The sequence below is a fragment of the Lissotriton vulgaris genome, unplaced genomic scaffold, assembly GCF_964263255.1.
Source record: "Lissotriton vulgaris unplaced genomic scaffold, aLisVul1.2 SCAFFOLD_2868, whole genome shotgun sequence".
Lineage (NCBI taxonomy): Eukaryota > Metazoa > Chordata > Amphibia > Caudata > Salamandridae > Lissotriton > Lissotriton vulgaris.
In genome coordinates this window covers 109,085-171,792 of record NW_028252138.1, presented here as the reverse complement: position 1 = coordinate 171,792, position 62,708 = coordinate 109,085, and the positions used below count along the sequence as shown (strand labels likewise).

Genomic DNA, 62,708 nt, shown 5'->3' with positions numbered 1-62,708 from the left:
AATGTGGGCAATTTGACTTTTCTTGATTTTTGCGCCCCTTATGCACCACATAGCCCAAAGGTATCTGGAGGTTACAAAGACAATCAGGGGGGTTGTGTCGTATTTCAGTATTCTGAATTTGTCCCTATAGTCCCTGAGACCCCTGGATTTACAAAGTTGTACGATCCATTTGGCTCTAGCCCTGGAGTACATCGAGAAGAAGAGCAGAACTTGCAGATCTGTCTCTTCGCTGCTTTCGCACCCCGGGCAATCACTCGGACCGTGGGGAACATTAGACCACTTGTTTGTCACAGCCCTCACCGGGAGAACTCCATGTCTGAATTGGAGATATAATTTTTTTGCCAGTGGGGGCTGGATAATGTCCAGGAATTTCTCAAATTGGTAATTGTCCTTGACCACCATTAAACTATTGGTCAACCTACCCAAAGAAGGATTTGATAGTAATAGGTGCATACAATCTTGTTTAAGTTCGGCCCCCAAAGCCCTCTTGTTAATCATGGCACATGTATCCTCAGGAGCAGACCACATGTCTCCCCTGCCCAATGCATGGCAGAGCTGCTTGACGGACTTCAGCCAAGGAATGTTTCCTAAACCTCTTAAGGACAAAAGAGCCCCTAGTTCTTCCCTATAGCTTGAAAGCTCTGAGGTGGACCAGAGGCGCCTCCAGTACAGCAGAGGACGATTTGAAATGACCTCCTGGATCGGGGTCAAACCAAGGTCTAGCTGTAATGGGGTCAAGGGTATACACAAGGGGAGTCTCACTAGGCGCCTGATAAAAGTATTCTCAGAAGTGGACAGAGAGGCCGCGTTGGTATGGCCCCAGAGTTCAGCTCCATAGAGCGCCCCCCCTCTCGCCTGGGTCTTGTATATTTCTACTGGCGGGCCCAGAGTTTTAGATGAGCACTCATTAAAAACCTTTAGAATGCCGCCAGAGGATTGGACCAACTTCAGGTTAGCCTTGGTCAAATGCGCCCCCCAGTCCATCCTATCATTTAAAGTTACCCCTAGGTAGTCAAAAGTAGACACTCTTTCTAACGCCATGCCATCCAGATTCCATGACCCAATTATATGCTCTACGAGAACCATCCCCTTCAATACTAACTAAAGGGGGTTCTGCCCTATCAGAACCGGCTAAAGTAGGTAGGCAAACAGTAGGAGGGGAAAGTCCTGTAACATTACCCAGCTTCAATGCATCACCTGGAGGTTTAATCTTAAGACTTGGGCTTGGCACAGATGGGGGCAGGCCGAAATCCATAGACCTATGGTCCTTCTTGGGGGGGCCCACCGCAACCCTCACACTCTCATCCGCAAGGCACCCAACTACAAAGGCGACCATTTCGTTAGGGCCCGGGAGAGGGGTTAGTCAATCTGCAATGTTCAGGGCACTAAAACGGTTTGCTATCCGTAGATTATATTCTACTGTCTGCTCCCCGTGGTGGAAATGGGTTGGAACTGGCCCGGGAGTAGAAATACCCCAGTGATCGAGGGTTGATTGGGCCCAAGATGCAGGAACCTCCCCACTCAAGAATATAATTGACCACTCTGGGATCCCTGAAATTGATGATGACGTAATCCCCCTAATATCTTTGCGTTTAGTCCCCACCCAACGGACTCTTCTGGCATATAGAATTTCCCCGTGCCCTGATCTTGATAAGGGTCTATTTCTATTTAGCCAGTAGATAATTTTGTTTTTTAAATCAGGGAAAGTCTCACCCCACTCACGGGGACGCCTGTTAGAACCACCACATACGGGGATGCTTCAGGTGGTAGCTGAGGGCTTGATGGAATAAGATGGGCCCCAGTACCAGAGAGATTTTGAGAAAGGTTTTGGGGTTCCAAACCCTGGGCTGGGCGCTGTTTGCTTGGGGCTTTAGAAGTAGTGGGCGGGTTTCGAGGGCCCCCGCTAGCAGTGTCAAGAGAGGCCCTGGGTGCAATGGTTTCAGGGATGCTTGCATGCGGGATAACCTGCACTGCCCCATGGACTAAGATGTCAGAACTGGGACCTACCTTTACGCTCGTTCCTGGAGTCGCCTGCTTAGAGTTGCATGGAACCACTTACCCCGTAGTAATCCCAGATGGAGAAGTTTGGTGTTCTCCTGCATCACTTTTGTGATTTAGCAGTGAGACTACTCTATCAATTCTCCTCATCAAGTTTTAAAATGAGAATTGATAAGATGTTCCATTTGTGCTTGAAGATCTAGTAATAAATGGGAAGCCCAGACCGGAGGTGCCAAGGTGGAAAAGGTGGTACCTGGCTCAACATCTGTGGGATCAGAAGTAGGGGAAATACTCTTGGGAGCCTTTTTGGGTTGTCTCGACTTTTTATTTCTGGGGCGGGGCTTAGGTGCCTTTCTGACAGTCGGGGGAGCTATAGACGATATAGAGTTAGTAGGAGCGCTAGAGGCTGGCAAGATCTGTGCACCAGGAAGGTCAACAAAGGAAGACACTAGCATCGAGCATGGCGAGTTAACAGTATCTAGGGATATATCCCCATTTGGCAAAGTGGAGGGCATGACAGTGGTTAGAGAAAGACGCCTTTCAGTGTTTACTATTGCAGACGCAACCACCCCTATGGTTTTCTACAACATTTTATCAATCGCTGTCAGACTCGGGAGTGGGGTTGATAATGCTGCTGTTTGCCTAGTTAGGGGACGGGAAGTTGTGGGATTTGCTTTGCCCATGATGCTCTACAAGGGATTCAAGTCACAATTCGAAGTAGGTTAAAATTGAATAAAATACTCCAATTACTGAAATATAAATAAAACAATATAATATAATATGATATAATATAATATAATATAATAAGGCCCCAGAAACAATTCCAATGGTCAGTGTTTGATTAAAAGACACAAAAAGGGCCAAGCTTTGACTGAATAAAGTAAGAGTAATTACCACAATAAATCAAGACAGTAAATAAGTCCAGCCAGGAGGAGTGGCCCTGCCCGGCCTCTTTCGGCCTCGGACGGCCCACCCTTTGCCCGGGCTTAGCCCGGCGGCAGCCCACGCGCGTCCCGTGATGTACTGGTTAGCAATATACGCCCTCAGTGACGAGCTCCAGGTGAGAGGGGGAGGGGCAGGCAGTCCGTTCACTGCCCCGCGGCAAACTGGTAGGTGTAGTATCCCCTTGCAGGCTCCTCACACCAACACCAACGATGCGTCTCCCGCGGAGCGGGAGGTGCGAGCAGTTTTGAATGCCCCCGGGTGACGAGCTCTAGGTGAGAGGGGGAGGGGCAGGCAGTCCGTTCACTGCCCCGCAGCTAACTGGTAGATGTCTCCCCCGTGCAGGCTCCTCACGCCAACACCAACGATGCGTCTCCCCAAACAAATTTACAAATTATACCAGGGGCGTGGGAGGGATTAGCCAGGCAGGACAGACTGTGTCACCTATGTGGAAACTGGGTAAGGGATCTAAATCAGGTTTTATTTTTCTGTCCCCAAATACAACCGTTACAACGTCATTTTTTAAGACCATTGTATCTAAAATACAACATTGCTGCAGCTACGCAATTATTAAATATATTTTAAAAGAAGGACCAGCATGTTGTGTATATTGAACAGGGTCCTTTCTGGGCAAAATTCATTGCATATTATAAGTAGAATTATCTGGGTCTTTGCATTATACAGTTGAAGTTGTTGGAGTATGTAATGGTATCATCCGATTTGCACTGACCTAGTTAGGATGGTTTTTGAAACATATGAGAAATTGGTATTATACTTGTGCAGTTGCACTTTCGACATCCTGTATGCTGCTATAAATCTTGTTGTGTACCATGAAAATCTGCAACTGTTAGGTCTCTGCATGTATTCTGCACATGGTCCCTTTTAGTCAAAATCCATTTCATATTTAGGGTCTTTGTATTATACAGTTGAAGTCGTATTTAATGGTAAAATCCAATTTGCACTGACTTAGTTAGTATTGTATTTTAAAGGATTTGAGAAATTGGAACTCCAAATCATAATTAAAAAACAATGGAATTGGACATAGTTGCATAGTGATTTCACCAACATGCAGTTAGTAGATATGGATTTGTAGATAGGCGATGAAGGAAGTGGTACCCATATGTCTGTAGCTCTAATATTTTTTCATTTATTCATTGTAGTGTTGATCCAGAAACCTACTAATATTTACTACCACAGCACGACAATAATGTATACTGCTTGGAAGTATGGTTTTGGTTTATTTAGTTGACTCTCATTAGAACTGACATGTACGATGTATACATGGTAAATTAGCCTTTGTGTATTTTTGCCCAGAGAGGTGCTGTGCTAGACAGCACGCTTTGTCCTGAGGAGATCCTTGTAAATGGACTGAAGGGTCGAAACGTCGACATTTTTCGAGGGGATTGTCTGTCATTGAATTGCATTGCAAACAATAACCAGTGGATCCATTTTGGTCTGTTTCTTGGTCTTTACATCCCTGCGACACCCCACTGTACATATGTATCATTGTAAATATTGCACACCACTGCACGCTTGAGCACTGCGCTGTCTGCACATAATTTTATTCTGGCTATGTGCCGTATAACACATATTCTGGAGAATAAATGGAGTAAAGTGTTTCTTTGGAGAAATGGACATCAAAGGTGTCCTGTTACGTACAATCAATAGTGTCAGTAGGTGCCCTTTAACTCCCCATGAGTCAGGGGGGCTGTGCCTTCAGGGACAGAGGATAAAAGGATGCCAGTGGGTGACGTCACTGAAGGAAAGGGTACTGATGGAGAGGCGGAAAGAGGGAGACTGAACAACAGATGGAGCGAAAATGGAGCAGTTGAAACAGGAAAGGAAGTAGGAAGGGAAAAGAGCAGATGGAGAAGAGGTTTGAAGCACTCCCGAATAGGGTGTGTTAGGCAGTGGAAGGGGGCCGAGGAACAGCGTGTGAAGAAAGAAGGACAGAGAAAAGGCGATAGGAGAAGGGCCGGGTGATCAAAGGGAAGGAGAGAGGGAGAAGAGACTGGAACGAAGACGACAGGCAGACAGATGGAGGCAGGGAGTAGCAAGGAGTCATCATCTTTTTTTCCAGTTACGTTTTCCCCCTTTCTGCATTCCAGCACTTGTAGTTTTGAATTTGTGGTTGTAGGGGGCTACACGTTGCAGAATACAATGGAAAACAGGATCGATACGTTATTAATGGTTGACATAGAACCACTAGAAATCTCTTAGGACATGGGGGATGAAAAGAGAAGGGTCTCAAGGGTTGGGAGGTAGCTAGCAGGCAGGGAGAGGGAAGTTAAGGTAAGGAAAAGGGAGGGAAGCAGAGGCGAGAGAGAAAGGTTGTGGCTCTAGGTGGAGAAGGTGGGTGATGAGGTGAACAAAAGCATAAAAGGAGCAGAGGGAGAGTCAAGTGGATGGCAGTAGCTTGTCAGCATCCAGCAATCAAGCCAACATCCCACATCCTCACCTCACACAATAACAGGGAGGGCTTGACTTGGGTCCAAACGTGGGCATTGGGTGGCATCTTGTGTGGGCACCATCTTATACAACTGGGGTCCACAAGCCACAAAGATGTTGCACTCCAGATGGATAACCAAGTTACTGCCTTTGGGATCTTGCTGGTAGCACACAGTCAAGGCTTATTCTAGGAAGGGGGAGGTGTAACAAAATCGCACAAAATATGACAGTAAAAAACACACCATAACTTCATTGACCTGCCGTAGCATATACATGCAGAGTAGAGGTCCTCAAGCACCATGATCGCACCTCCAACACCCTCAAGTACACAGGTAATACAGAAGATGTCAATGGTGCTGAAAGCAGACATCTGGCCAGACCTTCTAAGTTGTGATCCAAGACCCGCAAGCATCCTTCAGTACCGCATGAGCTCTGACCTTAAGCATGTCAGTCACCTTCAAGGCAGCACCCACCGGTTCAGTTGCATCGAGAGTCTTGTGGAGAAAGTTCTTACAACTATTATGAACTGGTCTCAGGGGTTTATAAATCTCTTGCACACTTGTCTCAAAAGTTTCTAGATCTATTGTCCACTGGTTTTAAGGGTTTCTAGATCTCTTGTCCACTGGTCTCAAGGGTTTCTAGATCTTGTGTCCACTGGCCTCAAGGGTTTCTAGATCTCGTGTCCACTGGTCTAAAGGGTTTCTAGATCTCTTGTCCACTGGTCTCAAGGGTTTCTAGATCTCTTGTCCACTGGTCTCAAGGGTTTCTAGATCTCTTATCCACTTGTCCTAAGGATTTCTAGACGTGCTACCTATTGGTAACCCAAGTTTTTACCTCTATTAACCACTGGTGTCAGTGGTTCTTACATCTATAATGTACTCATCTAAACAGTTTCTAGAAATATTATGTTCTGGTCTCAAGGGTTTCTAGATCTGTTGTTGACTGGCCTCACTGGTTTCTAGCTCTATCATCTACTGGTCCACAGGGGTTTTTAGATCTCCACTGCTCTCAACGGCTTCTAGATTTAATATTTTCTGGCCTCAAGTGTACGTTTGCCAGGTTGTCTTGTTCAACATATGATCTAACATCATGACTGGAGGGTGAGTGAGGTTGGTAATACTTCCTTACTGGCGCACAGATGCATGGTTACTCACCTTTAACCAATTCCTAGTTTGAATGAAATCTAGCAATGTTTCAAGAAAAGCATTTAACACTAATTACTTTTTATCAAGTGGGACAGGTATCAGGAGTCCTGCAGTGGTGGCCTGAAAGCGGGAGGCCAGCATGTTGAACATGATCACCGAGCCCAGCAATGTAAAGGTTACCTTCTGTATTAACCTCTATCCAAACTCTTGTTTTAGAGAGCCAGCCCTCACACAGAGGGCCAGTTGCAATCAGTTCTGGCCAACAAGGTTCTTAATACTCACAATGTTGAATTTTTAACAGATGAATGATCGCTAGGGCACAAGGGACATTTGTTTTATCCTGGGCTAAGGCGAAGATCAATGGGGAACCTACATGAATCTGACCTCACCTGGGAATGTGAGAGGTGGGTGGCGAGTAGTGGAAAGGAGGATTTAGGTAATACAAAATGATGCCCCTCCCCTGCAGAATGTGACGAGAGACCCAGCGTCTCCCTGATCGCACAAATATTCATTAGTCATGGGGCTGAATAGGGGTCCCCTGAATAGTTGGGCCCCCCTACACTACAGGGGCCTGCTACGGAAAGCAGAGTGGCTACTCAGAGCGTTTAACTATTTCTTATTCCATGCCATTGCACACATTCTGCAAAGCATGCAATGGCATGGCTTAGAGAGTGAGAGGGCCCCCCACTAAAACCCTGGGGAGGGGGCCTCACACAGCAGGGGCCTCCTTACGCCCCTGTCCCCTACTTGAATCCCTAGTGTATTGTAGAAATGAATACGGTTCTGTGATTATTGTATTTAATTTTCTCCAATGCAGCAATTCTTTTGTCAGGGTTCCATGATGTGCCCTTTCCAACATTGGCCCACCCAAAAGCATTCTTTCTTGGGGATGGCAGTAGGACCAAGACCTGAGGTACAATAGTTTCCATTGGACACCGGGTATTTTCAGCGGGCGAGAGTGCCCAGGGCATAGGGACAGATTCTTCCAAGGCACAAGCAGCCTTTCCCCCCCTCCTGTAAGGAGCATGGGGAATTTGGAGGACAACCCACAATCTGACTCCGTAAAGACAAGGAAAGCACTCAAGGAACTGGCAAGGAAAGCACTCCAGGAACAGGCAAGGAAGGCACTCAAGGAACAGGCAAGGAAAGCACTCAAGGCATAAGGGATTGTTGCCTCATTTCTGCCCCAAAGAAAGAGGATATGATGGAAGACAATAAAAGGAAGACAGATGGAGGTAGACCAATAAAATATCTCAATACAAAACAGAGGCCCAGCTGGTGTCAGGCAGGTGTCATGGAATTTGGGGTGATATGGTATACAGCGTCCTGACAGCAAACAGTGGGGAACCAGAGAAAGTGTGTGTGCAACGCCCTGCTCCACACACGGGTCATAATTTGGCAGCCATAACATGCAAGTATTTCCTGAGCAGGTTTTGCACAACTTTTCTTCACAAGTGCCTCGGGTGCCTCATGTGAAGGAACGGGTACGCAAAAGGTTCACAAGCATTTCCATATTGGGATTTATGCCATAAAAAACTATTGCCAACGACCAGACTTCACACGAAGGCACCAAAGCGAAAACCTTCACTTTACTGTATTCTCAATGGGTCTTCACGAGGATCAGAGGAATACAACTTTGCACACATCTAATTTAGCACATGGCTCCCACCACTGGGAGGCTGGGTGCCTTATTGGAACCATTGACCCCTTTTGGACCTTCTGTGCTGAATGTGAACACTCAAGTCCACCACTCCCATTTTTTCCAGCTCCACTTTACCAATTACTCACAAGATCGAAAAGACAAGGTACTGGTGAGTGCTTAAGCACACTCGATGGGTCAACTCTCGCAAATGCTCTGCTGGCTTCATAATGAGATGGGTGATCACTTCTCTGGCTTGGAAGGGCGGGTGAAGTGCTCTGCTAACTACCACTCTCGACAGTGCAGCAAATGTGCCATCTGCCCTGGAGAAAGCAAGAAATTCAACGTCTAACAGGGGCTCACTGTCCACCTAGTTGATGGGGCAGCGGGACCCTCATTCGCATGAAAACCAGTGTCCAAGCACCTGCAGAACTAATTATAGCTACATCTGAGCCTACCACATTTACCAGCATGCTGTGACTCCGCCACAAAGTTGCCTTCCAGACCTGTTCCAATTAAACTGGGGCACACTGCCTGTTACAAATCTCTAATGATTGGGTTGATTTTCTTTGGGTACCACAACATGTACGTCATTGAAATCACCCTTCGGTGTGGGGTTAGCCATGGAGTCTAAGCATAAGGCTTCCATCACAACCCATCAAGAGGATTCTTTCAAGGCAAAGCTGGTTAGGTTCTTGCTGTAGAAATGCCATTTACATATATACATACATACATACCTTATGCATACACACATACATGCAAGAGTAAACTAACTCCCAGAGCATCACGAAGGGGGCTGCACATGTTGATGACTCCAAAGCTAAATTTACTAATTTGGTTTACGATACTTTCATTTTACAGACTTCAAACAGAACCATAATTCACCAAAAATGTACATGGATGCACGACTTGAGCAACTTACTGTCCAGATAAATATTTAATTACGCATCATTAGGTCATTTATCAGTCACAATACAAGAGCATTTAATAAATACATGTGCCAGAATTTTGAAAGGACGAGAAAAGGGAGAAAAAATACAAAGCATTTTTACACAAACCTCAGGAAACATTTACTAGAATTGTGTTGCTGTACAGTAAAACAACCTTTAACACTTTAAAAACGCTTCTATTTCTAAATTACAAATCTTGGCGATACAAGGCTGCTGGCCAAGCCTCTGCTTGAAAGTGCAAAATAAACATCTAGAATATAAATGTACGTATAAATATATAAATGTTTACACAAAAATAGGTCTGAAGCGTGGCCCCGTTGACATCAGGTGTTTTTCGTTAATAGAAGAAACAGCCAAACGCAGCAGCCACACAGAATAGACTGTCCTGTGGGGAGAGGAACAAACAAAATGAATTTCTATCAGGTTCCTACTTCACATACAAAATGTTTAGGTGATCACGTCAGCAAGTACTCCTAGAAGAGGAGTTGCCACTAGCTGGGTAAGTCTTTAAAGATTATCGCAAGCCCAGGGTTTTGGTTTTATCTGCCATAGGCTTGCCTGTCCTCCAGGTCCTTACTATCTCTATCACCATTAAGCAGATACCTCTCATTAATAATGTCCTTCACCAAGGGCACTCAAAGTGGTCTTTCCACAGCAGACTAATGGAACTTCTACAGGAACCCTCATCCAGGCTGGCCAGATCTTCCCTGTACATGAACTCCTAGATGAAGTATCCAGCAGTGGCGGCTATCAAGGAACGGGGGCGGTCAAAAACATGTACTTATCTGCAACCGCCGCCTCTCCTCAGCTTCGGTCCTGGAAGCAGGAAGCACACAGGCTCCCCTCAGCCAATCACAACGCTACAATTCAGCATTTTGATTGGTCTGAGTGCCGTGGTTCAGTGCTCCAACGGGGACTGGGAGCCTTGCATGTTCTCCACCAGGCTGTGTATTACAGTTTAGTGGGGAACATGCAAAGTGCGCATGACTGTTTGACCACCCTAGACGGCCGGCCAAACAGTCATAGGAACATGTGCAAACCACTCCCCCCCCCTGTGACCCCAGCCCGCCCTAACCTAGCCCCGTAGCGAAGAAAAGTTAAATGATAATAACAATGTTATTGCTCTGAGCCGGCCCTGGTCTCCAGTGTAGGATGCGGGATGGGGGCAGCTCTCGCTACAGGCTCGTGTAGTCACAGTCCATGTGATTCTGCACAAGTTCACTCAGGGGAATATATTGCACACTACTGAACAATCTGAACTGAAATTATGGGGAAACATTTAGGCAGAGATAAGAGGGAACCATCAGCAATGTGGTGAAGCTGCCTAAATGTTAGAAAGGTGATGATTGCATAAGGGATGTGGAGCCAGCAGTGAGAAGATGTCAGCAGGTGAGAAAGGGCTGGAAAAACAAATAAATGCCCGAGTCGAAAAGGAAAATGGATGGAAAAGTTGAAGGTAGATGGAGAGGGCCCACAGAACACCAAGAAAGAGGGAAAAAGAACAATCACTGAGAGGCTGGGCAACTTATTGGATTAAAGAAAAGCAATACAACTCCAACTGTTGTTGACAATTCTTTGCATGACATATGTGCTCTTGATTCTGATGTATACTACGTTGCAATAAGCATCGAAACTTTCGCATGTACACAGGCTTACGACGATCATAGGCTGGCCTCAGGGTCTATCTTTTGGAGGGATTAGGGGTTCTCCCTCTCCTGTCCGCACCGCCTCACTTACGCTAGACTTACTTCTACGCATACTTGATTGGCGCCATTCCTACCACACCTAAGAAACCCACCCCCTGTGTGTAATCACTGAGAGGAATAAGCTGAGGTTCAATGTTTCAACAGCTTTGAAGGATAAGAGGATACATTTCTGGGGACCATAAAAACTGAATATGGAAAAGCATGTCACAAAGGCGGTCTGATCCCATTTTGAGAGGGAAGAGACATCGAACACCAGGAGAAGAAGCATTTGGAGCAGAAGGCAGAGAGGGGAAAGAATTGAAGAGAAAGCACAGGGTGAAGGGAAGTGATGCAAGAAAGAGCAAACTGCTGGCGAAGACCTCATAGGATAACAAGAGCATTTGACAGAGGCGATGTGATCACAGAATGAGATAGAAGAGTCCAGAAACACCAGGGTTAGAAGCTGGAGAAGAAGACAGAGGGAAAAAGGGAAAAGAAAGGAAGAGGAGGCACTGGGTACAGGGGAGCGATGCAGGAAAGAGCAAGCTGTTGGTGAAGATCTCGTTGGATAGCAAGAGCATGGGACAGAGGCGATGTGATCACAGTATAAGTTGGAAGAGGTAAGTAACACCAGGGCTAGAAGCAATTGGAGAAGAAGGCAGAGAGGGAAAAGAAAGCACAGAGTGCAGGAGAGAGATGCAGGAAAGAAAAAGGTTGGTGAAGAACTCAATACCCAAATCACTGGGTAGTTTTTGGCCATGGTCTACAGCCTGTAGATATGGTCTACAGCCTGTAGATATGGTCTACAGCCTGTAGATATGGTCTACAGCCTGTAGATATGGTGCTCCCTCTCGCGCTCTTCCTCTGACATCATCATCTTTTGACTCTGTGCAAACTTCTCAACTTCACTTGAACGCCTTAAAATACTAACTGTTCTTGTAAAACCACCCTTTTGGAAAAAGTCTCGCCGCCACTGGGTCACGCTTGCGCTATACGTGACTGCCTATGAAATAAAAAAAAAATAAGAATACTGCAGGTGGTTGGCGTGGCATTTATAATTCTAGACAAATTGAAAAAATGCTACCTGCAGATTTGGTGGCAGAAGTGGTGATGGTCCCACCACTTCTGCCCAACATGTGAAAAATCACACATAAAAAGGTGCCCTCATCTTTGCAACTTCTGGCAAGGGCTGCCCTTGCCATTTGCGACGCAAATAACTATTTTACAAACTTCTACCCACGCTACCACCCGCTTCCTGCTCTGTACTGCACAGCGCTGTACAGAACTGCAGTGAGGTACAACCCATGACTCCTGTAATCTCTCTGGCAGAGGACAGTAAATATGAAACGAACAGGTCTGTCAACGCAGGGTGAGTACAGGAAGGATGGATGAAAAGAGCATGCGAGAGCAATAGCGAGATAGTCAAAAGACAGAAAAGTGCGTAACAGAGAAAAGGGGGAAAAAGGATAAGAAAAGAAGTGAAAGGAAGAAAAACAGGAAGGTGAGCGAGTCGAGGTAGTGGAGGGAGAGAAGGGACAGAGGAGAAAGAGACAAGGCATGGGCGAGTGGAGAAAAGAAGAAAGGGACCCTCAGAAGAAAGAAAGGCTGGAAAAGAGGAGGGAAGAACAAGTTACTTACCTTCGGTAACGCTTTTTCTGGTAGATACAATATCTGCCTACGGATTCCTCACCTTGTGAATATCCCCCTTGCTAGGAAGTAGCTCTCCCGCCTAGGGAGAGGACACCCCTGCGCACAACTGGAGAGGGACCAAAAGGTCTAGTTCAATGAACAAATATTGAGTAATTCGTATTGGCAACGGAAATGTTCAGCTTTCCAGATTTATTTAGGTTTCTTGATGGTGCATCATTGTTTGCAGAAAGTATCAGCAGTTATAATCCGAAACAGAGTACATGAATTAAGGCATGTTCATTATCACACGACCCAATGCATTTCGGGCAAAGCCCATCGTCAGGGGATTACTCTACAACAAAAAACAAAAATACCGGCTATAATCGCAGTGCTAAACAGTAACAAAACACAATGCTTATGCAGTGTACATGCAGCGTGGATCTGAACAGTAATAGATGAAAGTGATGTGACGTAGAGAAAAACGAAAGAAAAATTGTAGTGCCCAAGTGCTCCTAAGAAACAAATGATGAACGTGGTTCCCAGGGAATCGGTGTGGAAAAAGTCCGTGCAAATAGTGAATAGCTACAACCATGAAACATGCGTTTAAAGAAGCGATAGAGCGAGACACGCGGTGCTTGCCGAAACATAAGGAACGTAGCCGCGATGGTGAAAAGGATAGGAAAGTCCCCAACCAGGGTACTTACGGGTGTGATAACTACGCGAGGACTCCGCGGAGTTCCGTGAACGTTAACAACCAGGGGGAGGAGAATGAGAATGGAAATACTTGAGGTTGAACAGAGAAAAGGGACTGAACATCATGGAGGTTGAACAGAGAAAAAGGACTAAACGGCCCCAAAAGGTCAAAAAAAGGAAAGTATGAGCGCCATGTTATGAGGTGCAAAAAGAACCGTGGCTATAAGTAGTTGAGGTAAACAAGTGGAATGACAGAATCATGTAAGCAAAGCAAATGAGGGTGAAAAAGGTAAACATGATAATCAGATTATAAATAACAAAGGAATTCAATGCGATCATTGAGCCCCAAGGGGACCATCGTGGATAAATAACGGATCCAAAAGTTCTCTCGCTTGAGTAGATAGTTCTTATTGTTCAAGGTAATTGGAACTTGTTCCAATATTTGATATTTTAGTTGAGCCACTGAATGTCTGTTTTCCAAAAAATGGGTAGCCACAGTAGATTTTAGGTTCTCAGTGCGAATGTTGCTCTTATGTTCTAAGATCCTAGTGCGGATCTTCCTTTCCGTATGGCCGACATAGCATTTTCCACATGGGCATTTTAGAACATATATAACATTCTTGCTGTTACATGTGGCGTTCACTTTCAATTTTATGGGATTACCTTTCATGGGATGGTTAATCGAGTTACCCAGGATACAATTATTGCAATTGCTGCAATGATGACAGGGTTTTAGACCGGTGTAGGTGACGTTGGTCTTGGGTCCACTGGTTTGACTCAGGATTTCCTTGAGATTCTTTCCCCTGGTAAATGCAAAGATGGGGGGCTGCATGAACAACCCTTTGAAGTCGGGTTCCAATGTCAAGATAGACCAGTGTTTACGAATGATTTTTTGGAATTGTGTGGATGCTTTGGAAAATTTGGAAACTACCACCATACGGTCGGAGGGTGTCTTCTGTTTGGGTTGTAACAAAGAGGCTCTGGTGCATTTTTCACTCCTCTGGATGGCCATGTGTAGTATGGGAGTAGGGTATCCACGGGCTCGTAGGCGTTCCAAGACGGTTTGATTTGGGTTTTGCTCTCATCAGGTTTTGAAACTATTCTCTTTATTCGTAGTATCTGGGCATACGGTAGGTTGTTCTTTAGTCCCATGCGGTGGAAGCTCTGGTAATGTAGAGTCGAATTTCTGTCTGTAGGTTTTCGAAAAATGGTGGTGGACCAATCACCCAGTTCTCTGAGTATTTTGACGTCCAAATAATGGACGCACGATGTGCTGTAATCCCATGTAAATTGTATCCGTTGCGTGACTTGATTCCAGGTGTTGAGGAAGGTGTCAAGTGTTTCAGAAGTGCCTGCCCATAGCAGGAAAATGTCGTCAATGTAACGGAGGTATAACCGGCCGTGTTCTCGCCAGTTTTTTTGGCATAGGATATGAGTTTCTTCAAATATTCGCATGAAAATATTTGCGTAGCAAGGAGCCGCCGAATTTCCCATGGCCGTGCCGTTAAGTTGTAAAAACCATTTGTCAAAGATGGTGAAATAGCTGTGGTATAATGTAAATATGGTAAGTTCCATCAAGAACACTTTTAGGTCAGGATCAATATCTGATTGAGCTAGGGTTCTTTCAATAGCTTCTATCCCTCCATCATGAGGGATCGAAGTGTATAGGGAACTGACATCCACTGTACACATGATCAGATTGCGATCTTTGAGTTGGTTCATGACCGGTTCCAATTTCAGCAAAAAATCAGTGGTGTCCTTGACAAAAGAGTCTGCTGTTATAACAAATGGCTGTAGATATTTGTCCAGGAATTTACCCACGTTTTCATGGATGCTGCTTCTTATCGACACAATGGGCCGAAAAGGAGGATTGGTCGGGTGTTTGTGAAGTTTCGGTAACATATACAGTACCGGAGGTTTTGGATTGTTAGGTATGAGGTATCTCTTCGTTCTGTCATTAATGGTGCCATTTTCAAAGGCCCTATTGATGATAGTGATCAAGTCGTTGTTATACTCCCGGGTGGGATCCCCTGGAAGAACATCATAGGTATTGGAATCCCCAATGTGAGCTGTGACCTGTTGTTCATAAAAGGTGGTGTCCATGATCACGAGGGCACCTCCTTTGTCGGCATTTTGACAGATGATGTTAGGATTGTCAGCGATTTTTTGAAGTATATTTCTCTCCTTACGAGTGAGGTTCCCATGTTTAGCTGGTTGTAAGAAAGGAAGGTTCAATATTTCCTGTTTGACCAGGTTCTCAAAGGCGTCTTCACAAACACCCGACCAATCCTCCTTTTCGGCCCATTGTGTCGATAAGAAGCAGCATCCATGAAAACGTGGGTAAATTCCTGGACAAATATCTACAGCCATTTGTTATAACAGCAGACTCTTTTGTCAAGGACACCACTGATTTTTTGCTGAAATTGGAACCGGTCATGAACCAACTCAAAGATCGCAATCTGATCATGTGTACAGTGGATGTCAGTTCCCTATACACTTCGATCCCTCATGATGGAGGGATAGAAGCTATTGAAAGAACCCTAGCTCAATCAGATATTGATCCTGACCTAAAAGTGTTCTTGATGGAACTTACCATATTTACATTATACCACAGCTATTTCACCATCTTTGACAAATGGTTTTTACAACTTAACGGCACGGCCATGGGAAATTCGGCGGCTCCTTGCTACGCAAATATTTTCATGCGAATATTTGAAGAAACTCATATCCTATGCCAAAAAAACTGGCGAGAACACGGCCGGTTATACCTCCGTTACATTGACGACATTTTCCTGCTATGGGCAGGCACTTCTGAAACACTTGACACCTTCCTCAACACCTGGAATCAAGTCACGCAACGGATACAATTTACATGGGATTACAGCACATCGTGCGTCCATTATTTGGACGTCAAAATACTCAGAGAACTGGGTGATTGGTCCACCACCATTTTTCGAAAACCTACAGACAGAAATTCGACTCTACATTACCAGAGCTTCCACCGCATGGGACTAAAGAACAACCTACCGTATGCCCAGATACTACGAATAAAGAGAATAGTTTCAAAACCTGATGAGAGCAAAACCCAAATCAAACCGTCTTGGAACGCCTACGAGCCCGTGGATACCCTACTCCCATACTACACATGGCCATCCAGAGGAGTGAAAAATGCACCAGAGCCTCTTTGTTACAACCCAAACAGAAGACACCCTCCGACCGTATGGTGGTAGTTTCCAAATTTTCCAAAGCATCCACACAATTCCAAAAAATCATTCGTAAACACTGGTCTATCTTGACATTGGAACCCGACTTCAAAGGGTTGTTCATGCAGCCCCCCATCTTTGCATTTACCAGGGGAAAGAATCTCAAGGAAATCCTGAGTCAAACCAGTGGACCCAAGACCAACGTCACCTACACCGGTCTAAAACCCTGTCATCATTGCAGCAATTGCAATAATTGTATCCTGGGTAACTCGATTAACCATCCCATGAAAGGTAATCCCATAAAATTGAAAGTGAACGCCACATGTAACAGCAAGAATGTTATATATGTTCTAAAATGCCCATGTGGAAAATGCTATGTCGGCCATACGGAAAGGAAGATCCGCACTAGGATCTTAGAACATAAGAGCAACATTCGCACTGAGAACCTAAAATCTACTGTGGCTACCCATTTTTTGGAAAACAGACATTCAGTGGCTCAACTAAAATATCAAATATTGGAACAAGTTCCAATTACCTTGAACAATAAGAACTATCTACTCAAGCGAGAGAACTTTTGGATCCGTTATTTATCCACGATGGTCCCCTTGGGGCTCAATGATCGCATTGAATTCCTTTGTTATTTATAATCTGATTATCATGTTTACCTTTTTCACCCTCATTTGCTTTGCTTACATGATTCTGTCATTCCACTTGTTTACCTCAACTACTTATAGCCACGGTTCTTTTTGCACCTCATAACATGGCGCTCATACTTTCCTTTTTTTGACCTTTTGGGGCCGTTTAGTCCTTTTTCTCTGTTCAACCTCCATGATGTTCAGTCCCTTTTCTCTGTTCAACCTCAAGTATTTCCATTCTCATTCTCCTCCCCCTGGTTGTTAACGTTCACGGAACTCCGCGGAGTCCTCGCGTAGTTATCACACCCGTAAGTACCCTGGTTGGGGACTTTCCTATCCTTTTCACCATCGCGGCTACGTTCCTTATGTTTCGGCAAGCACCGCGTGTCTCGCTCTATCGCTTCATTAAACGCATGTTTCATGGTTGTAGCTATTCACTATTTGCACGGACTTTTTCCACACCGATTCCCTGGAACCACGTTCATCATTTGTTTCTTAGGAGCACTTGGGCACTACAAATTTTTTTCGTTTTTCTCTACGCCACATCACTTTCATCTATTACTGTTCAGATCCACGCTGCATGTACACTGCATAAGCATTGTGTTTTGTTACTGTTTAGCACTGCGATTATAGCCGGTATTTTTGTTTTTTGTTGTAGAGTAATCCCCTGACGATGGGCTTTGCCCGAAATGCATTTGGTCGTGTGATAATGAACACGCCTTAATTCATGTACTCTGTTTCGGATTATAACTGCTGATACTTTCTGCAAACAATGATGCACCATCAAGAAACCTAAATAAATCTGGAAAGCTGAACATTTCCGTTGCCAATACGAATTACTCAATATTTGTTCATTGAACTAGACCTTTTGGTCCCTCTCCAGTTGTGCGCAGGGGTGTCCTCTCCCTAGGCGGGAGAGCTACTTCCTAGTTTATTCACTTCACACTGCCTGGCCAGACAGTGTTTCCCCCAGCAGCACACAATAATTCATTACAACTCTTTCACCTGGTTTACCTTAGCTGTGCGAGCTCCCCATCATTTGTAAATATCCCCCTTGCGCCAGCAACATTCGGAATTTTTTTTCGTAGATTCGCGCCGACGTGGACTTGGACGTCATAGAGGCACGGCATCGCTCGCGACTCCGCTGACGTCACCGACGCCTATAATAGGCCCACGCCGGCATGATGACATCAGTTCCGCCCTTTTTTCCGTGCCTTCAAGGCACACGGACGGACCAATGACAGTAGAAATATACACAGTACAAATATCAAGGTAACACACACATTGTGAAGCAAATGCAATAAAACATTTGAAATAAACAACTCCTTGACAATAAAATAAAACATTAAAGAAACTCTGACCTAGAAGAGTGGACAAAGGGGAGGCGGGTGGGTCAGTGAGGAATCCACAGGCAGATATTGTATCTACCAGAAAAAGTGTTACCGAAGGTAAATAACTTGTTCTTCTGCTAGATACATCTGCCGTGTGGATTCCTCACCTTGTGAATAGAGTCCCACAGCAGTCCCCACTCCCGGAGGAGGGTGTCCACTCTTCTAGACCAGGAAATCCTGGAGAGCAGAGCATGCAAAATGACCGTCCCTCCTCACTTCGGAATCCAAGCAGTAATGCTTCGCGAAAGTGTGGAGGGAACACCAAGTAGCCGCCCTACAAATATCCTCTACAGGAACACCTCTAGCCAAAGCAGAGGTTGACGACTTAGCTCTAGTAGAATGAGCCCTTATACCCTCTGGAGGTTCCTTACCGGCCAAAGAGTAGCAGATCTTTATACAGAGGACGATCCATCTCGATAAAGTTCTTTTATGGACCGCTCTTCCTTTCTTGCAGCCAGCAAAACCAATGAAGAGCTGGTCATCCAACCGACAGTCTTTAGTTCTGTCCAGCTAAAAAGACACCGCCCTCTTGGGTCCAGACGGTGTAATCTCTCCTCCTCCTTGGAAGGGTGTGGGGGAGGATAAAAGGTAGGGAGGGTAACATATTGACCAAGGTGGGAAGGAGTCACCACCTTAGGCAGAAAAGCAGCCCTGGTCCTAAGAACCATTCGATCAGCATGAATGGACAAGAAAGGGGGCTTGGAACTAAGAGCTTGAAGCTCACTTACCCTCCTTGCCGAGGTAATTACAACGAGGAAAACTGTCTTAAGAGTCAAAAGCCTCATAGGACATTTATGAAGAGGCTCAAAGGGAGCACCCATCAGAAAGGTCAAAACAAGATTTAAGTCCCACTGAGGCACAATAAAAGGAGTAGGAGGGAACTTATTCGTGAGGCCCTTCAAAAACCTTAAAACCACAGGAGATTTAAAAAGAGATGGCTGGTCGGGCAAGCAGAGAAATGCCGACAGCGCTGAAAGATAACCCTTCACTGTGGCAACAGCAAGCCCCTGTTGCGCCAGAGATAGGTCAAACTGAAGAACATCAGATAAGTGGGCACTCAAAGGGTCTACAGATTTCTCCCCACACCAAGAGACAAATTTCGACCACCTATAAGAATAGATGGACTTAGTGGAGTCACGCCTGGCTGATAAGATGACATCCACCACGTCAGGCGGGAGAGAAAAAGAACTCAGGTTGCCCCGTTCAATCTCCAGGCATGAAGGTGTAAGGTCTGGAGGTGGGGGTGTAGAACCTGCCCCTCCATCTGGGAGAAGAGATCTGCCCTGAAAGGGAGACGGAGCGGCGGGTGAGAGGAGAGGTGGAGAAGGTCTGAGTACCACACCCTTCTTGGCCAATCCAGGGCAATCAATATGACTTGGGCCCGGTCTTGGCAAATTTTCCTCAGAACCCGAGGAATCAAAGGTATGGGAGGAAACGCGTAAAGGAGTCGTCTTTCCCAACTCAACTGAAACGCGTCCCCCAAGGCTCCTTGCATCGGAGACTGGAGACTGCAGAATAACGGGCAGTGAGCATTCTCTAGAGTGGCAAAAAGGTCCACCTGAGGAGGTCCCCACGTCCGAAAGACGTGACGAACCACCTCCGGATGAAGCCTCCACTTGTGGTCGGCAGAGAACTGCCGACTGAGACTGTCTGCACGAACGTTCTGAACTCCGGCCAGATGATTTGCCATCAGACAAATCTGATGGTCCTGAACCCAGGACCAGAGACGCAGAGCCTCTCTGCAGAGACACTGCGACCCCACTCCTCCCTGCTTGTTGATGTACCACATCGCGGTCGTGTTGTCCGTAAGGACCTGAACCGACTGACCGCGAAGGGAAGGGAGGAAGGCCTTGAGCGCCAGACGTATCGCCCGCAACTCTAGAAGGTTGATATGAAGCAACCTTTCCTCTGGAGACCAAAGCCCCTTGACCTCCAGATCCCCCAGATGAGCACCCCACCCTAGAGTGGATGCATCCGTTATTACCGTGGCCACCGATGGAGGAAGTTGAAAAGGCTTTCCTTGCGACAGATTGCCTTCCACGCTCCACCAAGACAGATCCACCGCAGCTTCTCTGGAGATCCTCACTGACTCCCTGAGATCTCCGTTGTGCTGATATCACTGCCTGCGGAGGCACCACTGGAGCGCCCTCATGTGCCAGCGTGCATGGTTGACCAATAGAATGCAAGAAGCCATCAGACCGAGCAGGCGAAGGACCTTCAGGACTGGAACAACCGCTCCATTGAAGAATAAATTAATAATTTACTGTATGTCGGGAATCCTTTGAGGAGGAGGGAATGCACGACATACAGTAGTGTCCAGTACCGCACCTATGAACAGGTTGCGCTGGGAGGGCACCAGGTGAGACTTGGGTACATTTATCGAAAAACCCAACCTGTGCAACAATTGAGTTGTCTCTTGCAGATGATAGAGCACCTTCTCTGGCGACTCCGCCTTGATCAGCCAGTCGTCCAGATACGGGAATATTGGAATCCCCGACCTCCTGAGATGAGCTGCCACCACTGCCATCACCTTGGTGAAGACTCGAGGCGCAGTAGTAAGACCAAACGGAAGGACCGCAAACTGGTAGTGCTGCGACCCAACCGTAAAACGGAGATACTTTCTGTGCGACTTCAAGATGGGAATATGAAAATACGCATCCTGCAAGTCGATCGACACCATCCAGTCCTCTTCCAGCAGCGCTTGAAGAACCTGTGCAAGGGTGAGCATCTTGAACTTTTCCTGTTTCAGGTAAAGGTTCAAGATCCTGAGATCCAGAATCGGCCGTAACCTGCCATCCTTCTTGGGGATCAGGAAATACCGGGAGTAGCACCCGACCCCTTTCCTGCTCCGGAACCACCTCTATCGCACCTTTCCTGAACAGTGCCAGGACTTCTTCCTGCAGGAGAAGCAGGTGGTCCTCCGAACAATAACCCTGGCAAGGAGGGTAATTTGGGGAGACTCCCGAAATGGAAGAGCATACCCATTCCCCACGAGATTGAGAACCCAAAGATCTGATGTTATCAATTCCCAATTCCGCAGGAAAAGGGTAAGCCGGCCCCCCACTGGGCCCACATGATCCGGAATGGCGGATCTAGGGCTGCTTTGCTGCGTTGGCAGGGGGCTGGGAAGGGGAAGTGGAGGAGGAGGAGGAGGCTTGATGGCCTCGAGAACAACCTCTTTGTCTGCCCCTATAAGACCTGTACAGCGTGTTTTGCTGCTGTTGTGGCTGCTGCTGCGTAATTTGTAGGATCGAAAGGAAGATCTGCTAAAACCTCTTGTACGCCTTCCAAAAGAGCCCCTGGTCTGAAGGCCCAATGACTTGGCTGTTGCTCTGCCTTCCTTAAAACGTTCTAAAGCAGCGTCTGCTTTCTTGCCAAACAAGCCAGAACCATCGAAAAGGAGATCCAACAATGTAGATTGGACATCTGCAGAAAACTCACTTGACTTCAGCCATGCAGCTCTCCTCGTAGCTACAGAAGAGCCCATGATCCTCGCCACAGAATCCGCCGTGTCTAACCCACTCTGAATCACCTGCCTTGCTGCAGCCTGATTATCAGAGATAACTTCCTGGAAGTCTTTTCTATCCTCCTCAGGTAATTTGGGTACCAACTGTTTAACAGTATCCATAAGGGCGTGAACATAACGACCCATCAGGCAGGTCGCATTTGTGGACTTAAGCGCCATACTAGCAGAGGAGAAAATCTTTTTAGCAGCCTGATCCTGCTTTCTCGACTCCTTTTCTGCCGGAACTTGAGGAAAAGCCCCTGATGATCGTCTGGAACAGGCAGCCTGTACCACCAAACTCTCAGGAAGAGGGTGAGTAGATAAAAATTCTGGGTCATCTGGAGCACTCCTGTACCTCCTGGCAACAGCTCTAGACACAGCTGGAGTTGATAAAGGTTTCTTCCAAACCTCTAAAATAGGATCCCTTAGGGCATCATTAAAGGGCAGCAATGGTTCAGTCACTGATGAAGGAGAGTGAAGAACCTATGTGAGTAGATTTGACTTGAACTCAGCAGTAGGTAAAGCAATGTTCGACAAATTTGCTGCTTTTTTAATTACAACATGGTAAGGAGCCACATCTTTAGAGGGTTTGTCCGATACTGAAACCAAATCCCACTCAGGGGACAGTTCAAGACCACTGGCCACCGAAAGATCCTCATAAGGATCATCAGGATCCTGTAAGCTCCCCTCCTCCAAATACTCCTCACGATAGCTCTCTTCTTCCATCAGCCTCTGGGCTTCACGCCTCGACCTGAGCTTCACCCTCGAAGCCGTCGGATCCACTGTCGACTCCACCGAAGTCGGAACCGGCGCCGAGCGAGGAAGACTTCCACGACGTCGTTCTGGATTCGGCATCAGAGATGATGGAACCGGCGTCGAAGGATTCGGAGTCAACAACTTTGGCGTCAATGGCTTCGGAGACGAAGGCCTCGCCGGTGTCGGAAGATGCCAATGCGGCGCCGGAGCCGGCATAAAGGGCGCAGGGGCATAGGTTTGGGGGACACCCAGTCCAAATGCCATCGGACCCGTGGGACCAACAGGCATCTCAGAGGGGTACATAGCCCTGGAGTAGATACCATACATCGCATTTAGAAAATGCAACAGATCCTGACCTGAAGCCGGGAAGGTTGGAAACGAACCCTCAGGTGGATCTCGAGGGCGCGGAGTCGATACGACGTCGACCTCCTCTTCAGGCTGGTGAACCGGAGTCGACAGACCTTCGGGCAACGGAGCCTCACCCCCTCCAACTATCTCCTCCTCACTTTCATCCTCCCGATCCGGAGAACGTGCTGGATCCGGAGATGGAACCGCTGTCTGCTTCGGCGAACCAGGTGAATTTGCATGCGACGCCGCACCTCCGGCGTCATGCTCTTCTGAAGCCGAATATATTTACAACAAGGGGTGGTGAGGGACAGAGTCTCTGAATTAAACAGAATACTCTCACCCAGTCAAGAGATCAGGGCTAGATCCAACACCGTTTTTTAGCTCACTGCACCATCCCAGTTTCAGAACCTGGCTGTATGCAAATTAGTCTGTTCCTGTCCCAGTGCATGATGGGAACAGGGCAAACCAAACTACAAAAGCCAATTCTTACACTGGGAAGGAAACAAGCTACCGGGGACCGGTTTCTGGCATTTCAGCCTCTTCGGCCCGGCTTGCTTGAATCCTGATGGTGCAATGAGCAAGGGACTCACATCTGAGTATACCCTTCCACGCTTAGGGTGGACAAAAATATTTACAACAAGGGGTGGTGAGGGACAGAGTCTCTGAATTAAACAGAATACTCTCACCCAGTCAAGAGATCAGGGCTAGATCCAACACCGTTTTTTAGCTCACTGCACCATCCCAGTTTCAGAACCTGGCTGTATGCAAATTAGTCTGTTCCTGTCCCAGTGCATGATGGGAACAGGGCAAACCAAACTACAAAAGCCAATTCTTACACTGGGAAGGAAACAAGCTACCGGGGACCGGTTTCTGGCATTTCAGCCTCTTCGGCCCGGCTTGCTTGAATCCTGATGGTGCAATGAGCAAGGGACTCACATCTGAGTATACCCTTCCACGCTTAGGGTGGACAAAAATATTTACAACAAGGGGTGGTGAGGGACAGAGTCTCTGAATTAAACAGAATACTCTCACCCAGTCAAGAGATCAGGGCTAGATCCAACACCGTTTTTTAGCTCACTGCACCATCCCAGTTTCAGAACCTGGCTGTATGCAAATTAGTCTGTTCCTGTCCCAGTGCATGATGGGAACAGGGCAAACCAAACTACAAAAGCCAATTCTTACACTGGGAAGGAAACAAGCTACCGGGGACCGGTTTCTGGCATTTCAGCCTCTTCGGCCCGGCTTGCTTGAATCCTGATGGTGCAATGAGCAAGGGACTCACATCTGAGTATACCCTTCCACGCTTAGGGTGGACAAAAATATTTACAACAAGGGGTGGCGAGGGACAGAGTCTCTGAATTAAACAGAATACTCTCACCCAGTCAAGAGATCAGGGCTAGATCCAACACCGTTTTTTAGCTCACTGCACCATCCCAGTTTCAGAACCTGGCTGTATGCAAATTAGTCTGTTCCTGTCCCAGTGCATGATGGGAACAGGGCAAACCAAACTACAAAAGCCAATTCTTACACTGGGAAGGAAACAAGCTACCGGGGACCGGTTTCTGGCATTTCAGCCTCTTCGGCCCGGCTTGCTTGAATCCTGATGGTGCAATGAGCAAGGGACTCACATCTGAGTATACCCTTCCACGCTTAGGGTGGACAAAAATATTTACAACAAGGGGTGGTGAGGGACAGAGTCTCTGAATTAAACAGAATACTCTCACCCAGTCAAGAGATCAGGGCTAGATCCAACACCGTTTTTTAGCTCACTGCACCATCCCAGTTTCAGAACCTGGCTGTATGCAAATTAGTCTGTTCCTGTCCCAGTGCATGATGGGAACAGGGCAAACCAAACTACAAAAGCCAATTCTTACACTGGGAAGGAAACAAGCTACCGGGGACCGGTTTCTGGCATTTCAGCCTCTTCGGCCCGGCTTGCTTGAATCCTGATGGTGCAATGAGCAAGGGACTCACATCTGAGTATACCCTTCCACGCTTAGGGTGGACAAAAATATTTACAACAAGGGGTGGTGAGGGACAGAGTCTCTGAATTAAACAGAATACTCTCACCCAGTCAAGAGATCAGGGCTAGATCCAACACCGTTTTTTAGCTCACTGCACCATCCCAGTTTCAGAACCTGGCTGTATGCAAATTAGTCTGTTCCTGTCCCAGTGCATGATGGGAACAGGGCAAACCAAACTACAAAAGCCAATTCTTACACTGGGAAGGAAACAAGCTACCGGGGACCGGTTTCTGGCATTTCAGCCTCTTCGGCCCGGCTTGCTTGAATCCTGATGGTGCAATGAGCAAGGGACTCACATCTGAGTATACCCTTCCACGCTTAGGGTGGACAAAAATATTTACAACAAGGGGTGGTGAGGGACAGAGTCTCTGAATTAAACAGAATACTCTCACCCAGTCAAGAGATCAGGGCTAGATCCAACACCGTTTTTTAGCTCACTGCACCATCCCAGTTTCAGAACCTGGCTGTATGCAAATTAGTCTGTTCCTGTCCCAGTGCATGATGGGAACAGGGCAAACCAAACTACAAAAGCCAATTCTTACACTGGGAAGGAAACAAGCTACCGGGGACCGGTTTCTGGCATTTCAGCCTCTTCGGCCCGGCTTGCTTGAATCCTGATGGTGCAATGAGCAAGGGACTCACATCTGAGTATACCCTTCCACGCTTAGGGTGGACAAAAATATTTACAACAAGGGGTGGTGAGGGACAGAGTCTCTGAATTAAACAGAATACTCTCACCCAGTCAAGAGATCAGGGCTAGATCCAACACCGTTTTTTAGCTCACTGCACCATCCCAGTTTCAGAACCTGGCTGTATGCAAATTAGTCTGTTCCTGTCCCAGTGCATGATGGGAACAGGGCAAACCAAACTACAAAAGCCAATTCTTACACTGGGAAGGAAACAAGCTACCGGGGACCGGTTTCTGGCATTTCAGCCTCTTCGGCCCGGCTTGCTTGAATCCTGATGGTGCAATGAGCAAGGGACTCACATCTGAGTATACCCTTCCACGCTTAGGGTGGACAAAAATATTTACAACAAGGGGTGGTGAGGGACAGAGTCTCTGAATTAAACAGAATACTCTCACCCAGTCAAGAGATCAGGGCTAGATCCAACACCGTTTTTTAGCTCACTGCACCATCCCAGTTTCAGAACCTGGCTGTATGCAAATTAGTCTGTTCCTGTCCCAGTGCATGATGGGAACAGGGCAAACCAAACTACAAAAGCCAATTCTTACACTGGGAAGGAAACAAGCTACCGGGGACCGGTTTCTGGCATTTCAGCCTCTACGGCCCGGCTTGCTTGAATCCTGATGGTGCAATGAGCAAGGGACTCACATCTGAGTATACCCTTCCACGCTTAGGGTGGACAAAAATATTTACAACAAGGGGTGGTGAGGGACAGAGTCTCTGAATTAAACAGAATACTCTCACCCAGTCAAGAGATCAGGGCTAGATCCAACACCGTTTTTTAGCTCACTGCACCATCCCAGTTTCAGAACCTGGCTGTATGCAAATTAGTCTGTTCCTGTCCCAGTGCATGATGGGAACAGGGCAAACCAAACTACAAAAGCCAATTCTTACACTGGGAAGGAAACAAGCTACCGGGGACCGGTTTCTGGCATTTCAGACACCACTTCTTTCTCTACCAGCTTCACCTGCGACTTCGGCTTAGAACCCGAGTCTTTCTTTGAACAATGTCGGATTCATGAGATCTTTTCCTATGCTTCTTTTTTGAAGACCTCGAAGCATGGGCCGAGGACGAATCCGAACGCGACCTCGAGTGAGATCTTGGCGTCGAGTCCGCGATCTCGATTTCTTCTTCTCCTTACTTCCTTTAAGCTTTGCAACAATAAGCTTAGCTTCTCTCTCCCGGATGGCCTTAGGAGTCATCTTCCTGCAGGAACTGCAGTCTTCGACGTCGTGGTCGGAGCTAAGACACCACAAACAGCATTCATGCAGGTCCGTAATGGACATAGTCTTTCCGCATTCCCCACAGGCCTTGAAACCTGTCTTAGAAGACATGTTGAAAGAGGAGATACAGAAATACTAACAATGCAAAGTAACAAAGTTACAGAGAAAGCTACGGACAATCCCTAGAAAACCGTTAGCGTCGACGATGCGGAAAAAAGGGAACTGATGTCATCACGCCGGCGTGGGCCTATTATAGGCGTCGGTGACGTCAGCGGAGTCGCGAGCGATGCCGTGCCTCTATGACGTCCAAGTCCACGTCGGCGCGAAGCTACGAAAAGAATTTCCGAATGTTGCTGGCGCAAGGGGGATATTCACAAGGTGAGGAATCCACACGGCAGATGTATCTATCAGAAGAACAGAGATTTAAAAAGTGGTATGAGGGTCGGCTGCATTTTTTAAAGTTTTGGTGTACCGGCACAAAGCACCAGCAGCTGAAAGTTTTGAGTTTATCCTTTAATAAATGGGCCCCTTAGAAGAAACTAGCAGAAAGAGTTATTACCCCAACTGCTTACATTCCCTCACGTGTCCTTGCATTGTCAATGAATGGCTTCCACTGCAATGCACAGATGGAAATGCTTCATATTCATTGGTCCTCATTATACAATGAATTTATGATTTGTTTTGGTCAAAAAAGCCCTGGCGTCAGATGGACACCAATAGTACGGTGCATGCTGAGGCACTACCTCTCCTAAGCCCTACTGTTTATCTCCTGACCCCCCCACCCCCACACACACACATCCCCTGCATGGACCACACCGCAAACCTATTCTAATCCCGACTTTGATCCTTTCTCCCCTTAACCTGCTCCCCTTAACAATGCCTTTTATTCCACGCCCTCCTTTTCCCATGTCGACACATGGCAGCTAACCAGAGAAGAGGAGCAAAGCCATCCTCACCCTCCCCTTACCTGCCCCAACCCTCACAACACCCCACTTTGCCATGTTCACCCCAGCGGACTGTTGTCCACATCCCTTGCACCTTTATGGGGGTCTGTGATACATTGTCTCTGAGAGGGAATGAAGTGTACACCGCTGATGTGCATGAATTCTGTGAGAGGAAAGATTTCACAATGATGCTGTTGTGTACTAACTCTGATGGAGAAAAGTACCCTGCTGATGTGCATGACTTTCTGTTAGAAGGAAGATGTTCCTGCTGATGCTGTACTGTACTAGCTCTGTGAGGGACAGAAGAGTACCCTGCTGATGTGCACTACCTTATGTGAGAGGGACGCTTTTCCTACTGATGCGGTACTCTACTAGTTCTATGAGGGAGAGAAGCGCCCACTGCTGATGTAAATGGACCTCCGTGAGGGGAAAGATTTCACAATGATGCTGTACTGTACTAGCTCTGCAAAGGACAGACGAGAACCCTGCTGATGTGCAAGACTTTCTGTTAGAGGCACGTTTTTCCTATTAATGTTGTACTGTACCTGTTTTGCGAGGGAGAGAAGCATACACTGCTGATGTGCATGACCTGTGAGGGGGAAGTTTTCACAACTGAGGCTGAACTGGACCTGTTCGGGGAGGGAAGCGCTACACTGCTGATGCGCCTGACCGGTCAGGGGATGTTTTCCATACTGAGGCTGTACGGTACTTGTTCTGGGAGGGAGCAAAGCATACACTGCTGATGCGCATGACGGGTCAGGGGATGTTTTCCATACTGAAGCTGTACTGTACCTGTTCTGGGAGGGTGCGAAGCATACACTGCTGATGTGTGTGACCTGTGAGAGGGACGTTTTCCATACTGAAGCTGTACTGTACCTGTTCTGGGAGGGCGCGAAGCAGACACTGCTGATGTGTGTGACCTGTGAGAGGGACGTTTTCCATACTGAAGCTGTACTGTACCTGTTCTGGGAGGGCGCGAAGCAGACACTGCTGATGTGTGTGACCTGTGAGAGGGACGTTTTCCATACTGAAGCTGTACTGTACCTGTTCTGGGAGGGTGCGAAGCAGACACTGCTGATGTGTGTGACCTGTGAGAGGGACGTTTTCCATACTGAGGCTGTACGGTACTTGTTCTGGGAGGGAAAGCAGCTTGCATGATTGATGCTCAAGTATCAGCTCTTCTGTACTAATTCTGTGAGTAAGGCAAGCGTGGCCTACCAGTGCCCATGCTGCACCTCTAAAGTGTGCGTAATAGAGCTTGCATTCCTGATGGTTGTGCTCTCTCTGTTCTGGTGGGCGGAGTGCCTCTGCGGATGCAATGCTGTATCTTTCATGTGGTGGATGGAAGCCACCTTTGTTGATTCCCATGCTGTACTTTTTGTGTTGGAGGCAAACTGCCAAACTGATGCCCATGTGGTATAATTCGGTGTGCTAGAATCGTGCACCACTGTTGCTCGTCATATCTCTTCAGTGGGGTGGTAGTTGGCGCTGCTAATGCTGTACCTGTTCTGTGAGGAGGGAAGCTTGCACTGCTGAGGTCTATTCTGTACCTGTTCTGGAGGAGGGAAGCTTGCACTGCTGAGGTCTATGCTGTACCTGTGAGGAGGGAAGCGTGCACTGCTGAGGTCTATGCTGTACCTGTTCTGTGAGGAGGGAAGCTTGCACTGCTGAGGTCTATGCTGTACCTGTTCTGTGAGGAGGGAAGCTTGCACTGCCAAGGTCTACGCTGTACCTGTTCTGAGAGGAGGGAAGCTTGCACTGCTGAGGTCTATGCTGTACCTGTTCTGGAGGAGGGAAGCTTGCACTGCTGAGGTCTATGCTGTACCTGTTCTGAGAGGAGGGAAGCTTGCACTGCTGAGGTCTATGCTGTACCTGTTCTGGAGGAGGGAAGCTTGCACTGCTGAGGTCTATGCTGTACCTGTTCTGTGAGGAGGGAAGCTTGCACTGCCAAGGTCTACGCTGTACCTGTTCTGTGAGGAGGGAAGCTTGCACTGCTGAGGTCTATGCTGTACCTGTTCTGTGAGGAGGGAAGCTTGCTCTGCTGAGGTCTATGCTGTACCTGTTCTGTGAGGAGGGAAGCTTGCACTGCTGAGGTCTATGTTGTACCTGTTCTGTGAGGAGGGAAGCTTGCACTGCTGAGGTCTACGCTGTACCTGTTCTGTGAGGAGAGAAGATTGCACTGCTGAGGTCTATGCTGTACCTGTTCTGTGAGGAGGGAAGCTTGCACTGCTGGGGTCTATGCTGTACATGTTCTGTGAGGAGGGAAGCTTGCACTGCCAAGGTCTACGCTGTACCTGTTCTGTGAGGAGGGAAGCTTGCACTGCTGAGGTCTATGCTGTACCTGTTCTGTGAGGAGGGAAGCTTGCACTGCCAAGGTCTACGCTGTACCTGTTCTGTGAGGAGGGAAGCTTGCACTGCTGAGGTCTATGCTGTACCTGTTCTGTGAGGAGGGAAGCTTGCACTGCTGAGGTCTATGCTGTACCTGTTTTGTGAGGAGGGAAGCTTGCACTGCCAAGGTCTACGCTGTACCTGTTCTGTGAGGAGGGAAGCTTGCACTGCTGAGGTCTATGCTGTAACTGTTCTGGAGGAGGGAAGCTTGCACTGCTGAGGTCTATGCTGTACCTGTTCTGTGAGGAGGGAAGCTTGCACTGCCAAGGTCTACGCTGTACCTGTTCTGTGAGGAGGGAAGCTTGCACTGCTGAGGTCTATGCTGTACCTGTTCTGTGAGGAGGGAAGCTTGCTCTGCTGAGGTCTATGCTGTACCTGTTCTGTGAGGAGGGAAGCTTGCACTGCTGAGGTCTACGCTGTACCTGTTCTGTGAGGAGGGAAGCTTGCACTGCTGAGGTCTACGCTGTACCTGTTCTGTGAGGAGGGAAGCTTGCACTGCTGAGGTCTACGCTGTACCTGTTCTGTGAGGAGAGAAGATTGCACTGCTGAGGTCTATGCTGTACCTGTTCTGGAGGAGGGAAGCTTGCACTGCTGAGGTCTATGCTGTACCTGTTCTGTGAGGAGGGAAGCTTGCACTACTGAGATCTATGCTGTAACTGTTCCGTGAGGAGGGAAGCTTGCTCTGCTGAGGTCTATGCTGTACCTGTTCTGTGAGGAGGGAAGTTTGCACTGCTGAGGTCTACGCTGTACCTGTTCTGTGAGGAGGGAAGCTTGCACTGCTGAGGTCTACGCTGTACCTGTTCTGTGAGGAGAGAAGATTGCACTGCTGAGGTCTATGCTGTACCTGTTCTGGAGGAGGGAAGCTTGCACTGCTGAGGTCTATGCTGTACCAGTTCTGAAGGGCTGAGATACCTGCCCAACTGATGCCCATCATGAGAGTTTTCCCTAAGGGAGGGATGTTTTCACTGCGATGCTGTGCTGCTCTGTGAGAGAGGAAGCGTCCAAAACTGATGCATAAGCTGGACATGTTCTGTGAAGGAAGTAACCTGGCACTATTGAGCCCTGAGCTACAGCCTAATGATGGGCATGGGCTGCTTGTACTCCTCATTCCTATGTAGTACCAGTTCTGTGACTAAGGCAAGCTTGCACCGCTTGTTGCCCACGTCAGACCGGTTCTGAGTGAGGGTAGCTGGCACAGCTGATGCCGATGCTGTATCTGTCCTGTGAGAGAGAGAAGCTTGCACTGCTAATGTCCCTGTGGTAACTGTTCTGTGAGGGGGTAGTTGGCACAGCTGATGCCGATGCGGTTATGAGGGAAAGAAACTTGCACTGCTTAGGTCTATGATATGCCTAGTCTTTGAGGAAGAGTAGCTCGTACTCCTCATGCCCATGAGGTAGCTGGTGAGTGAGGGGCAGAAGCTTTTAATGTTTATGTCCATGTGGACGTCTTCTGTTATGGAGTAGTGAGCATGGCTGCTGCCAAAGAGGTACATGTTTTATGAGGTTCTTTACCTTGCCCTGCTGATGCTCCTGTGGTATAAGTTCACTTTGCGGTTCTGAGGCCGAAGATCTTTGTTTTGTTATCTAAAAGCTACAATGACTGGAGCTTTCAAAACTTATCACCATTTACCTAGAGTGCTATTTCGTCTCGGGATAGCACCCCGGGAAATTAATAATGCTAGGAGTGAACCCCATAAAAAAGGAAGACACAGAGCCCCATGCTGGCACTACTATTCAGAGTGACCAACCCAAAATACTTACATTCATGAAAACCTCTTGAGCATAGTTGTCAGTGTCAGCATCCCAGAAGCACCGAGCCGCCATCCTGAGCAAAACAAAAACACATGCTGCTTTTAGGTACTGAACATGATCGCAATAAATACAACTGGCTTGTAGTTAGCCCAAAGATACAAGTTCCACGCTGATGGGGGAGAAGACAGACAATGCATGGGTTGGTTCACAGTGCAGTCATCTGCACAGCAGTATACGACAGACCCAGCAAATATCGACAGTAGAAATTTACAGACTAAGCAGTTGACCGAATGCAAGAAAACATTAAAACTATACATTATAAAGAACAACTGCTAAACCCAAATGGAGAATGTATAGAAGGTACAGCGTTCCTGCTCTTCAAATGCCATACTTGGAGAATTTATAGGTGAGGCACTGTGTATCAGAGATGAAGAAGTCAAACCGAACAATACAACATTACCCAGTAAATGAATTGAAGAAAGTCTTGTAGGGCTGAGCATGGGGACAGTATAGCAAGAAGGGGAGGAAAGAATTGAACTAAAAGAGGAGGCCAGAGATCGAGTTTATGGATTGATTGGAAACAGGAACATTAGAATCCCAGACAGAACATTTGTGGGGCACAAAAATACCCAAGAGAGTAAATATTTTGCATCTGTTTGATGGAGCTTCTAGAAAGTTTCACCCGAGATTAATGTTGTTGCCACAATCAAAGAAACTGTAAGAGTGATTGGACCAGTTGTTCTTTGCTGTAGCTCGACAGAAGATTAGTATAGACCTCCCATATGGGGTTTAACAGATGGATGTATTTGTTTGGAAGTTGTAGGACGTGCTGGGCATTGCTTTAATGCCGCTCCAGAGATTGGAAAATCTTGGTTTGGAGTAAATGTTCAAGAGACTGCTGAGAAGGAGTCCAGCCGAATGCTCAACTGGCTGATACAGTGTGCAAGATTCCCCACCCTGCCTGCACACCACCCGAAAGAGCTCCACCGCACACAACGATTACTCCCATTTTATCTTACAGAGATGTCACTTTGCTCAAGGCCCACATTTGGTTCTATAACATTTGAAGTTGTGAACATATTTTCCTGACCATGCACTTCCTGTAAAACAGAAGCAATTTGAAAAAGCAAAACATACTCATGGAGCTGGAAGTTATATATGCACTTATTCCCTGCCTCACTGAGAGACAAAGAAAGAGGACGTCTTGGATTTTATCCTACAAAGGGTTGGGAATGAGCAGTAGAATGTAGATTTGGGTGTCAAGCTAGGCGGTAAACTGTCAGGATGGGGGGCTGATGGCGAAGCATGATGATCTCTGAGAGAGGGAAGATGTCCCCAAAGTCAGCACATAAACCGCTGCGATGAGAAAACGATAATTGATAAGAAGGTATTTCTGGAGCTTGTAGACGTTGGCAGCTGATTTGTTGTTGTGATCACAATTACTAAAAGTTGGCTTTGTTTGGAATGCTTCCTTACACGTCCCATGGAAACCTCACGGAATATGGACTCCCATTGGGGTGGAGCTCCCCCACCCTACTGTCCCTGGTTGTTCTATCGGGTTAGACTGCTGCTTTATAAGAACAGTAGTTCAGTGATGGATCATGATCCTCTCAGCTACCCCCATGATACTCCACCAAGATGTGCTTGTTATCAAACATTTGTTTCAGCCTCTATCCTACGCTGTTTGTGCAGGTTGCACTGTTTGTTAAGCTGTAGGCATTTAAAAAAGTCGTAGTTTTGGAGAATCGTCAAACAAACATTGCACCAATATTTTTAAGGATGCCAGCCAGGCCCTTCTCATGGTTGAGTGGATCTTGTACAATTCTAGGCACTGAAGAATCCACAAGTCGGTAAAGGGCAGGGAGTGCGAAGAGGAAGGAGCTCAAATGTTATTTATCTTGCTATCCAAGCTGACTTTGCAACGTTGGTGCGGATGTTTGCATTTAGCTAGATCCTCAAGCAGGAGGTAACTGCTTTAACTTCTAATTAATTACAGAAGATTCTTTTTTTGTCAGAGTTTTATACAGTGCGAACTTGACCCAAATCGGGTATCAGAGCGCTTTACATAGCACCAGTTGCATTACACGAGGACACATTCATTTTCTTAGGCACGGGGAGATTACGTGATTTGCCCAGAATCACAGGATGGTCAGCGTTATTGTGGAGACTCAAACCCAGTTCCCAAGATTTGAGGTCGACTGCCCTAGCCATTAGGCCAACTCCTCTCCCCAAGTTTAGCATCGGGACACTCAAATTTGTAAAAGTGCCATCTGTAAATTTGTCAATCAATCAATCACAAGTTTAATTAGATACTGCAAACACATACAGGTTTTAAATAGAGGAGGACAGTAAAATATACCGGGATGAGAACATTAATCCATATATTGAGCGTTTCTCTAGATCTCAAGCAGTGTGGAGATTAACTTCCAATAAGTGAAACACACCTTTTACACACAGTTGGCACAGAACCCAAGGGAGAGGCAAAAAACAGCAACTTACTTCACTCCTTCTCCTCTCTGCTCACCAATCACAACCTGCACCACCATTTTGTATCTGTCATATCCCATATCTGTTAAGGAAAACACAGATACTGGATCTTTCAAGCTGATAATACATGTGCATGTTTCAATATTAGACCAAACTAGTAAAAACGTGTCTAAGAACAATGGCATGAGTACAGTAACACCAACAAGGTTGTGCGACCATATGGTTTCAACTGAATACCGCTCAGTAACTTCTAGGTGATACCTTCCTCAAAGTCTTTACAGAAAGCTGGTCTAGAATCCAGTAGGAGCCGACAGTATAGAGACGGATCCTGACATGCTCAACTTGCCACATAGAAATTTTGCAAACCATGTCAGTAGCTCCCTCTAACCATTTATGCCACTTGTTTTAATAAAATCCAGGCTGTAGTGTTGTTACTTAAACAGGCAATTAGTTGGGAAAGAATCCTTCATGCCATCCCTAACAACAGTTAGGAAGATAATAAATTAAAATAAAATCAGTTTGAAGTGGACGCCTCATAACCTCACAATACTATGTAGGGCCAGTATGAGGAGCTGGCTAAACTAACTTCTTAGAACAAGGTACTCTAGTTCACCAATAGAAGGCAGTGTGAGTAACCAGAGCTTTTCTGCCGCACTAGAACATCTAGTATCTGAGGGACGCATACGGACAATAGTTTCGTAACAGAAAGGAAGGGTGAGTAACCAGAACCTCTCTACTGCACCAAAACATCCACTAGGGTAGCTGGGTTCTGATAGAGGAAGTGGACTGTTAGTATGCTACAATGTGTTCTTTTTAAAAGAGGTCTATTCTGCCCTTTAATAATTTGGAGAAACCCAGATTACTAAAGGCAAGTCATTCTACATCATAGTTGGTTAGATGGGGAAGGCTCTCTACCTAGCCTTTGCTTTTTTGTGCTTCACAGTCTCCACTGTGATGATCTTCTGATTGCAGGTGTGCAGACAATCACCACAGATAGCGAATTTGTCAGACAGATATGTGGGGTTGCCAGTCACACTGTTTTTGTAGATGATGCAGCTGTTTTTGAAGATGGTGTAGACAGGCAAGGGAAACCAGGAGAGTTCCATCAGGGTGAGTCTGATGAAGGAAAATGTCTTCAGGCCCTTGATGAGGCATCCTGCAGTGAGTAGGATGTTGTTAACGTGGTCCAATGTGTTGTCTGGCACCACATGGTCGGAGCTTGCCACTCAGCATTATTTAAAACGACACCCCCACTAGGAGCAGAACGTGATAGAAAGGTGTCAAAGGTATTTCCATTTACCTGATGTACATATTTGTAATTTAATGTGTAGTATTGTGTGGTTCATGACCTGGACAATAAAACATAATTTGGTCCTCCCCTGCCGTATATTTCTAGTAGTCCTGTTAATAACCCAATTTCTAACGCATGGTAATGGGGATCTGTATAATTCATTTTGACATACCTTCCAACCCACAGCTCTACTTTATTTGCATTAATTATGGACTACCCAGTGTTCTCCTACTGGTCTCAATAAAAGAGCGACCCTAATCATGTGGCTAGGCCTAGTGCACGCTACAGGAACTGATCAAACCAGGGTCCATGGGAGTCCTCGCAAGGGTTTCCATGTTGTGTTTTGGGTCCATTCCTGCTGGGCAGTAGGCCCAGCCACACAAGTAAGGTACTGTTTTTTATCAAGAGACTTGGGGGAATGCTGGGTAGTAGAAATGTGTGCCTTTACGCATATTCCAGAGGTTTGCCTCGCAGAAATGTGAGGAAAATTAGTGTTTTTAGACAAACTTTTAGATTTGCAAGGATTCTAGGTAAGAAAACCTGGAGAGGGTCACAAAAGTCAAACACCCCTGGACTTCTAAGTGTGGCTAATAATCAGAAACGTATGGATTTGGTAGGTTTCCCTGGGTGCTGGCTGAGCTACAGCCCAAAATCCACAGCTACCCATACTGCTAAAAAGTGTGGAATCAGAAGGGATGTCCCCAGGTTGAGTTTTGGGGCATTTTTGTTGCAGGTGCTAGGCCTAGCCACACAAGTGGGGTACCGATTATATCAGGCAATATGAAGGTACACAGATTAGTAGAATGCTTGTTATTACAAATTGGATTTCTCTGCATTTGTGGTTTCCAAATGTAAGCCAGAGAGCAAGAAATAAACCATTTTGCAAAAACACATCTAAATCACAGTATCGATGGGCCCGCTGTATTTCCTTTTCCCAGTCCCAGGCTTCCAATTCTGGAAAAGACATTCTTAAAATATTGATCATTGCCCCTCTTGCGTCTTCTCCCTCAAAATTTTCTGGGATACCAAGAAACCTTAGATTGTTTCGTCTAGATCTGTTTTCGTGGTCTTCCACTTTGGCCATGAGATCCCTTATTATTTCATCTTGATCTTTTTCCTTTTTCTGTAGCAAGACAACGTCTGTTTCGAGATTTTCGGTGCGAGTTTCCACCATTACCATTCTCTTGGACATTTCAGAGCAGATGCTGCCTACTTTTTTCACTGCTCCTTGTAATTTTTCGATAGCAGTATGATTTCTTTGGCTGTCTTTCTTCACATCCTCATGGAACATTTTGATCGAGCTAAGAACTTGACTCAGTGAGGGTTCTTTCGATTTTTTAGACAGGTCTTTATTCTCTTGTAATTCAGCATTGTAGGGTGATGCTTCTCCTGTTTTAATCCTTGGGCTTCTGCGCAACGAATTAGGCCTCTCTTTGATGTAGTCCGAGTTGTTGCCAGGATCTGTGGTTTCCTCATTCAAAAGACGTTGTTCCTTTTTGTTTTTTGATTTTTTTTTCCCCCCACTTCTTTTTTTCACTTTATCCTTGAAGTTGATTTCGCTGTCTGATCCTGAATCATTAGGACCAGAGATATCCAAAGCTACTGTGTCCCTTTGTAGGTTTGATTCTCTTAAGTTGCTGGCTTTACTAGAGTCACTTGAGATAGACATCCCTGTTTCGTATAAATCAGAGTCAGAGTTATTGTCGGAGAGAGAGTGATGAGAGGGGCGTCGTTCATTCCTGACAGAAGGTGTTTGAGTGTCGGAAAAGGAATGTGAGTCCACCATTTTCGGGTTCAAGTTCTTTTGATCAGTTTGTTGATATTGCTCTCTTTGGTTAGGCATTATTATGCCAGTTCCTGAGGGTGTCAATATCTCTGTGTTATTCATATTGTGTTCGGCATTATCGATGCCTTCGCCTTGACCTATAGTAAATCTTTCTTCCAAATTAGTTGGGGGAGTGCTTTGAGAGTCCTTGCAGCTTTCATTCTCCTTGTCAGTGTCAGTGTTCTTAATCTGCCTCTGGTTCTGAATCGGTGTATTTTCCGTTGCTGGCATTTCATTCTGAAAATCCCTGGGCAGGGGGCTAAATATGTTGGAGATTCTTGGCTGGGATGTTGCTGTTTGGGCGGTATTCTTTGCAGTCGCTTTTAAATTTTTTATAGTCTGTAGCCTTTGTGCTTTTTTGGCCATTAGTTCCAATTTGGCATCTTCCACTGTTTCAGCCCATGTCTCTTTGTTGTAACCCGCCTCTTTCTCCTTTTCTTGTTCTTTCTCTTTCTCTTTCCCCCTCTCCTTTCGTTTGGCCTTTTCCTTTTCCAGTTTTTTTTCAGCGTTCTTATCTTTGATTTTGCCCTTTTCTTGAGTCTCATTTCTTACCTGGTCTTTTGCCAGGTCTCTTTCCTTTTCTTTTGCCCTGACTCCTCTAGTCTCAGGGCCTCTATGTTTGCTATTTGTATGCAGTGTGGGTGCCACCTCGTTTTCCGAGTTCTGACGGTCTCCTTGATTTATGGAGTACTCTTTGTCTGTCTCTGTGCATGTTGATTCCTGACATGTTGAAGTCACTCCAGGCGGTAGTTCTACCTCTTCACCCATCCTTTCCTTATTTAGGGTGGTACTGTCTGCTGTCTGCTGATATTGGCCGATTTTTCTGAATATTCAGTATGTTCTGTACATTCTGTCCTCCGTCCCCTCTTTCCTCTGCTACACCTCCTTCCATAGCTCTACTCACTGAGATAGACTGAGTTGCTGTGGCGGTCGAGGAGATCCAAGTCCGATTTTTTCCAGGCTTTTGAGCCCCCTTGCTTGAAATTTCTGCTATGCCTGTGATGAAAAGATAAGATTTCCTCCCCTGGAGTTTTACAGAAATCTCTGGTATTACTGTAATTGATGTAAATGCTGTAGATAATAATGTTGTTAGTGTAGATGTTAGTGTGGATGTAGATAGCGCCACGTACAACTTTGTTGAAAATAGAGTAGATGGGGCAGGTAATATTTTTTTTAATATTTTTGAAATTGTAATTGAGACAGATGGAGCAGCAACTTGAGCCCCAAGTCCAGTATATGTTTTAATTGAAGTCCGACTTCCAGTGTAAACTTGTACAGTACTCCCCCTCTCCTGGGACTTTAATTTATTTCTGTTGCTATTTTTACTTCTGAAAATCATTCGCCCCTTGCTCCCGTTCACCTCTGCCACTCTTGGTAAATCTTCTCTCCCAGTCCCCCCTCCCTTTCTCCTTCTGTTGTGCAGTTCGTCCGTCTCCCTGGTAGTAAGACACGTGGGACAACGTCACATGCGTGAGGCTACAAAGACCCGTATCTCGAGTCTGCAGATGAAGTGTGTGGAGGCCGTCAGAGGGGTCGTCAGACCTGCACTTCTGGTGAGGAGGTGAAGAAATGAGGTAAGGAAAACAGAGCTTTTTTGCAGTCGGAGGGAGGCCGTCCACAAACCACAACTCTCGACTTTCCCCTTGAATTGCTTTGGAAAAAAAAAGGTAGTCAGCAGGTTTTTTTTTTTTTTTTTAGAAATCTGGTTCCGACAGAGACACCAGCTCTGCCTGAGACTCGAGTGGTTGCGTGGAGCAGAGGGGATGAGGAAGTACGAAATGATAGGCACTAGGCAAGAGGCAGGAGAGTCCAAGAGAGTCAAAGTGAGATGAAGCCTCAAGGCAACAATCAGAGGCACTCAGTAGGCATCATGCGGAGAATGCGGAAAATGTAGATGCGTAAGTAAACAGTAACTGAACAGTTCAGAGTCTACAGTCGGCGCTGATGTCAGCACCACCTTACTGACTCTCCCCTCTAGCCAGTAATGGAAATCTTCACCGTGCACCGTGCTCAGTTCAATGTATGCAGTGTATCAAGACGACGATATACATGATGACAATACCGCATGTTACTTAGCTGCTGAGAGAGGCTCTCTCTTGATTCTCCCCATAGTTTGCCGTTTGCAGTCCATTCAAACAATCCAGACGCCCGTGCTATCCATGTAGCCCAGTGACACGCGGTGAGACGTTCCTCTCCCTCCTGCTACTCTCGGAGCGGCTCACAGAAGTCAGCTGCAGCAAGCACAGTCACTCAGTAGAATGTGATGAAGTCGGTGAAAACGAGAGCAGTTTAGGTATAGCGTTTTTTTTCCAGGAGCCTCGAGTCTTGATCATTGCGCCATGGTCCTAATAGTTGATGTAAAGTGTAGAAAAGTGTAGAAAAGCATTTTTCTCGGTACCAGAGCTGCCCAGTATCTCAGAGCACCGCTGCTGCGACCGCTCACGCTGACGCCATCTTTCCTCCCACGTTCTCCTTTCCTCCCACGATACCCAATGACGCTAACAAAACATCCTAACAAGCAAAACCAATATCCAAGGGCAATGCTGGTCTACTTCGGTAACTTCCTTCTCCGTGAAAAAATTTATGACCTCGCAAGGCCTAACACTCAACGAGAATATAAGGGGTTCAAATTCTTTGCCAGACCAGATTTCGCACACGCAACAGTAGAGCGAAGATGGAAAATGCGCCAGCTAATCGAACCCTTTCAGAAACTTGGAGCAAAAGTTTACTTGCAAAACCCGGCACGTCTGAAAGTCATATATAAGAGCTCCACAAAAAGCTTTACCAGCGAAACACTGGCGGAAGACTACCTACGTGAAATCTCAGGGACAGGACCCAATAATTATGTGAAACAAGACAAACTTGATAAAAAGACTGATAGTAGAAACAGATAAGCCAAATTAACTATTTTTTTGTTGTTGTTGTATAATGATTAAAAAAAAAATATTCTTTAGGGAAATATGGACAAGCAATAAGTTAAATGACCAGGTCAGGTAAATCTAAAAACTGACTTAAAAAATATTCTTTAGGGAAATGTGGATAAGCAATAAGTTAGATAACCAGGTCAGGTAAATCTAAAAACTGAAACCAAACGAGATTATCTAGGCCATGATTTAAATGAAACTAGATAAGCATATTAACTATCTTAAGAAAATTAGCCCAGATCACAGGGCCCGCTTCCGCGGACGTCACATCCCTGGCCGAAGTAAGACCAGGTAACCTTCAAAGGTGGTGGTGGGTGGGGGGAGGGAAAAGGGGAGGGGAGAAGGCAGGGCAGATCAGATATATCTTGAGCAAATTAGTTATGGAATGGAAAGGAAAAAACTTACAAAATCAATACAAAAAAGAGATATATAGATGGGGATCTTAAAAATACTGTCATTAAACATCTGCGGCTTAAACGATATTAAAAAAAGACAGATGGTGACAGTGGGTTTACAGTCAATGGGTGCCAACATAGTATGCCTACAAGAAACTCATATTGAAGGACCACAATCACATATTTTGAGATCTCTTGGGTACAACGTGATCGGTGCAACTACACAAGCCGGTCGGGTTAGAGGGGTAGCTCTACTAGCTAAAGGTACAGGGATTAAATTTAATAGAACACAATCTGATAAATTTGGCAGATGGGTTATTACAGAAGTACAGACAGGACAATCTTCAAAGATGACCATCTGCTCAATTTACGGAAATAATAACGATGATCCCTCAGAAATTAATTATTTATCGAATGAGCTTACCAACTGGCCGCTACCAGTCATAATATGTGGTGACTTCAATATAAATCTTCCACATAACTGGTCAACTAAGGACGATTGGCAATATCGGGGCCGAAAACCAAGAATCTTTAGAGCTATTAAGCAGTTATGTATCACTCATGGGTTGGTAGATGGGTGGCAGACATCGAGTAATAATCCTAATGATCCTGGCTATACTTTTTACTCTAATCCTCACCAGACACATGCCCGGCTAGATTATTTTTTAATCTCCAACTCATTAAGATCGGTACTAAAACTAGAAAAGCTACCTCGTATCTTTTCGGATCATAACCCCCTGGTATGTACAGTTGATACAGCTTCTTTAATACAGAAACAACAAGGCTGGACATTTGATAGATCTTTGCTATTTGAGAATGAATACTGCAATCACATGAGAAGATGGATACTTGAGTTCCTAGCAATAAACAAAGGAAGTACAACGGTAAATTTTGTATGGGATGCCCTGAAAGCAGGAATTAGGGGAGAAACCATACAATATTCCTCTAGGATTAACAAACAAGCTAGAGAAGCTCTAAATCTGTTACAGGACGAATTAAAGAGGGTGGAAGAAGATCTTATAAGGGCGACAAGGGGCCCCTCCAATAAAGAGGAAATAGATAAAATCCAGCAACAGGTTGCAATAGCCAGAGCATCAATCACAAACGAATACACTATTAAGGCAGTAAAAAAAGCTACAGCCCATCGCGAAAAAATGTATGAAGTTAGCGAAACAATGGGGCAGCAGTTAGCTATACAGATGAGACAGCAGACCGCACAGAATGTCATACTCGAGATCGATGACCCGACAGAAGGTAGGATAACCGACTCAGGGAAGATCAGAGAAGCATTCTGGCGCTTTTACAGTGCACTATATACAGAGGAGGGAGAAATAGACCTAGACATGACTACCGAATATCTAGAAGCAGATACCTGCAAACAACTAAACGCAGAAGATCAAGAAAGACTAGAAGACCACCCCACTCTTGATGAATTAATAAAAACAATGAAGGATCTCTCCCGGGGGAAAGCAGCGGGATTAGATGCTATTCCATTAGAATTTTATATAACATTTCAGGACTCACTCCAAGAAATATTGTTAGATATATGCCTACATGTGTTTGGAGGAGGACAGCCTCCAAATTCATGGTCGAGGGCAAAAATCGTGATATTTCCAAAAAAAAACAAACCCCCGGATCAGATGGGCTCCTACCGTCCTATCACCCTAATAAATGCAGACTCAAAAATTTACTCTAAACTTCTGGCTAATCGCATGTCAATAATTATTCATAAATTCATATCCAACATCCAACATGGCTTTATCCCCGGGAGAGAAACTACAAATCATATACGACGGGTAATCAGCCTTTTTGACAGTACTCAAGTAGCAGGAGACCCGATGGCACTAATATTACTCGATGCCGAAAAGGCTTTTGACAGGGTCTCCTGGCAGTTCCTCTGGCAGGCCATGTCCCGGTGGGATTTAAACAGGTTTTTATACAGGCAATCCAAAAGAAATATAACAACCCACGGGCCATGGTAATGGTTAACGGCTGCCTTTCTAAAGAATTGATAATTACGAGAGGAACTAGGCAGGGATGTCCTTGTTCCCCATTGTTGTTCGCCATTTATATCGATCCGTTTATTCGCAGACTAGAAGGCAGCAGGAACATAGCCCCTATATCGACACAAGGCTATCTAACAAAAACCCTTGCTTATGCCGATGACATCGCCATCGCTACGTCCAATCCAAACTTGGCTATGCCTACTATCGAGTCAGAGGCCAAAATATTCGGAAAATTTTCAGGGTATGCACTAAACCAGGGGAAAACGCAGATTATTATTAATAATAACTGTGTTATGACGGACTCGCGTATAACAGAATCTGCTATCTACCTAGGGGTGACCATCACATCTGACTTAGAAAAACTTGTCGATTTAAACCTGAAACCCGCATCGAATAAAATGCAGAAAGATCTCCTCCGTATTAATAATTTACACCTCTCATTGATTGGAAGGGTCAATGCATTAAAAATGGTCTATTTTCCAAAGCTACTGTATTTATTTAGAGCCATTAATCTTGAAATTTCAGACCGTTGGTTTAAGACAATGGAGCGTATCTTTACAAACTTTATTTGGTCATACAAACAACCCCGCCGCTCATACAGATTGCTGACGCTCCCCAAAGAAAGAGGAGGTCTAGCACTCCCAAATCTTAGAACATACTATTGGGCAACAGTCCTTCTATACAATCAGGAACTCTTCCACCTGGAGGGGATAGAGGTTGGGGAAGTTAACGAGACTCCATCAATTCACCAGATAATACTGGGGATAAGAGTACAGGCTATCTGTGGAGATATCTATTCGATAGCTATCACAAAAAAGTGAGATTAAAAACGCTTATAGGAGCCTTTAAGGTATGGAAATCTGTGAAGAAGATGGTAGGTTTAGGTCGTTTATCTTACTACACACCAACTCAAAACAATCCCTCTCTACCGGAAATCTTCAAAGATAGCTGTATTAACAGGTGGAATGCGCTTGGGATCACTCATTTGGGATGCTTTTTCTCCTCAGAGGGGCTACACTCCTTTGGAACCTTGAGGGATAAGTTTCATCTGGAATGGAAAGACTTCTTTAAGTATCTCCAGATTAGAGACTTTTTGTTAAGACATACAATGGGAGAGGGTATCATCCGCAAAATAGACATAGCTGATATGTTAAGCCACTCACAGAAAAAATTCAAGATCGGGGAGATTTATTCTCTATTACTGAAATATTTTGTGGATGATATTCAAAAAATCACCCAGAAGTGGCAAAGTAAAATTCCAATTTCCTCTGAGGAATTTGAACACTCGTATAGGTTATCTCAAACGATCCTTATGTCTACTAAACTTCAAACCCAATTTTATAAAATATGTTTTTTTATGTATTATACCCCGGACAAAATATCTAAATGGGGTAGTGGGAGAGGTACATGTTGTTTTCGGTGCAATTTACAAAATGTGGACTGTATTCATATCTTTTCTGCTTGTCCCGTTTTAACTCCTCTTAAAACAAATATTGCACGTTTTCTGACTCTGATCCTCGGAATAACGATTAATTTATTAGATGAAACCGTAGTTCTAGGTGTTACAAACCCTGCTAACCACAAAGCTGGTTGCGAATTGATTTTTATTTCGATGGCCGTAATGAGAATATGTATAGCCTCGGCTTGGCTAGATCCTATCGCCCCATCATATCAACAATGGTTTGCAAGATTGTTAGCAATTTTTAATTTAGAGATGGCGATCTACAAAAACAAAGGCAGGAAGAGTCAGATTAAAGGACAAAAAATTTGGTCTCCATTAATAGTAGGGTCTAAAATGCAATGATATATATAGCAATAACCAGTATGTTCTGCTTAAGCCGCTACTCAACTTTGCAATCTCACGAAATTGAATGTTAAATGCATTAATTTAACATATAAATTTTCCTTTTCAATATTGTTTTGTATAGCTTCTAATGATTTTTTATTTCTTTTTTGACCAATTTCTTGCTTTCTGATCTGCTCGACCGGGGAGGGAGGGGCGGGGTCTGTGTTATTTGTTGTACTGTCTTACTGTTGTAAAATCAAATAAAAATATTAAAAAAAATAAAAATAAATCACAGGATTGTAAGGGCAACCCCAAATTCAGAGGTGTACAAAAAAAACACTGTTCCTAAACTCAGTATCTTGGGTACATTTCAGAAATACACAGGTATTCTTCTACCCATTTTGCATTCCTTTTATTTTACCATATGAATTGCTGTATAGTCAGTACACAATGAAAAACAACTGTAAGGTGCCTCAGGTGTTGGCTCTGGATCCCTCAGATTCTTGTAGAACCTATAAATCGTATATATCCCTGCGGACATAAAGGTCTAGTGGACGTAACAGTATATTGCTTTTGTAAATCTGCCATTGTGACAAGACGTTATAGATTAACATGTAGTCACAAATGGCAGAATGTTTCTACTCATTTTCATTATTTTATTTAAACAGTTTTTGTGTGAAAACCCTGAAAGATCTACACAAATGACTCCTTGCTAAATCGAGAATGTTGTCTAATTTTCAAAAATGTATAGCTTTCTTAGAACACCCATGAGTTTTGCATTCATTTCCATCAAGTAGGTTGAAATCACAAAAATTAGGAAAAATGGGCTACCTCTTCCAAATGAAAAAAACGGTGGTTAAAAAAAAAGCGGTTTTATTTTTTTAGCAGTTAGGTGCCATTCACATTCTTGTTTTTCAGTTCCAAAAACATGATCAATATTCTCTATCATAAACTGCAATGTAGTAATATGAAACTTGCCTCAGAAAGTGATTTTTGTTAAGTGCAGAAGCCCAGCAAAGACTACCATGAAACCTGGTTATTAGAGGCTGCAGATTTTAATGGACTCAGGGTATACAGAGTTACACAGCGTAGTATGGAGAGAAGTCTAAATCAACAGCACAGACAGAACAACATATGCTTCTGCTGGATCAAATGTGCACGAAACAACATTTTTTTTTTTTTAAAAAGACCTGGAGGCAGAAATAATTTTTTAAAACAGCAAAAAGTCTCAATTCTGTGACTATCTTTCACTTCAGGTTAACCACACCGAACAAAGGTAAGCATGTTAGATACTAGCCAAAGAAAGCCTGTGACTAATGCCTTCTGAAGTAAAGAGCGATTACCTTTCAGTTTATTTTTAATATTTTCAGATAGAGATATTGTCATATCCGGAACTTCTGTAGGGTCGTAAAGTTTGTTGGATAACTCCGCCTTGAGCATGGTACGAATTATTTCTTTCACAGTACTCGCTTTGAATCTAATAGGGGAAAAGAAAAAAATCATATCAACCTAGAACCTCCATGATACACCATTGACAAAACATACATTTTCCCCCTTGTTATCCATGACACACTTGGTGCAAGCGCTCTTTTTTAACTGTCTACCATTTTGCAAAACAAAAGCCATGGAAAGGAAGAGGTACAGATTTCAATCCAACACAAGGCATCTCTTTGTTACCTAAACTGTTTTCTATAAGAAACAAAAAGGAACCACCCCAGAATGTATAAACAAGTTCTCCCACATCAAGTGTGTTTCCTACAGTGGGGGGCGGGGGAAGCAGACAGCCTTGTTAAAATACCCCTCACACACCAAAAGGGCCCTTGGTGTCATGCTTCATTATGGGGTTCTTCCCACCCCGCTGCGGGACGGGGCGTACTACAAACTGAGACTACGTGGGAGCACTGATTTTGTGAAACAAAACTATGTGTAGTGTGGAAATGCCAGTGGAAGGGTCAGGAGTGATGGAAGGAGTGTTTGTAAGTTAAACAACACCTGGCCCTTGTGGAAGAATTTTTTATAATATTCCGTAGGGCTGGTGTTATTAAAAGTGGAGAATGAGGTGGAGATGCATAGCTATAATGAGCAGTTTTTCCTATGTTGTCAACATGTTTCGAAGCCCTCCTCTGGCTTCTTCGTCATGACCAAAAGGATCACTTCTACACTCAAATGAATTTTAAAGGTTGATGGTTCAACGGAGCCGCAGGGAGGCAGCAGCTAGGAGAGGAAGTGATCTTGACGGGTGTGTGACTATAGACACTCCTTCCCACCCCGTTCAGAGGCTCATGGGGCATTTTCCCTTTTAAGAAAAAATTCATTTAATTAACATACCTAATGGGGTATCGTATGTAGTGCATGCTTATTATTTGACATGCACTTCACGTAATATTATCTACTTATATATGTATTTCCTGTACTCATTTTGGAACATATATTTGAGTGTAGAAGGGATCCTTTTGGTCCTGATGAAGAAGCCAGGGGAGGGCTTTGAAACATGTTGACGACATAGGAGAAACTGCTCATTATAGCTATATATCTCTACTGCACATGTGTTACATGTTCTGTGTGATTTTTGTCCTCCGTCTGGAGGAAATGGCTTGTATTCTGCAGTGTCCTCTGTAAAGAGGGAGGCATGTTACATCTGGGTGTCCATTCTCTTGTAAGGTATGTGTAATGTCATTATTCTTTGGGTGGTACATGTTTTTCAAAATCTTTTTATTAAACAAATACATAAATAATGCTCCTAATAAACGATAGCACAGAAGTTTCACAGGACAGCAGTTTAGTGTTAATTACATCAATCTACAGCGTCAGCCAGGGACTCACAGAAGCCTCCCACGTATTCATTCCAGCCGCCTCATATTTTGTTCCATTTATTTGGGCAACCCTACCAGAGTGGTACATGTTTGTGTTACATGAAGTTATGAGAACATTCACTTAACTGTCAGCTAGCCCCTTCGTATATCGACCTGGTGGGGAGTTTACTGTTTTGGACTTCCGCAAATAAAGAAACTACAGCACAATCTTAAGTGTTACTGTGCATTCTTAATGCAGACGTACAAAGAAGTTGGAACTGCGAGTACAGACAACTAGACATGCCAGCAGGTAATGCCCTGTTGTCCTTATATGGAAGCAAAAGTTTCCAGGCTTCACCTCACATATAGGGCCCCATTTACAAGATACAGAGGCCACATACTGCCACAGTATATAGGAAACGGTCCACTTTCCGATTACCACATACAGCATACATGTCAACCCTCCCGATTCAGGCAGGAGACTACAGATTTCAAGGTTAGTCTCCCCTCTCCTGATTCCTCAGCGGGCTTCAGCCAACAGGGACTGGTCTTGTGTAACTCAAGAGTATGCACTGCCAATAACCTAATCCTATAGGCCAGTGTGCAACATTTTTGCCACACGCTCTCTTCCTGCTATAGCACTTTGACCAATCTCCTGACAGGTAAGGAAAAAAACTTACATTAGCATTTCTGATATCCAATCCTGCAGCAGCACACTTGTAAGTCACATACATGGCAATAGGCCAGATTCAGGCTTAAGTACAAGTAAATGGGAGAAATACATTCTCCCGATTGGTTTTTTAAATCACCCACTTTCTTCTTTTAAAATGTTGGCATGTATGCAAACAATATGACCTGCAATGTAACTAACGCTCCAATACCTTCTGGACGAGTTACGGCTGAATAAAACTGAAAAAATAGAGTCCTATCCTAGCCACTCAACATATGACATGCAGGGCCGTGCCCCAGTCTTCCTCGCGCCATGCCCCATGCTGGTAAACTGAAGCAGTGCACTGCCGCCTGCCCACCCACCCTATACAGAGCCCTTCTCTAAGGACATGTCACCATCTCCTTCCTACCCTCCCATACATGGCAACAGAGCCGATTAAGGCGGGAGACTCCCAGGTTTTAAGCAAAGAATTGTTCCTTTTAGCAGTCTTCCACCTAAAACTGCCCGTCCTTCAATGAACGTCAGAGAAGAAATTGAAATCCCCCGATTTATTTTTCTAAATCTCCCTCAATTTTGGCATGCATGCCCTCTCCACTCGATCCATTTAGGCATGTAGGTCCTCTCCCCTCCTTTTGGCATGTGTGCCCTCTCCCCTCAAGGTCCGTTTGGGCATTAGGCCCTCTCCGCTCATGGTCCTTTTGGCATGCATGCCCTCTCCACTCAGGGTACTTTTGGCATGTATGCCCTCCTCCCCCATGGTTCTTTTAGCATCTATGCCCCATCCACTCAGGTTCCTTTTGGCATGCATGCCCTCTCCACTCAGGGTACTTTTGGCATCTATGCCCCCTTCACTCAGGGTACTTTTGGCATATATGTCCTCTCCCCAAAGGATGCTTTTGGCAAGTATGCCCTCTCCACTCAGGTTCCTTTTGGCATGCATGCCCTCTCCACTCAGGGTCCCTTTGCATGTATGCCCTCCTCCCCCAGGGTTCTTTTGGCATGCATGCCCTCTCCACTCAGGTCCCCTTTGGCATGCATGCCCTCTCCACTCAGGTTCCCTTTGGCATGCATGCCCTCTCCACTCAGGTTCCTTTTGGCATGCATGCCCTCTCCACTCAGGGTCCCTTTGCATGTATGCCCTCTCCACTCAGGTTCCTTTTGGCATGCATGCCCTCTCCACTCAGGTTCCTTTTGGCATGCATGCCCTCTCCACTCAGGGTCCCTTTGCATGTATGCCCTCCTCCCCCAGGGTTCTTTTGGCATGCATGCCCTCTCCACTCAGGTTCCTTTTGGCATGCATGCTCTCTCCACTCAGGTTCCTTTTGGCATGCATGCCCTCTCCACTCAGGGTCCATTTGCATGTATGCCCTCCTCCCCCAAGGTTCTTTTGGCATGCATGTCCTCTCCACTCAGGTTCCTTTTGGCATGCATGCTCTCTCCACTCAGGTTCCTTTTGGCATTCATGCCCTCTCCACTCAGGGTACTTTTGGCATAGAAGCCCTCTCCACTCAGGGGTCCATTTGCATGTATGCCATCCTCCCCCAGGGTTCTTTTGGCATAGATTCCTTCTCCCCTCAGGGTCCTTTGGACATGTGTGCCCTCTCCACTCAGGGTCCATTTGCATGTATGCCATCCTCCCTCAGGGTTCTTTTGGCATAGATGCCCTCTCCCCTCATGTTCATCCTGGCATAGATTCCCTCTCCCCTCAGGGTCCTTTGGACATGTGTGCCCTCTCCACTCAGGTTCCTTTTGGCATGCATGCCCTCTCCACTCAGGTTCCTTTTGGCATGCATGCCCTCTCCACTCAGGGTCCCTTTGCATGTATGCCCTCCTCCCCCAGGGTTCTTTTGGCATGCATGACCTCTCCACTCAGGTTCCTTTTGGCATGCATGCCCTCTCCACTCAGGTTCCTTTTGGCATGCATGCCCTCTCCACTCAGGTTCCTTTTGGCATGTATGCCCTCCTCCCCCAGGGTTCTTTTAGCATCTATGCCCCATCCACTCAGGTTCCTTTTGGCATGCATGCCCTCTCCACTCAGGGTTCTTTTGGCATTTATGCCCCCTTCACTCAGGGTACTTTTGGCATATATGTCCTCTCCCCAAAGGGTGCTTTTGGCAAGTATGTCCTCTCCACTCAGGTTCCTTTTGGCATGCATGCCCTCTCCACTCAGGGTCCCTCTGCATGTATGCCCTCTTCCCCCAGGGTTCTTTTGGCATGCATGCCCTCTCCACTCAGGTTCCTTTTGGCATGCATGCCCTCTCCACTCAGGGTATTTTTGGCATAGAAGCCCTCTCCACTCAGGGTCCATTTGCATGTATGCCATCCTGCCTCAGGGTTCTTTTGGCATAGATGCCCTCTCCCCTCAGGGTCCTTTGGACATGTGTGCCCTCTCCCATCCTTTTGTCATGCATGCCCTCTCCCCTCACGATCCTTTAGGCATGCATGCTGCCCTCAGGGTCCTCCCAACCACCTGTGCCGGTCCCACGGGCCCCGCACATGGCTCTAGCTGAGCCGAGGCCTCCCACCCGCCCACCCCCGGGCCTCTCACTTGTGGTGGTAGTTGGGCCGGATGGAGTAGGTGTTCTCCAGCCCGGTGCTCGAGCCCTCCACCTCTCCCATGGCAGATCCCGTCCTCAGCTCAACGTTTCAACATGTCCGCGTCCGCTCCGTTGGACCGGTCACCATAGCAACGCCAGGGCGCTCGAGGCAGTGACAACTTCCGCCCGTACCCGCAGCGTCGACGTCACGCGGAAAGAAACGGCGCCCGCGCCGCCGCCATCTTGGAACGGGCAAACCTGGTCCCAGGAGCAAAGGATCCTCTGTCCAGAGCTCTGCACATTAAGGGCACTCAGGGCGACGCGAATTATAAGGACTTCAGCACCTACGGATTGAATAGCATACAATGTTTAATATGTTTGCACGCTAAAGCCCCCTGTTTGGATAGTTTAAAAACAGCTGGCGAAGCACTTTTTCACAAGTTGGAATTCTATGTTTAAATATTTACTTATAAGGGAAAACATCAACATCAACATTTGGTGATATTTGTGACGTTTGAGCTGCAAAGACATTAAAATACCGGCCATTGTTATAAAACAGGGCAGGTGACGACCCTAATCTCTGCTAAAATATTAGATTTGAGTTTAAGGTGCTAGTAGCTGCCACTTGATTACGATTGCATGTAAAAGAATCTACCATTCAATAAATGGCAATTATGTATCAGTTTGCTGTAACAATCCTTCAGGAATTGGATAGATGTAGTGAAGACTGGACTCAGCAGGTACAGGTAAGTAGAAGTTTATTTGTAGTACAGGAGGAAGGCGCATCATTATTTATTATTAGATGCGGGTCCTCTACCAGGGGCGGGTGGTGACATTTGAAAGTGGTGTGCGCAAAGTGATTTGCATACTGCACCGTAGCAAGCGATCCCGAACACCATAAGGGGGATTTGGGGGGATAACCCCCCCAAGAAAATTTTGAAAAAAGAGAAGAAAAATCGTGCATTTTCCAAGCAAATTTGAGAAAGCAGGAAGGTTAATAAAGCAATTGTGAAAGTGCAGTTATTACATTAATAGATGGCATCACATAGGTAGCTGCTTATACAGTATAACCACAGAGCTTCATGCATTCCGTCCTATTACGCTGCTGAATTCAGACTATAAAACTTGCATGAAAATCTCAGCTCTAAGATTAGAAATTGCACAGCAGTTGGGAGACAGCTGTTGTGTCGGGTAGGGGTCCCACCGGGGGGAAGGTGGGGCTGATCTACACTGTGGGGGCAATCTAGATGGGCTATCTCTTCAGCACGTGACCTGGGCCTAGTAATAAATACACGGACACCTGGGGTATGTTTAATGGTTACTTGCGCCGCCGCCAACTGGCGTACGCTCGCACGTAGACCCTATTTATTAGTTGGGTCACGTGGGTCTACGCTGTGCGCCGGTCGCGCTACAGACGTAGATAAACTAGAACACAACAGCCTTTACAAAGCCCTCTGTCCCACTCGTTTTTTGTACCTTTCTGCCCTCTGTCCCACTCATATTTGTGCCTTTCTGCCCCCTGTTCCACTCGTTTTTGTGCCCTTCTGCCCGGGGGTATCAAAGTACACAAATGACTGATGCTACCCCTGGCTACTTTTAATTGGCATCAATGACAGTGCCTCGTGCACACAGGCAGTAATATCTGCACGGAAGAGCTTGTGAAAGCCTTATGCTTTCATGGCTCGAGAGCACAATCTAATTTATATTGGGGACTAAGACAAAATGTAACATAAAGCCATACCCGAAGCTCTCTACAGGCAATAAAGCATATAGGCTATAGAACTTCATGCAAGATTACAGCAAAAAAACCAAGGTACGCACTATAGTGGAAAAAGGTCTCAGCTCACTGCATTAAAAATTGCTACTATATTTCTGAAACAAATCTTCGGGTGAGAATCACCAAACCTCTATAAACTTGACTTTAAATCTTAAGCAATTTCGACCACTGCTGCCCACATAATGTGCTTAAAAATGAACATTTGATTTGTGTCCAATATTGGATCCCAACCCTGGCTCAGTAGGCCTTCCTCCAATTCACAAAATAACTTTTTACATGGTCCCCCACACTCTAACCCGGCAGGCAGTACTTAATATAAAAAAAACATAAGTTTGGGGCCACACCCGAACAGTAAGGCATACAATGGGCAACAGCGGTGTGTGGTAAAAGACGGCGAGCTTGGGAGAGCAGCGTAATCCCTTTAAGAGGTCCGGGGTAATGAAAAGGAAAATGCACCCTTTCTATCTCTTCTGTCCGTCATTCCTGTGATTTGTGGCAACATTATAGTGACATAAAACACTACAGAACTAAGCAAAATAACCCAACGTTGCCTGACTCAAACTTGACAATAGCCATTAAGGAGATGCTGCACGAATGATCTGACAAACAATATGGGATATGTTAGGCGGCAAGCTCCTGACCTCCATGGGATCTCTTTTCTGTAGCCTGGTACCTCTGGAATCCTGTAGAGCGGTTCCCAACCCTTTCACACCTGATTCTGCTCACGATCACTCATTGCTCTCCCTTCCCCCTCTGATACCGCCCTTCCACTCATCTTCTCTTCTGCCCTCTCCTCCTTCTTACCCTAACTGCCCCTCTGTCATGTATACATGTCTGACAGGGCCCTGTGACATTTCCTCCTTCCCGTTGTGTACTTCAACTGACTGCCTACCGGAGAGTCCACCTGTAAATGCACGGTGGAAATGTGAATCTGCACGTTCAGATGTTTACATTATTTTATCCACTGAGCATTTCTTTTTTCCATATGGAGAAACCTCTTGCCATTGCCAATCACCCCAAAAAATACAGAGGTGCTCTGTTTTTTCCCACCTAAAAAGCGTCAATTACTCATGCATATTTACACGATCAGTTTTATGTTTGTTCCAGGGTGCGTATTTATAAGGATAAATAAAACATCTTGTAAGTGTTTTTTACATAAACCTTAATTAAGTACAGAAAGAAAATGAAAATCTAAGCCACACTTCGCACCGGAGATGCTGAACAAAGCACTACCATACACAGGTCTCAAATATGTTTTCGATTTTTTGTATTTTTCTTAGGAGGGCAATGTCTTCACAGACTTCATTTTACCAACTATAAAAAACGTGCAATGCAGACTGATTTCCTTTGCACATTCACAGTAAGGAAATACCAGCTCTTACTGGTATTTCCAATGGCTAGCCGGGATTTGCCCCTTACTGCTTTAGCAAGATCACCATCTTCCACCAAAGCAGCAAGTTCAGCCGTTTTAGTGTCTAAATTGGAAATCCTTATTTCCAGCATACATTTTTCGGATTCTTCCACCACCTTTGCAATAGCTATTGCCTCTTTAAAAGTAGAATTGCTGGCAGCCCACAATCTCTCCTGAATCTTTTTACTGTTACATTGGATGATAAATTGGTCCCTAATCATCTCCTGCGTCATCTGTCCAAATTGGCACTTCGCGGACAGCTCTCTTAATCTTACTACAAAATCATCAACGGACTCCGTAGACCGTTGTGGCTGTATGTAAAACTTATGGCGCTGCATTACAACATTTACTTGTTTCGCAAATCTTGTTTGTAAGCGTAGTACAGCCTCCTTGTAGATATCACCAATAGCTTCACCTTGAGCATCCTGTACAGGAAGTAAGTACTTAAACACATGCTGACCCTCCTTCCCCAAAGATCCCAGTAGCAGTGCTTTTTTCATTACAGCCGGAAACCTGCCACCATCCCGGGCCAAAATATAATTTTCAAAACAATCTACCAAATCTTCCTATTCAATTGGGAGTTCACCTGGCAACTTCAGAAAAGGTGGTGGTGTAACAATTGCTGTGCTCACATCCAATGTGGGAACATTTCAAATGTGAAAATTATGCTGAAAGGTGCGCTTAACTCTTTGAGCAGAAGGTGGCAGTGTTTCACCAGAAAAGCAAACTATCTGCAGGCTAAACTTGACAGCACAACAGCCACCCAATGAGTCACTAGTTACCCAAACACCCAATAAGCTTGTTACAAAAGGACCGGGGAGCCAATCCTCGCCCCGACCAATGAGAATTTAGGGAAAACGTTCAATGTATTTGCTGGACAATAGGCTGTACATTCACTCTGCCTCTGCTGTGTTTCTTCAGCTGACTGTTAACTCCGGAGTCAAGAGTGCTTCCACTTCATTCACGCTGTCCCCCGCTGCCCTCCCAGGACAGCAGGTAAGCAAGCGCTGATTCTTTTGCTCGTGCCGTGCTCCGTTCACAACTGAGCCAGCATTGTTTCTTTATCCGCCAGCGCTGTACTAAACATACAGCGGCTGTATGAGAGTTTCCAGTGAACGGGAATAAACTTGAACCTGATTCACCAAGAACAAAAACTCTTCGTGACTGTATTGGAACAAGTGGTGGAAACACCTGCATACATAGCAATATTGTGATTTACGTGTGCTAAGGAGTGTTGTAGCGTTTTGAAGGCTTTTGCCGTACTTGGAAGGATAAAAGTGGTTCCTTCTACCTTTTAGCACCGTCGAATACATTTCTTGAAATAATAGACTGTGGGATTTTCTAAGTGGCGCCAGTCAGACCTATAACAAACCACTGTTCGTATTAACTAAGGACGAGACCCCACACCGGAACCCTGACAGTCACAGTTCAACAATGGATGAAGCGTCCGAAACCCCCAAATTCCACTTGTGACATCAGGGTGGAATGTTGCCATGTCACAGGATGGAGTGCAGCATCATTCTGGCTGAGTTTGCCTAGGAACATTATAACAGTAATATTCTATGTAAGTCATCTGAGCCTTTTCCAAATGATTCCTGACCACATCAGGTGACCATTTGCTTTGGTATTCCTGGGACATCCACACTGAATTATCTTATGTAAATGGCTCTCTACCTCTTAGTAATTTGAAGTGGCTGTAACCTGTAATAGTGGAAGCAATTCTGCAAGACCACGCTAACTTGTCTAACTCCACTTCACAATTCTTGCCCGCATTGATGGCAGTCTGCATGCTACCCCAAATTACTCTGTTAAATATCTTAAAAGCACTATTGCAGGCCAGGTGATAGTCAGAAGTTTCCTTTTCCTTGATGCCATTCCCTAACAAAAAGTTACAACATTTGTCTGCAGTAAATTGTGGACCATTGTCACTCAAAAGTGACATAGGAATTCCTTCCCTCAGAAACGTTTTCTCCAAAAATTTACTCACACTTGTAGTATCCACACCCTTGAAAACTACCACTTCAGGCAACTTCGAGTTTAAATCAAAAAGTACTATAACATTCTTAGGAACCCCATTCCTATCCAAAATGGGTACTAGAATGTCTATAGACAGGTTTTCTAGGGCTCTGAAGCTAGACAAACCACTCCCAAGGGTGGTCTAAACATCTTGCGATGTTTTTCTGCTGAGGCACACTGAGTACAGCTCCTGACAAGTTTTTTATTTTTTATTTTTATAAATTCTTTTTATTATAAGCAACATAAACAAGGCAACATTCTTCCAGTTGACATACATATCCATTAAAACCAACAAAATTATAGTCCCATTGGTAATAAAACATCATATTAGCGAACAGAACCCCACAAGTTGCAAACGCCACCCTCCCTAGAAATCATCTCCCAAACCTTCATCAGCCTGCTCCTCCGGTGGTTCACAAATCTTACCCCTCAATGCATTCCAGGCCCCCCAGACCTTGCTCCATTTTTGAGGGCAACCTCGATTGACAAATACAATTTTTTCTGCCACCATTGTCGTGTCCATGTTTTTACACCATGCGGCGAGTGTTGGCACCTCCATTGCCCCTCATTTCTGTGTAATATTTCGTTTAGCAATCATTATCCCGAGCGTGGCCCAATCTTGCCCCGGGTGTATAAGGTCACTGGGTTCCCACATATTTAATAAGCATCTCCTGGGTTCTGGCGTTAACGACAACCCCGTTGATTGTGATATCGTCCTCATCACTTTTGCCCAGTACTCTTAAGTCTTCGGGCAGTGCCATATGGTATGTAAAAGGTACCTTCCTCCCCGCATCGCCGCAGGCAGTATGGGTGTGATGTTCTACCTATTGTATACAGGGTGACTCTGGTGCAATAGGCCCGATGTAGAATTTTAAGCTGTACCAACCGAAGGCGTGAAGGAATGCCCACCTCCCTCGGCAAAGCTACTGCCTCCTGCCATTCCGTGTCACAAATGTCACCCAGCTCGTGCAACCATTTTACCCTAAGGGTTGCCGTGGGATCTGGAAGATTGTTAATTAGTTTACAGTAAGTGAAGGACGTGGCCCTCTTATGCATGCATTCCGTCAGTAATCTATCTTCGAGAGGCGAAGCCTCCAGGACCTCGGTGCTTGGTGGCAAAGCTGCTGTCAGAGCATGTTTTATTTGCGTGTATCTAAATAGTTCTGCAGGCGCTAATTCATATTGCTGCTGAAGGCATTCAAATGTTACTAATTCCCCTTTGTGCCACATGTCCCCCACCGAGGAAATGCCAATAGCGTCCAATTGAGCAACGCCTTTACTATTTCTAAGCCATCCCAGTTGTTTTGTATCCCAGAGGGGGGTGAGTTGGGGTATTATACTGTGCCAGCCCAGTCTAACCTGTGCAGCATGCCATACAGTAACTGTATGTTTCGCTGGTCCTATTAGCAGCTTGGCTTGTGTCTTGTCATAGAGGGCAGACAACATATTCCCTGGTCCCAGTATCGATCTGTCTGCTTTAAGTGCCGGGTCTGCCTGGGGGGGCTTGTATCCACTGATTGACTACTTTTAATTGCGCCGCCCAGCAATATAACTGTATATTCAAGAGCGCTATCCCTCCAGTGTACCACCCTCGAACCAACTTGGCTTGCGCAATGCGTGCCGGTTTTTGTCCCTATAACAGGCTGGAGATCTGGGCCGCTATGGCTTTAAAATAGCTAGGAGGCACTGGGAATGGCGTATTTTCCAGTGCATACACAAAAGGAGGTAGTGCCATCATTTTAAACAGCGCTGCCTTACCCAACAGCGTTAACGGCAATGCCCCCCTATGTGTCTTATCCCGTTTAAGACACTCCAGCGGTGGCAACAGTTTTTTTTTTAAAGAAGTCGTCGGGGTTAGGTGTGATGTAGATCCCTAAATATTTAAATCCATCGCTCGCGATCAAGAGTGGGCAGTCTTTGGGTAGCAGTGGTGGTGGGCCGTGTAGGACATAAAGTATCGATTTGGAACAGTTGATAGTATAACCCGACGCCCACCTAAAGAGTTCACATATGTTCAGGAGTACCAGTATGGAACACCTGGGAAGTGTCATATATAAAAAGATGTCGTCCGCATACAGCGAGATGCGGTCTTCCCAGTCTCCCATCCATCGGATACCCTTCATCATTGGCTCCCACGGAATCCACGCCGCCAATGGCTCAAGTACCAGCACAAAAAGCAGAGGAGACAGGGGACAGCCTTGGCGGGTACCCCGTGTCAGAGGAAAGTCGTCTGAGATGTGCCCATTAGCTTCTACATGAGCTACCGGTTTGGTGTATAAGAGACGGACCCATGCACAGAATTTAGGGCCAAAGCCCAAGTGCTGAAGCACCGCAAACAAGAACGGCCACTTGACCATATCAAATGCCATTTTTGCGTCCAGAGAGAGTATGACAGCCGGTTCCTGAAGGTATGAGATACGTGCCATCACGCCATGCAGGCGCCTCCCGTTCAGTGCAGTATTTCTGCCTGGCATAAAGCTGTACTGATCCGGATGGATCAGGCTCATGAGGTGTGGTGTCAGTCTGATCGCCAGCAATTTGGCAAGAATTTTGGCCTCCGTGTTAATCAAAGATATTGGGCGATATGAAGTACGCTCTTCAACTGGCTTTCCCGGCTTGGGTATCACCACTATTGTGGCCCTTTGCTGATCCAGCGGCAACTCGCCACACTCTAAACAGTCAGTATACATGTGCAGTAGATGTGGGGCAATAGTCCCCGCCTTCTTCTTATAAAGCTCAACAGGTCCCGTCGCTTTACCCGAAATCAATGTCCTGATTGCCACCTGCAGCTCCTCTATCGTAAGGTCCACCTCAAGTGTGAGGGCTGTGTCAGGGGTGAGCATGGGCATGTTGATATCTTTTATGTAGGACAATGCCTCTTCTACTGTCATCCCGGAGGACGACGTATATACCTGTGTGAAATGTTGTGCCAGTGTGTGTACTATTGTGAGGGGGTCTGTTGTAATTTGTCCATCCTCCGTCTGAATCCTTGCTATCCACCTATTAATCTGTTCCCTTTTATCTAGCCACACCAGAAGCTTCCTTGCTTTGTCCCCAGTTTCATATATCCTGTGCTGGGTGGCCGTCAATCGCCACCTGATCAGATCTTCAAGAAATGCCCTATGCTAGTGCTGGGCAAGTCACAATTTCTGGGACACCGCGGTGTTGGGTCTTCAGAATGTTGGGCTTCAGCTTCATGTACAACTAGTTCTAGATGATGCAGTTCCCGCTGTTTCTCCCGTTTGTGCCCCGCAACAGAGACAATGGCCTGTCCCCTGAGGACCGTCTTGTACGCTTCCTATTAAGTGGTTGGGGAACCGACTGACATAGCATTTTCTAGGAAGTAGTGTTTTGTCGCAGAGATGACGGCTTTTTTGATTTGTGGGACCTGTAAGTAGCCAGGGAAGACGGGGAAGGTATGTCGCCTAGTCGTGTGGTGGTATGTGTATTGCAGTACCACTGGGGAGTGGTCAGAGATACCTCTGGGTCTTATCTCTATCATGTCAATATTCTTTAAACAATCCGCTGAAGCAAGGAAGTAGTCCATCCTAGATAAAATAATGTGTACCCCAGAGTAGAAGGTAAATTGTCCCGTCGTGGGGTGATACCATCTCCACACATCAGCCAGCCCGAGCGCTTCCATGAAACCCCGAAGGCGGGATACGCCGGGTGCATGAGCCTTCGCAGGGTGCCGGTCCAGGGTACCATCCACAGTTGCATTAAAGTTCCCCCCAATTAACAGTTCCCCCTCCGGGAGATCGAGTAGGAACTCATTAAGAGCTGGAAGTGTTATTCCATGCAGTGCGGGAGGAATGTAGACGGAGACTATATTTATAGGATGCCCTTCCCATTGACCCATTAGGGCCGCAAAGTGACAGTGGTCATCCGTTTTTGTATTAAGCACTATCAATGGGGATTGCTTCTTAACCAAGATACCCACGCCCCTTGAGCCAGAGAAGAATTCCAAGTGTACTATCATTTGAAACCCCCAACTGTTCGACGCCTTCTATGCATTACCAGTAAGATGTGTTTCTTGCAATAGGGCCACTGTCGGGGAGCACCGCTTTAAACTCTGTAAAACTAAACCCCTCTTAATTTTGTCACCCAGACCTTGCACGTTCCAAGTGAACATTGTCAGGGGTGTCATCCGGGCTGTGGGGTACTTTCCGGGGTCAGGGGCTGCTCGAGGTCGTGCTGTCATATTCGATAACGAGTGCTACTAGCGTTGGGGATTCCTGTGTGCACTGTGGTTGCTGGACAATGTGGAAGAATGCAATATGCCTGAAAATTTCACTGGAAACTAACATGAAAAACGAACTTGTCCAAAAAAACAGACCCATCCCCTCCTCCTGGACCCCCACCCCCCCAACAGTTGGAAAAGACCATCTCCAGTTTCCTTTCCTGGCCAACTCCCTCCCGAAACCCACACCTTTCTGAATTAAAGAACGGGCTACAAAGAAGAGTTCCTTAAAGTATTGTTTCCGGTGTCTCTTAGGGAAGTCATTGGCCCCAGGGAATAAATGCAGCTGAGACATCTCACCCAGTACCCAGTGGGGACAATTCCTCATCCGTTGTTCTTGCGTCTGTTCAGTGAACACATTTTGGGTAACCCATATAATGTACATAAAACTATATAGAACAAAAAAAATTAGAACTCCCCCCCAGCAACCCCCCTCCCTGCCTCCCAGCCAGATGGACCCCCACCTATCCGCCACCCCAACTTAGCAAAGTGCTTGAATCCCGACAACAGTACTTGCGTGTAAGGGGGGGGCGAAGGCCGTGGAGTTCCGCAGGTTATCCCCACCTCAAAGACCAATTGGTGTCTAGGGATTGCTGTTGTTCAGTGCATTGTCTCGCTGCGGCGGACCCTGGCCCAGCATCCGTGAGTGTGAGGAGCGCAGGAGCCGTATCGTTGTCACAAATGACCATTCCCCTCCCACCCGTGATCAAACTGTGTTGTTTTCTTTCTGATTTGGCCTAAGTCTGTAGCGCAATGCATCCGTTCTTCAGTCATCACTTCCGCTCCGTTGCGTACCAGCCTCTTCTTGTCCTCGCCCTCGGTCTGATAAATCTCCAGCCTCTCGGCGCTGTCAGTCCTTATTGTCCATCCGTCGTGCTCCGTCCACGTCCTGACCGCCTCCGAGGTGCGCTGCGTCTTCTGTTTCTCGGCACTGTTGCTGTCTTCTCCCCATCCGCCTGGATCCCTCGACACGCCGCCATCCCTTGAGCCAGTCGTGCGCTTCCTCAGGGGACTCGAAGAATCAGGTCTTTCTGTCCGCCACCACGCGCAGTCTTGCCGGAAACAACATGGAGTATGGAAGCTCTTTGCACCTCAGTTCTTTCTTTACTTCTAGAAAGCTTTTGCGACGTTTAGACACTGCCACTGTATAGTCCGGGAAGAAAGATACCACTGAGTTTTGAATACGGGTGGTGGGGCCACCCTAACTGTTTGCAATATAGCATCTCTGTCACAGAAATAAAAAATACGGGCCAGGACTTGTCTGGGGGCACCCCATGGTTAGGCTTATCCTCGGGCACTCTATGCGGCCTTTCCACAGAGAAGAAGTTGGAGAGTCCTCTGGGCTGCAGTCTAGATTTTATAAGCTCCTCAACATAGAGGTCTATGGCCGGGTTCCCTTCACTTTCTGGAATTCCTGTGATTCTCACGTTATTCCGTCGGGAGCGCCCTTCCTGGTCATCCAGCTTTTCTGCCATGAGTTTATTTTCTGCCTTCAGACGGCTGACCTTATTAAGCAACATGGTGGTGTCTTTTGACAAAGATTTCGTCACTTGCTCAACCTCCGTTACTCTAGTTGTCATTTTTTGAAAATCCACACTCAGGAATGAGATATCAGTGGATATGGTCCCCACCATCGACTGAACCCTAGTGAGGGCCGACATGATATCTTCTAGTGTCACTTTCGTTGCCCCCTCCTGGTCGGAGACTTTGTCAGGGGTACCTGTCCACTCGGGTAGCACCGGAAGTCTTTATTATAAACGTATTTGTCCACTTTGACTTGTGATTGCGTGCGAGGGCCACTACCCCCATCTCTGTCCGTTGTACGCTGCTCCGGCCGGTAATCGCCACCTGCCGCGGGAACCCACTCCACGCGCTGCCAGTCGGTTTTCCCGCAGTGCCGCTTAACTCCAAATCTATGAGGCCCTGGACCGTTGTTAGTGTGTGCACACCAGTGTAGTGCAGTACTCAGAACACTCCTCTGCTCAGCGTGCCCTTCTTCAGTCTCCGGGGGACACCAGCCATTAAGTCAACCACCAACCATCGCTCAATCCTTGGGGTATGGCACCGTCCTATCCAACATGCATAACAGTGCCGCTCTATAGGGCCAACAGGGCTCTGGGGCACATTAGGTCCTCATTGTAGTATAAAGTGGCCACTGCCCCAGGCAGCCAGGTCGCTCTTCACCACGCTGTGTCCCTCAGGCCACACAGGAGCAATGGAACTTTGTAGTGGGCCTCCTTCAGGTAGCAGGGAACTGTTCCTTAGTTTTAGATCGGCAGAGCGCCCATGCTCAGGGCAAAAGAACACTGTCCCTACTTCCCTGTCACACAGTCCGGTAGTTGCTCCGGCTGTTTTAGGGGGCACATTCATCAGTCATTAATGGGCACTGTTTATCTTCATGGAGGTGCTCGTACCTTCCGGCCGCCGGTTGCTGTAGTGACTGAGCTACTTTTATGGATAAGTGGCTCGATCCTGACCATTGCCCACTACCATCTCAATATATTTTAGCCTAATATAGTGATATGTAGGCCTGTTTCTGATTTTACCTTGTTTTATGGCAGTGCTG

At 46.0% G+C, this 62,708-nt stretch overlaps 1 protein-coding gene across 1 annotated transcript; it reads right to left on the bottom strand.

Moving 5' to 3' along the window:
- Positions 1-8,979: 8,979 nt before the first annotated feature.
- Positions 8,980-50,892, bottom strand: LOC147662651 (dynein light chain Tctex-type protein 2B-like). The gene is made up of 5 exons (XM_086951021.1): positions 50,710-50,892; positions 46,043-46,176; positions 34,485-34,554; positions 31,995-32,058; positions 8,980-9,507 (listed from the first exon to the last, which is right to left on the bottom strand). The coding sequence occupies exons 1-5, from the start codon at positions 50,778-50,780 to the stop codon at positions 9,460-9,462; spliced, it is 387 nt and encodes a 128-aa protein (XP_086807147.1). The 5' UTR covers positions 50,781-50,892; the 3' UTR covers positions 8,980-9,459.
- Between the last annotated feature and the right edge of the window lie 11,816 nt (positions 50,893-62,708).

Coding starts and splice junctions, on each gene's coding strand:
- LOC147662651 (XM_086951021.1), bottom strand. CDS start 50,780: ATGGGAGAGGTGGAGGGCTCGAGCACCGGGCTGGAGAACACCTACTCC. Junction 46,177..50,709: donor CGGCCCAACTACCACCACAA/GTGAGAGGCCCG, acceptor TTCCCCTATTAG/ATTCAAAGCGAGTACTGTGA. Junction 32,059..34,484: donor CAGAGAGGAGAAGGAGTGAA/GTAAGTTGCTGT, acceptor TGTTTTGCTCAG/GATGGCGGCTCGGTGCTTCT.